This window comes from Clarias gariepinus, chromosome 4 (assembly GCF_024256425.1).
Source record: "Clarias gariepinus isolate MV-2021 ecotype Netherlands chromosome 4, CGAR_prim_01v2, whole genome shotgun sequence".
NCBI lineage: Eukaryota > Metazoa > Chordata > Actinopteri > Siluriformes > Clariidae > Clarias > Clarias gariepinus.
In genome coordinates this window covers 40,030,719-40,102,500 of record NC_071103.1, presented here as the reverse complement: position 1 = coordinate 40,102,500, position 71,782 = coordinate 40,030,719, and the positions used below count along the sequence as shown (strand labels likewise).

General features: G+C 40.0%; 1 protein-coding gene across 1 annotated transcript; it reads left to right on the top strand.

Moving 5' to 3' along the window:
* Nucleotides 1-25,380: 25,380 nt before the first annotated feature.
* Nucleotides 25,381-52,464, top strand: LOC128520323 (putative ferric-chelate reductase 1). Its single transcript, XM_053494512.1, has 16 exons — nucleotides 25,381-25,431; nucleotides 38,267-38,447; nucleotides 39,086-39,219; nucleotides 39,327-39,424; nucleotides 40,140-40,215; nucleotides 40,485-40,742; nucleotides 40,988-41,089; nucleotides 41,170-41,314; nucleotides 50,117-50,389; nucleotides 50,677-50,792; nucleotides 50,999-51,085; nucleotides 51,231-51,322; nucleotides 51,414-51,472; nucleotides 51,555-51,719; nucleotides 52,110-52,132; nucleotides 52,227-52,464. Exons 2-16 carry the CDS (start codon nucleotides 38,267-38,269, stop codon nucleotides 52,314-52,316), a joined length of 1,899 nt encoding a protein of 632 aa, XP_053350487.1. The 5' UTR covers nucleotides 25,381-25,431; the 3' UTR covers nucleotides 52,317-52,464.
* The last annotated feature ends 19,318 nt before the right edge of the window (nucleotides 52,465-71,782 follow it).

Genomic DNA, 71,782 nt, shown 5'->3' with positions numbered 1-71,782 from the left:
TTCGTCCCATATCATCACACTTCACCTGTATGACTTACTGTCTGTACTGTTGCATTTACTTTGGTAGTCTTGGCCTGGATGTGGTCTTCAATTTGTTTCTGATTGTTCATAAGAATAAAATTGTGTCCTAATTAACATAGAAATTAAATGTATTAAGAAGTAATAGAGTGTTTAGTCATTTACTATCTATCTATCTATCTATCTATCTATCTATCTATCTATCTATCTATCTATCTATCTATCTATCTATCTGTCTGTCTGTCTGTCTGTCTGTCTGTCTGTCTGTGAATGAGCTGTTTTTATACAATAATAACCTATTAGAACAAGTGCGTTGATGTCATTCTGCAATTTGCAGCTGCACAAATGTAAAAGAGATGCTGTTATAGAAATGCCTGTGTATGCTCCTTAGCAAACTAAAGCCTTTTACTGATAAGTTTTACAACAAATGCTTTTTTTCTTATGGACATGCAACTGTGTAGTCCCAATCTTGTGAGTTCTCATCATATTGACTCTTGACTTTTCAACTAAAAATAGCTTTGGTTTATACTATGCATTTTTATAATGCAAATTTACCAAGCGTTTAAGTGATCTTTGATCATGTTCATTCATGACTTATTTCCCAACCACATTTGTTCTGTAAAGTTCATGTCAAGTCAAGTAGGCTTTTATTGTCATTACAACCAGATACTCTACAGTTCGATACACAGTGAAATGAAACATCGTTCCTCTTACTTCTCAATTGGATTGAGATCTGGAGAATTTTGAGGCTTAGACCACATGTTTCATGTGTTTCTTTAAATAATTTCTAAAAAAGAAAAATCAGTGTTGGCACATTTACCTGCTGAAAGCAGCCACAGCCACTCATAAAGAGGTGTACTTGTTTAGCACCAATGGTTAGGTAGATGGTGTGTGTCAAAGTTATGTTCACATGAATGGCAGGACCATACCATTACACTGCCTCAACCAGCTTGCCATCTTCCTGGAGAAGAATGAGGTATGAATGTGGTAAGCTTGATCATGTTTTTGATCTCCAGCTCTCCAGAAAGGGTCACTGATGATTTATGTCTATTACCAATTCCTTGTCTTTTCATTATTTTAGCTGAATGTGTGGAAAACAACTTCTGTTTTTGAGTAGGTGTCAGGTGGTTTAAGGCACCAAAGTGTATTCAACAGGAGCCCTATGATTACATAGGGACACTTAAAATAAGAAGGAGGAGAATTTGGCCAGGTGAGTTATGGATTACTGTACAGGTGTAAAGCTCATGGAGAAACTCATGTCATTTATCAGCATGTTGCAGGTAAGTGTTGTGCATCCACACAAAAAATAAAATATAATAATAATAATAATAATAATAATAATAATAATAATAATAAAATAAAACACTATATGTACCATAATATGTATCTCCTCTCGGAGTTTAACCTGGTCTTCAGGTCTAATATTTTGGCCTATACAGACTTTTTTCCAAATGATGGTATTCTGTCCTTTTACCTCTTACCTAAAACGAGAGCTGTTGCCATGGATATTAGGGGGTTTAACTAGACAGACTGTATTTGGACAAGAACAGGCAGGTGAAAGAGAGGAAGGGCTATGAGGGCAGATTGAATTTGTTCACACATGAGCTGGAGGAAGTAAACATGTCTCTAATGCTGAGGAATGTTCAGGTGTCGGATAGCGAAGAGCTCAAGTGTAAAGTTGTTGACGGAAGAGACAAAAATGAAAATTATCTGCGTCAAGTATCTGTGTCAGATACCTGTAGATTTTTTTCAGATACACAATTATATTTAAAAAAATAAGTTTTATTCAAGAGTAGGGAGCAGGTTGAGATGAGTCTAGAGAGGGGGAGCACATGGGCCGTTGGTAAAACATTTCACTGGATATTGTACTGTGTTGACCATGTGTGCGACAAATGCATTTTAAAATTGAAATTTTATTTAAACTTGATTTGAATTTAAATTTGATTTGTATTTGAGAGGCATGGGAGAGAAAAGGCATGTGTAGAGCACATGTGTGGAGGGTTATCTGTACAAAGCATTCTGGGGAGTGAAGATCAAGTGAGAAAAATAAAAGAAGAGAGTGCAGGCAGGGTGCAATGTGTGGAGAAGGTTAGCAGGAGTGATTTGTAAAAAAAAAAGTATCGGCAGGAATGAAAGGAAAAGTTATCAGGACAATAAAGAGATCACTTTGGGAGTGACAAGAATGGACTGGTTTAGGAATGAGTAACTGGACACAGTTCTACACTACATTACATCTCAACTCTCCCATATTTCATTTTTGTTATTTTCTTCATATTTTTATTATATTCTGTTCATTTATTTTATTATATTTCTTATATCTGTCATGGTTTCCATGCTGAGAGAGTGAACGCAGATGCAGGGTGAATAAAATATATATTCTTTTTAATGAAGACAGTCCAAATAATACTGAAAAATACACAAAAAAAGAACAGAGAAATCAACTGGCTTGCTACTTTGCCAGGCTGGGTCTGCAGGCCAGCTTTCTTAAAGTAATAACAAACAAACAAACAAACAAACAAACAGGTCTCGTCCGAAGCTCTGGGATGAAATAGGGGCTGCTATCCTTTCAGCCTAACCTTGCCCTTGGGGAATGCCTTCCATGCAAAAACGCCTCGCCTGCTGATACCGCTCAGTCCTGGAAGAGAAATAAACAAAAATAAAAGAGAAATAGTTTTAATGCAAGACATGACAATGGTACACAACAGTAAACAGATGAAGTGATACGGGTTCGGCTGGAATAAATAGGGAGACACACGGGGTCAACACAGGTGAACTTGATTTGTTGCTAGTGAAGTTTAATGGGGAACAATACACATGCAGACACACTAGGGGGAGAAAAAGCGACGGCTCAGTAATCCGGAGAGCCGATCTTACTCCCCAGGGCTGAGGTGGCTTAGATGTGACAATATCTCGTTTTTATTCTTCAATTTATTTTTCAGTATTTTATATTCATAGTTTTTATTCCTTGTACATTATGTAAATTTAAATGTAACATTTATTGACATATTTCCAATATTTTTTATTTGCAATTTCTCTTATTTTTCACACTAAAACTTTACTTTTGAATCTTGAGGTCATCTGCAGTCGTATAAGCATTTCACTTCATGTCATACTGTGTAGGACTGTGTATGTGAAAAATAAAATTTGAATTTGATTTGAATTTGAGATGTTGTAAGGGAGGACATGCAGAGTAGGGAGCAGGTTGAGATGAGTCTAGAGAGGTGGAGGATACGGGCAGTTGTTGAAGGTTGGAGAAGGTTGGAGTGACAAGGGAAGATGTGGTAGACAGAGTGGTCCACTGTGGTGACCCCTAACAGGAGCAGGCGAAAGAGAAAGAACAACCATTAAAACATGGCAGCATAAATATATATATATATATATATATATATATATATATATATATATATATATATATATACAGTGGTGTGAAAAACTATTTGCCCCCTTCCTGATTTTTTATTCTTTTGCATGTTTGTCACACAAAATGTTTCTGATCATCAAACACATTTAACTATTAGTCAAAGATAACACAAGTAAACACAAAATGCAGTTTTTAAATGATGTTTTTTATTATTTAGGGAGAAAAAAAAATCCAAACCTACATGGGCTTGTGTGAAAAAGTGATTGCCCCCCGTGATAAAAAATAACTTAACTGTGGTTTATCACACCTGAGTTCAATTTCTGTGGTCACCCCCAGGCCTGATTACTGCCACACCTGTTTTAATCAAGAAATCACTTAAATAGGAGCTACCTGACACAGAGAAGTAGACCAAAAGCACCTCAAAAGCTAGACATCATGCCAAGATCCAAAGAAATTCAGGAACAAATGAGAACAAAAGTAATTGAGATCTATCAGTCTGGTAAAGGTTATAAAGCCCTTTCTAAAGCTTTGGGACTCCAGCGAACCACAGTGAGAGCCATTATCCACAAATGGCAAAAACATGTAACAGTGGTAAACCTTCCCAGGAGTGGCAGGCCGACCAAAATTACCCCAAGAGCGCAGAGACAACTCATCCGAGGGGCCACAAAAGACCCCAGGACAACATCTAAAGAACTGCAGGCCTCACTTGTCTCGATTAAGGTCAGTGTTCACGACTCCACCATAAGAAAGAGACTGGGCAAAAACGGCCTGCATGGCAGATTTCCAAGGTGCAAACCACTTTTAAGCAAAAAGAAGATTAAGGCTTGTCTCAATTTTGCTAAAAAACATCTCAATGATTGCCAAGACTTTTGGGAAAATACCTTGTGGACCAACGAGACAAAAGTTGAACTTTTTGGAAGGTGCGTGTCCCGTTACATCTAAAGTAAAGTACATCCAAAGTAACACAGCATTTCAGAAAAAGAACATCATACCAACAGTAAAATATGGTGGTGGTAGTGTGATGGTCTGGGGTTGTTTTGCTGCTTGAGGACCTGGAAGGCTTGCTGTGATAGATGGAACCATGAATTCTACTGTCTACCAAAAAATCCTGAAGGAGAATGTCCGGCCATCTGTTCATCAACTCAAGCTGAAGCGATCTTGGGTGCTGCAGCAGGACAATGACCCAAAACACACCAGCAAATCCACCTCTGAATGGCTGAAGAAAAACAAAGTGAAGACTTTGGAGTGGCCTAGTTAAAGTCCTGACCTGAATCCTATTAAGATGTTGTGGCATGACCTTAAAAAGGCGGTTCATGCTAGAAAACCCTCAAATAAAGCTAATCTACAACAATCCTGCAAAGATGAGTGGGCCAAAATTCCTCCAGAGTGCTGTAAAAGACTCGTTGCAAGTTATCGCAAACGCTTGATTGCAGTTATTGCTGCTAAGGGTGGCCCAACCAGTTATTAGGTTCAGGGGGCAATTACTTTTTCACACAGGGCCATGTAGGTTTGGATTTTTCTTCTCCCTAAATAATAAAAACCATCATTTAAAAACTGCATTTTGTGTTTACTTGTGTTATCTTTGACTAATAGTTAAATGTGTTTAATGATCAGAAACATTTTGTGTGACAAACATGCAAAAGAATAAGAAATCAGGAAGGGGGCAAATAGTTTTTCACACCACTGTATATATATATATATATATATATATATATAATTTATTTATTTATTTTCCCTGTTCAAACTGTTTAATCAGTAAAGCATGAGAGTGCGTCAGTGAATGGCTGCTTTAATTTCTAAAAACCACCAGATGTCGCTGTGCCTAATTTGATCAATACTTCAAAGCTTTAAGTCATCTATTACACAAATTTGAAGACAATTGTATAAGACCCATGACCAGTCTCAGGGCATAATCATCATGTCTGTTTTACCTTTTACCATTCCATTTGTTTCATTTACATTTGGGCATTTGGCAGACACTCTTATCCAGAGCGACTTTCATTTTTTTTTTAAATCTCATTACACATCTACGCAGTTGAGGGTTAAGGGCCTTGCTCAAGGGCCCAACAATGGCAACTTGGTGGTTGTGGGGTTTGAACCTGGGATCTTCCGAACCGTAGTCCAATGCCTTAACCACTGAGCTACCCCTGGCCCCACATCATAGCGAGCATCTGAGCAAAATAGCAATTAACCAAAAAATTTTTTTTTCAATATAAAAAATATTAGAAAAGGTAGTGCCAGCTCAAATATGCAAATTTTTACAGGGAAACAATATTTTTGTTTTTTGAATAATTTCAGTCGGGTTGTAGGCCTCATCATAGTATAAAAACTGTGCAAATCACTTGTTTTACAGTAGCTTTAGACCAAGGCTGCACCTTATTACTCGTCTTACTTGAGCGTAGTACTGCATTTGACACTACAGATCATAATATTCATATATAGTGCTTACAAAATCACATAGATATTCAGGGACAGGCGTAAAAATGGTTTGGATCCTACCTGTCTGATACCATTTTGTAGATCTGAATGGAGAACTGTCTATGCCAGTAAAATATGGGGTCCCACAAAGGTCAGTTTTAGGACCTCTACTGTTCTCCATATACATGCTTCCCTTGGGTAACACCATTAGAGGACATAGGATTTTTCCACTGCTTACACGCGCAAACCGTGTTACTCACAATCCGAGGTTTCACTGTACAGACACAACAGAAATATTATTTATTGGTTCTAAACCCAGTAAACAAATGCTCTCACATTTCAGCTTGCACTTACTGTAAAAGAATGTACTATTACTACCAGCATAACAGTGAAAGACCTGGGCGTAATATTAGACAGCAACTTGTCCCTTAAAAATTATATTTCCAATATTACAAAAATAGCCTTTTTCCACCTTAGAAATATTGCCAAGCTTAGGAACATTTTACCTATATCTGATAAAGAAAAGCTAGTTCATGCATTCATGACCTCCATGACCTCAGACTGGACTATTGTAATGCATTACTAGGTGGTTGTCTTGCATCCTCAATAAACAAGCTACAGTTAGTCCAAAATGCAGCTGCCAGGGTTCTCACTAGAAAAAAACTAGCATTACTTACATAGAAGGCCCTAAATAGTTTAGCTCTTAGTCTTTTGACACCTTACAATCCGCAGCACTCCCTTAGGATCTCAAATCTCTGGATTTCTGGTAGTTCCCAGAATATCAGTCTACAAAAGAGGGTAGAGCATTTTCATATTTAGCTTTTAAACTTTGAAATAACCTTTCTGATAATGTTCGCAGTAATGTTGACTGCAGATCAAGTCCTGCTATCTGATATCACCCAATGGAGGATGGGCTCCATTTGGAGTCTGATTCCTCTCAAAGTTTCTTCCTCCCAGAGAGATTTTCCTCGCTGCCATTACCTTTGGCTTGCTCATCAGGGACATTCAGATCACTGGGATCTATACACATTTTTTTTCTCTTACACATCTTTTTTTAATTTTGTAAAGCTGCTTTGAGACAATGACATTGTTAAAAGCGCTATATAAATGAAATTGAATTGAATCGAACCAATGTCCATTATTGCAGTCTTTACACAACGTTCATTTTCTTTAACCATAATGTGACCAAAGCATACCCAATAACATGTTTTCTCTTGTCTTCATCCCTCATTCTCCCTCTTTGTTAACATGCTGCTCCTAAGAGTCTTCCTGATCCTGATTCATCCTGATGTCCATCTTCTATTTGGACATTTTGTCAGCTCAAAAACACTTGGTGCTGCTTAAGGTGGCTCCACATGGACAGGTTAGGATCACAATGAGATTACTGTGGATGGTACTACATAGAAACCATAATAGTATTTTATTTGGATAGCAATAGGACTATGAACAAGTTACACCAAGGTCCATCTACATGAAGTCTCTATCCAACTCTTAAGTTGGGAAAAAAGAGAAATAACTTGAATACCCATACTCATACCCATAAACAACTCCTTTTATGGCTTTATACAATACATTGGACTCTGTTCTAAAATAATATATATATATATATATAAATCACACTATTTAGTGTCTCCCATATGAGGAAGTTTGGCTTGTCTTTCTCTCTCTCTCTTTTTTAAAGCCTCAGGAAGATTTTCCCTGAGGAATATTGGTTAGGATCCACTGAGATGATAAAAAAAAAATAGTATAAATGAATCACATTTTTCTTTTTACACTATTGACTAACTTTGTGTGGAGATTGAGGTGTGTATGCAGTGTTGTGTGTATCACCATAAATTGTATTAATACATTATACCTGTAAGTTGTGTGAGAGGGTTCAGTAAAGGGAGGTGTCTTATGTAGGTGCCAAGCCTCAGGTGTTTTAGTCCTTATAAGGGATTAGGGTTTAAGAAAGAAAAAAAGAAATCCTAAAGAAATCCTGATGGGTCAGTAAAAGATTAGATGAACTGGAAATGAAGGTGCTGTTTGGGACATGTTAAGGGGAGTAAAGAGATGTGCACGAGACAGGCTAGACTGAGCATATTAAGTTCTAAACTACGGTCAGTATTTCTTATTTAAAAAGATACATAATATAATTATACTAAATTCAATTCAATTCAATTTTATTTGTATAGCGCTTTTAACGATTTACATCATCACAAAGCAGCTTTACACAATCAAAAGAACTAAGTTTGTATGAAATGTGAATGTGTATGAATCAAAATGATATGATTGTCCCTGATTGTCCCTGATGAGCAAGACTAGGACGACGGCGACAGTGGCAAGGAAAAACTCCCTGAGATGGTAATAGGAAGAAACCTTGAGAGGAACCAGACTCAACAGGGAACCCATCCTCATCTGGGTGAAAACAGATAGCAGGAATTGATGTGCATAATAATATGCCAGACTGGAAGTTCAATATAAGAGGAGATGTGTAAGATTAAAGTCCAGTTTGTTCCTGGAGGCTCAGGTAGACTGTGAAAAATTTCAGTCCTGAACTATTGAGCGACTCAAGTCACAGGTCCTCAGAGAACAGCTGTCTGCATCAGTCGAGGACAGGACCACCTTCATGGGAAAGTGGAACCAACCCCAGTCACCACACGCATTCCAGGCAGACCACACGGGGGCATCCATGTGATGAGATCTCCAACCAGAAGCAGGACTCCAGGACGAGTTAGAGAGGTCCAGCGGGCAGAGGGTGTCTGGATCACTGGCAGCTCAGGAGCGACATGTGTAGCTCGACAGAGAGAGGGAAGGAGAGAGGGAAGAGAAAGAGCAGGAGAGAAAGCAGAAGAGAAGAGATAACAGTTAGGTCTGGTCACAGTCATATAATGTATAATGTGAATGTATATTAACTGTAGAGTGCAAGCAGAGACTCCGGCAGGACTAACTATGACAGCATAACTAAAAGGGAGAGCCAGAAGGAAACACAGACATGAGGGCTTCCTGAGATGTAAAGCAACCAATCACCTCACCGTCAGCAAACCTGAGTGATCAATGAGAGTGAGGAAGACAGCATCCAAACATACCAGTTCACCATAATACTCTACGTCCATGAGTCCCCCAGATCTGCTCCTTTACCTAAGGCTAATCTATTTATAAAAATGCTTGGCTAAATAAATAGGTTTTTAGCCTGGACTTAAACACTGAGACTGTGTCTGAGTCCCGAACACTATTTGGAAGACTATTCCATAACTTTACTAATGTAAATAAACATTGAAAATGTATTTATAGTCACATGTGCATTTATTAATGATACACTACCTTTAAAGTCAACTTCTATCAAATTATTAACACTTAAATATTTATTTGCATTAATAATATATATTCATTACATTAAATATTTAGATGTGAAGGAATTGAGTATCTCATGAAGAACCAACAGAAAGAGGAAAAACCCAAGGCTGATGAAAAACTAAACGTTTTATAGCTACTTTATTATGTTATAACAGGATATTGTAAATATTTCAAAAATTGAATGTAATTTAATATTCAATTTATTAAAAATATGAAATAACCAGGTCTATGGAGTGACCACGTTTGACCACCACAGGTCTTTGACAAAGTCATTAGGTTTAAGAGGAGCAAACGATTTGCAGTCATATTGTTCTGGGAAATTAATCACCTACAGACACTTTTCTATAACAGCAACACAATGTTTATTCACTCTGTACAAAACCATATCGAGGTGAACATGTCAGTTCATACTGTAGCTGTAGGCTTTAACTTCGGAAATATATACTGTAGGACCTCAACTGTTTAAAGACCAAAGCCAGCTGATTGAATAGGTGGGGTGAGAAGGTGACTCCGACTCAGTATGAGTAAAAAGATATCAGCCCTTTTGTGGATAATGTTAAACATTGTAGAATAAAAGCCTTTACACTTTTGGCAACTAGTAATTACCTACTGAAAATAAAATCTGAAGAAATAATAAAAATGCTTACATTATGAGTCTCTTACATCATACGTCTCTTGAATTATATTAGTAAGTGGATGAGTTCAAAAAAATACTTTTTATTAACCCTACACATACTTGAAATACAAAACATTTATTTTTGGGATTTGGGATTTCATGTAAATTGTTGTAACTAAATTTACCTTTAGTTTTTGTAAGAGCCATATTTCATTTTTATAAATTTGTTGTTGTGTTTATTTCTATTTTATTAGTTAAGCATTAAGCATTAAGTATCATACTCATAATTTGTATTGTGACATTATTTTATGGGTTGTTCTGTGACATCATCCCACAGTTATGCAGTTCCATGTCTATCACGCACGTTAGTTGTTAGTTGTTGTTAAGACACGGAAGGATATAGAAAGGTGTGGAGAACACAAGCTCTTGACCATGAGACAGTAAGCTAAAAGGAATACAGTAAAATAAGTTGTTGTAACTGTAATCTATCGAAGCTACAGAACACAGCAAGCGACTTGTCGTGACTACAGTGGATTCATGCAAGAAACTGTAACAACCGTTGTTTTTGATGTTGAAAATAAACAAGAGACAAAGAAATCAACGAAACGTCTGAAGTCGTCAGTGACACTGTGTAACTAAAGACACGCGTCAGAACTTGTGAATAACATGCACAGTTTTATTGTACATTTATTGTGATTCTTTGAGGTAATCCATAAGCCGAGTGCATGTGATTGATTTTAAATATAATTATCAAACTTGTAAACTTGGGTTCTGCATTCAAGTGTTTTTAGACCCTTGTTTCAGTTTTAAGTTTGTGATTATTGTAAAACTGTAAATTATTGTTCAGATGTCAGTCGGCATGTTTAGTCACAGAGTTGGGTTAGGATGCTCTTTATTATCAAAAAGCTGATAACATTTAAAAAAAAATATATTAATAATAAGAAAATTCTGTAATTCTGATGTCACACCTCTGCCATCCCAGTCCCAAGGCAACAGATCTGGCTCCCTGGATCACTGAGCTGACTCTCTGTCTCCCTCTGGTGTGTTTTTCACTTAGTCACCAATTTAGCAACACCTGTGTCTACCTCATGTTTCCTCTATTTAAGTCGGTCGAACTTGTAGCCCCTGGTCTGTCCACCGTCATTTTACTTAATGTTGTATGTATCAATGTAGTGGCATACTAGCTACTCTGTTCGCTATTTCCCTAAGTCTGCAGTGCCATAAAGTTTTTATGCTAAATAAATAAAAAAGTTCTATTTTTTTTTTTCAAAAACCTGTGTTTCTCTTTTTTTATTCTGAAATAAACAGCATAATAAGTTGGCATGTTCACTATTCATGAACATACAGAATTAGTATCAAGTGAATGAGCCTTTGTTATCAATATATATTGTGACGGTGGGCTGTACACCAGCTCCTCTTGCAACATAGCTCCTCACACACTGGAAACAGACTTTAAATTTAAGGCCACAGGCACTAAAACAGAGTGGGGCTCATAATTCTGCACGGCTGGCTTCCCATTTCCACCCGCTCTCTGGGAGTCAAAGCAGCGCTATAAAATGAGTCCAGAAGAGACTGAGTTTGTTCCTTTTTTGTAGACTCAGAAATCTGAAGAGCCCCACTCACAGGGAGGAAGTCTTGCTGTAGCTCACCGGCTGCAAACAGCCCTCCGCTGCTGCTGCTGCTCATACACTATACTAAGGACTCTCGCACTTCCACACTCCACTCCACTTTCTACTCAAGTTTTCTCTGACTGTGTGTGCGCACACACAAAGTCCTCTGTCTCTGTGTCAGTCCCCCGATGCTACAAAGCTTTACATTGGTGGAAAATGCAGTCATCTGACGCAGAGTAGGGGCACCACACGCCCAAGACGAAGTTATTCAATTCAATTCAATTTAATTCATTTTATTTATATAGCACTTTTAACAATGGTCATTGTCTCAAAGCAGCTTCACAAAAATGAAAGAAATTCATGAATTTTTTTTTTTATAATAATAATAATAATTATTATAAATTGTGTATGTGTTAAAAAAATGTGTCTAGATAATAATGAGATGATTGAATGAAATGTCTCTGATGAGCAAGCCAAGAGTGACGGCGACAGTGGCAAGGAAAAACTCCCTGAGATGGCAATAGGAAGAAACCTTCAGAGGAACCAGACTCAACAGGGAACCCATCCTCATCTGGGTGATAACAGGTAGAGATGATATACTGTAACATCATGTGTGTTATGCAGCTGAAAGTACAATATAACAGAAATTCTCTAAATTAACATGTAGTCCAGTTCAGCACAGGGAGTCAGTAGGTGCAGAGGGCAGATGGGGTCTGGATCACTGGGAGCACAGGAAAAGTACAGAACAGATGGAGAGAATTAGCGTAGTTGCCATTCAGGATAGATGTACTGGAGTATGAGGTTATGGGATGAGTTACGTGTATGCCAGATTAAAGATATGCGTCTTGAGTCTACTTTTAAACTGGGAAACTGTGTTTGAGCCCCGAACACTGTCTGGAAGGCCATTCCAAAGCTTTGGAGCTAAATATTAAAATGCCCTGCCCCCTTTTGTAGATTTTGAAATTCTGGGAATTACAAGAAGTCCAGAGTTTTGTGATCTTAAGGGACGTGGTGGATTATAGCGTATCAGAAGACTGGTTAGGTGTGGAGCTAAACCATTTAAAGCCTTGTATGTAAGTAATACTATTTTGTAATTAATTCTAAACTGAACAGGTAGCCAGTGCAGAGATGATAATATTGGGGTTATATAATCATATTTTCTGGATCTAGTGAGAACCCTGGCGGCTGCATTTTGGACTAACTGTACTGTAGCTTGTTTATTGAGGATGCAGGACAACCACCTAGTGATGCATTACAATAGTCCAGTCTGGAGGTCATGAATGCATGAACTAGCTTTTCTGCATCAGATACGGATAAGATGCTTCTAAGTTTGGCAATATTTCTAAGATGGAAAAAGGCTGTTTTTGTGATATTGGAAATATGATTTTCAAAGGACAAGTTACTGTCTAATATTATGCCCAGATCTTTTACTGTTATGCTAGTAGTAACAGTACATCCTTCTAAACGCAGGCTGAATTGTGAAAACTGTTGTGTGTTGGTTTTTGGGCTGGTGAGTAATATCTCTGTCTTGTCTGAGTTTAGTAAAAGAAAGTTATTGGTCATCCAGTCTTTTAGGTATTTCTTAGGTATTTCGTCTGGTTTTGTTGAGATATATAATTGGGTATCATCAGCATAACAATGGAAACTAATCCCATGTCTTCTAAAGATGTTACCCAAGGGAAGCATGTATATTGAGAACAGCAGAGGTCCTAAAACTGACCCTTGTGGGACCCCATATTTCACTGGCATTACACCAGACAGTTATCTACCACCAAGTATTCAGGAGCATGCAGTTCTTGACCAGATCACACAGGGACTACAGGCAGAGCTGTCCTGGCTTCAGCAGTGTGGGAGTGAACATGTTCCCCTGTCAGATTTTCGAAAGAAGGCACAGTGGTTATTGACGAAGCGCCCCCCACGTTAATGTTGAAGCGTCCTTGTAGACGTCGAAGAGTATTGCTGAACAAGAGGACTGGAGTTCAGTCCTAATTCCACTGTGACTGGCGAGGCACAGCTCACGTATTTCTCGCTTATCGAGAAGAGGCTGACCAGTATGATTGGCTCTAAGGCAGAGATCCTAGCATGGTGTGGGCTCTCCAGCTCCCAGGCTGCCACTGAATTTAATCACTGGAGCTATGACAGCAATTCAATGTCAACGTCACTCCCAGCCAGCTAAATCACATGCACAGGATCGACTGTTGCTGGTTTCAACTGGACAAGCTTAATGCATTAAAGGTTACTGAGAGACTAGTGGTGGACAAGGTATTGCACTCCCTAGAGAAGCAAAAGACGGTAGGGATGCGACTCCACCTCCCTATGGGAGGCCATAGATGCACTGGAATCTGCGGTATCCATACTCTCGCTCAATGTGGAAAGGCAAAGAATTCCAGACCAGAGCCCTCCCCATTCCAAAATGGCTCTGCAACAAGAGAAGCCACTTCCCCTGGCAAAAGTAGAATCATCCACCGAAGAGCCTATGCCTACTGAGCCTAAGCTCCGTAAACCCTTTTATGCCTATGACTTATGACTTTAAGTTATAAATCTCTCAAACATCAAGGTGATACCACTAGTAGAGGTGAGCCCTGAGAACTCTTACTGTTTCCCCAGTGCAAGTTCAACATGTTGAGGCACCTGGCCTATTTACACCCTCTCAGCGGCCACCTTGGTACTTACAATCCAATACACTTAAAATCCAATACATTTTCCAAAGTGCCCCGAGTGCCAAAAGACATCACCAAAGAAACCGGCTTATGACAACCCCCCCCAACCCCGGAGTACCCATCTAACGGATAGGTATGGACCTCATTGGCCCACTTCCTAAGACTGTAATTGGACATAAATACATCCTAGTGATCATGGGCTACACCATGCGGTATTCAGAAGCCATCACGCTACAAAAAGCCAACTCCATTGATGCTCCTTTTCAGCCTTCAGGTTGGACTATGCTGCTTACCGACCAAGGTGTATTAATGTGTGATTTGTGTCGGCTTCCAGGCAGACACAGATGGGCTGGTTGAACGTTTTAACCAAACACTAAAGAGAAAGTTTCGATGCATGGCAGATAAAAATGCTGTAAGCTGTGATCAACTCCTCCCCTATGTGCTCTTTGCTGTCTGAGAAACACTGCATTCAACAGGTTCACCCCATTCAAGCTCCTGTACAGGAGGTACCTGCGTGGATTGCTTGACGTGACAAAAGAGTCAAGTCAAGTGGGCTTTTATTGTCACTTCAACCATATACAGTTCAGTACACAGTAAAACTAAACGTTTCTCCAGGACCAAGATGCTACATACAACATACTTTAACAATATAAATTAACAGAACTAAATAGCTAACTTAGAGACCTAATTATCTGGCTAGCTTAGACAAGACAGATTGACATGGCAACATTATTTACAACATAATTTAACAAAAACTAACCAGCTAACTTAGAGACCTAATTATCCGGCTACCAGGGACAAAAAAGATTGACATTTTAAGTTAAACAAAGAACTATCTATGTTTTTCACTATCTATGATAGTGTAGATCAGTGTGTTTGCTTGTGTTGATTTATCAGTCCAGTCTCAAAGTTTTGAGGTTGAGTTAATCTGAGTGACAATGTGTATGTGTATGTGTGTGTGTGTGTGTGTGTGTGTGTTTATTAGTCCAGTGCCTTTTTGTTGAGGAGACGGATGGCTTGTGGAAAGAAGCACAATTCCCAAACCAGACAATGATGGAGCTGCTCAGGCTGCTCTCGATAGTCCTTCTATAGAAGGTGGTAAGGATCGGAGGTGAAAGCTGGGCCTTTCTCAGCCTTTTTAAGAAGAAAAGATGCCTTTGAGCTTTCTTCTGCAGAGAGCTGGTGTTGAGTGACCAGGTGAGGTTCTTCTCCAGAGGGACAACCAGGAATTTGGTGCTATTGAAGATCTACACAGAAAAGCCAGAGTAGCAACGTCCTTCTAAAGTTAACAACCATCTCCTTTGTCTTATCGACATTCAGAGACAGGTTGTTGCCTTGTATGCTGACTCTTCATTCTTGCTGATGAGTCCCACCATGGTCGTGTCATCAGCAAACTTGATAATTTGATTCTAACCATGTGTCATTACACAGTCATGAGTCAGTAGTGTGAACAGCAGGGGACTGAGCACACAGGCCTGGGACCCTAAGTACTCAGTGTGGTGGTGCTGGAGATGCAGTTTCCAATTCATACTGACTGAGGTATTCCTGTCAGAAAGTCCAGGATCAAGTTACAGCTTGTGTTCAGATCCAACAGGCTCAGCTTCCCGATCAGGTGTTGGCAAATGATAGTGTTGAATGCTGAGCTAAAATCTATGTAAAGCATTCGAGCGTAGGTGTATTTATTGTCCAAGTCTGTGGAGGCCAGATGGAGTGTGGTGGAGATGCTGTTGTTCGTTAAACAATTAGGATAATATGCAAACTGCAGCGGGTCGATGTGGTGGGGCAACAGGGTCTTTATGTGTCTTATGACGAGCTGCTCGAAGCACATCATAATGATAGGTGTGAGTGCAACAGGACAGTAGTCATTGAGGCAGGACACAGAAGACTTCTTCAGTACAGGGATGAAGGTGATGTCAGCTGTTCAGCACATTCTCTCTCTCTGTGTAGACTCTGTGTAGAGTTTTCCTCACATCTGCTGTGAGACAGAGCACTTGGTGGTTCGGAAGAGAGATGTTCTTTCTCGCCGTCTTGTTGTTCTGCATGTTGAATCGAATGTTCAAGCTGTTCAGTGCATCTGAAAGGAAGCCGTCACTGTCACGGGCAGGTGATGTCATCCTGTAGTTGGTGATGGCTTGTATGCCCTGCCACATGCACTGTGTCACTGCTGTCCCTGAAGTGATTGTGAATTCTCTGGGTGTGTGTGGTTCGGCTCTTTAGTGGCCCTTGCTGTTCTTAGGGCCCCCTTTTACCCTGCTCTAAAGGCAGAGTTTTGGGACTTTAGAAGTGCACACAGTAATCCACGGATTCCGGTTGGGCCGTGAGATGGAGACAGTGATGTCATCTGTGCATTTGTTGATGAAGTTGTCACTGATGACGTGTACTCCTCCAGGTCAGGGAAGTCACCAGAAGTTGCAGCTTCCCTAAACATGTTCTAGTCAGTGTTCTCAAAACAGATGGCTTCTGCTTGATTTTAACCTGCTTCAGAACTGGTTTTGAATGCCTGACAAAGGGTCTGTATGCTAAAATTAGCATAACAGAGATGTAGTCTAGTAGCCGAGGTGGGAGTAGGGCTCTGCCCGATATGCACCGGGGATGCTTGTGTAAACAAAATCCAATGTGTTTTCCCCTCTCATTGCAAAGTCCACATACTGATGGAATTTAGGGAGCACTGACTTGAGATTTTCATGGTTAACTCCAACAGGTGCTCGGGGACCTCAAAAAAACCTCACCAGATCCCCCATGGTTTGCAACCAAGACGTCAGAAAACAATTCATCCTACAATGAGGTCTCAGAAACAGGGCTTGGGTGGTACAGTATTCGAGAAAGAGGAGCACCCAGTCCTGTACTTGAGTAGGAAGCTCACCCGAGAAAAACAAAAAAATATGCAGCTGTGGAGAGCAAAGCCCTTGCCGTTAAATGGGCTTTAACAAAACTGAGTTATTACCTAACTGGGCCACACTTTGTTCTGGCCACAGATCAAGCCCCCCATGCAACGGATGGAAGGACACCACTTTATATTACACATTACCTTATTAAGTAGAATGAGGTGTGCTTGTGTGGAAATTTAACAAAGAGTGTCATGGAATGCTTGTCATACTCAGAAAGATTATTTAGAAGTAAATTGCAGTGGTCTCTTCTTTTTGATAAAGCTCTGGAAAAGTTCTGGAAAATTCTGAAATATTATCAAGAAGAAGATGGATGGTCACAAACCATTAAGCAAAGCTAAGCTATTTTTTTTTGCAAAAAGAGTAGCATAAGGTTACCTATCAGCAATGTAAGAAACTGGTGGAGAGCGTACTAAAATTGAAAATTAGATTTATTTCACCATATACTGATTTCTTGATGGTATTTAGCCAAAACATTAACACAATTTGCTTATTTCAGTTATTAAATCTCTGCAAAGGTGTCATATTGCCATAACCCTGCAGTACTTCTACTGGCATGTTTAGTGACTGTTTACTAATGTTTAGTGATTATAGCATAATGTTTGTCTGGTGCATACTTTTTATTTATTATTATTTTGCTCTACATATGTACATAGATTACAAAACACACACACAAGAAAAAACTTATTCATTCACTCACTTATCGTCTATACTGCTTATCCTGTACAGACATTGGGCACAAGGTGAGGCACACTCTGGATAGGGTGTCAATCCATACACACACACACACACACACACACACACACACACACACTAAAAGCAATTTGGGGAAGCCAATTAGTACCCAGAGGAACCCAATCAAGCACAAGTAGAAGATGCAAATCTCCTCACACACAGAACCAAGGCAGAAATCCAACCTTTAACAATGACAGTGCAAAGCCACAGGGCTAACCACTAGGCCACTGTGCCATCAAAAATACTTAGCATTTTTAAGATATCTCACTGAACATGAAGCATAACAGCTACAGTACAGTATGTCAATACACTCACATCAGCATGCCAGACAGAGCACTACTGTAGGTCTGATAGTATAAACCAGCAAAGAAATCAAAATGCAGAGGAAAAAAACAATTGACAAATGTGTAAAGATAGTAAATAAAAATAATTCTTTAAGGGCTTATCTAAATCTCAATTTTTAGTCTATACAATAAAAACTGATGCTTTGTCTCAAAATAACAATTGTTGTTATTGAATTACCCAGTGTCATGTTTGTTGTTTCATAATTTAAAAAAAGCCAGTATTGTTCTAGAGTGTAAAAAACTAAAAGAACTAAATAAATCACATTTTTTTTTACAGACATAAATAGCTGTTGCAGTGACTCAGCAGTTCATGACAGCAATGACGCAGGTTCTATTAATCAGGAATTAGGGAAAGTACTAACTGGTTATGCAGCACCTGTTTTAGTTCTTATAATGTTATCTTGGTGTCATCTCAGTTTATGCATAGTTTGTCATGTGAGCACGATTGTGTTTTTGTTATCTTAATTTTTTTTTTTTTCTATAGCTTGTATTGTAAAGCTTGCAGCTCACACTTAATGTCTTTTATTTTTCCATTTGCTTTACAAAATAATAAACAGCCACAAAGTGATATTGTGTAAAACCTTTAGTGTCATTAAAACAGATCTATGGACACAACTAATTTAATACATTTATAACTACGTGTGTATTTTAGTTTCCTAAATTAACAACATTTATAGGTCCACATGTTTAAGTGAATTATAAATTAACTGAGATGCTGTTTGAGGGCGATTGATGCTTTCTGAGGCTGATAACTAAATCAGCTTCTCCTCTGCAGCAGAGGTAAGTTTTAGTCTTGCTTTCCTGAGAAGGTCTTCATTTCATGAGAGCCAGTCTCATCATGGTGCTTGATGGGTTTTTCATGATTTAAAAAAATCTGTATTGTTCTAAAATGTAGAAAATGACATTAAATTAAAGATGAACAAACTTTGCTGTATATGGTAGGTACGTTGGTTGATGCCGCCTGATTAATGCAAAACATGAAAAACAGCAAGAAGAAGAAAATATCTTATCAACAGGAAGTACGTTTATGAAATATTTTCCTGCTCTGACTTTATTTTAAACAAAGTAAATAGCTACTGCAGTGACTCAGCAGTACATGAAGGAAATGACGCAAATTCTATTGGTCAGGAATTAGGGAAAGTTCTAACTGGTTATGCAGCACCTGCTTTAGTTCTTATCATTTAATCTCGCTGTCATCTCAGTTTATGCATAATTGTTCATGTGATCAAAAATGAATTTTGTATTATTGTTACAGTTTAGGAGTTTTTTTTTTGTACATTTGTTTGCTATTGCTTGTATCATGAAGCTTGTACTGTAGCTCACACTCAATGCATTTTCCTTCTGATTTGCTTTACAGAATAAAAAACAGTCACAAAGAGACATTACTGTATGTAACACCTTTAACACATCTATAGACACAACTAATTTAATACAGTAACTTTATAACTATGTGTGGAATTAAGTTTTTTGAATTAACAACCTTTTCAAATCCACATGTATCAGTGAACTGTAAATAGATTATTTGTTAAACAAGAATTAATGCATAAAGTAAATAAATTATAATTATGTATATTATACAGTATGTACCACTAATCAAGTTTTGACACCCCTTTAATTCCATAATCATTCCTCATTTTTATTTCTTTCTACATTGTAAAACAATGCTAAAGGTGGCCAAAATATACAATAATCTCCTCTACAGTTGATATTGAGATCTGTTTTATTTAATCCACAATGTCAAAGCAGCACAGTTTAACCCAATAGACAAGCTGAGACACACCTTGCGATCCGAGTCTTTACACCACTGTCCTTGCGCCTTTATGCCCAGCAGTTTGCATCTCAAACACAATGAAATGTACCACACACACACACACACACACACACACACACACACACACACACACACACACACACATAACAATACAGTATATCTGAGCTCAAAACAAGAATGGGGATTAAGGCATCATACAAGGGTCTATAGTAGGTTTTATATATAATGCAGATGATCTTATTTAGACGTAACTGTTGGAACGTCCCTGTGACCTTTTCAAACTTGTGAATGTCATATGTACACAAAACAATATTTATATGAGCCAGAGATATTTTGGTAACAATTGCTGAGGTGTAATGAAGTAAATTTGCCTTTATCGTATTTTGCCTACATATGATAGAAGAATGCACTGTAGTAAGTATCAGCTACTTGTTCAAGTAAATGTGACACAGTAAGTAAAAAAAAAAACTGTGGCTGAAAAGATCTTAAACACACCTTAAAAATTTAAATCATAAAAAAACAAGCTGGAGCCTTTGACTAGGATTTAGTATATGTGTGTGGATCTTAAACATGCTGTGTAAGACCGAGAACTATTAAGTGGAAGAGATCTATGAGGAAGAGGGGATACAAATTCATTAATCACAGTTTTAACACACAGATTGCACTTTAATTCGACACTACTGTAGGTTTTTCTGTGCAGAAAGACTCCTAAGGCGACCCAGTGGCGGTGTGGTTAGCACTGTTGCCTTCACCTCCAGGGTCTGTGTTTGATTTCTCTCTCAGGTCTGTGTGCATGGAGTTTGCATGTTCTCCCAGTGCTTGGTGGGTTTCCTCCTGGTTGTCCAGTTTCCTCCCACAGGCAAAAACCATGCGGATGAGGCTTATTGGTGTCCCCACATTGCCCAAAGTGTGTGAGAACAGGACATGGCATGTAAAGCAGAATATAAGCTTCAATATTCAGCATAACAAGAACTCATACAGTAACGTTATGTCTACAGATGAACATTGAATTAACATAGATAAAATATAATGTTTTTCAAGTTTTTTATTACTGTAATACAATTTAATATGTAACGTACAAACTATTATTATTATTATTATTATTATTATTATTATTAGTAGTAGTAGTAGTATTTTTATAATAAACTATCAAGCACACAAGCGTAGGTCACTACATTTAAACAAGAAAAAAGATTGGGCAAACAAAACAAAACACACGGGTGGCAAGGTCAGAATCAAAACCAGGTAAATGTCAGACCATTGGGCAAACAATACAGTCTGGGCTGGACAAACATTCAAATGAATAACAGTAACCAGGTCAAAATTCAACAAATAGAAGGCTTATGAACAAACTGGGGGAATGAAGTGCTGCCTCACAAATTTGTAAACGAATAAAGTTTTTATATCCAGTGAAAACTTGAAAAGTTTAATAACTCTCAGAAAAAAATGGAGCTTGTCCGTAGTGAAATTTTCATGGCTGCAGCGTCAGGTGTCCGAGGGGCTTAGGTTACCATGATAACGCATGATACGTGATGTCTGTGCCCGTGACTTCGCAGGGTGTTTTGAATGGTGGAGTTCTGTCGAGGAAAGTTCCCTTCACCAACATATACTGCACAGGGAGTAGGGAGTAGGGAGCACCCTGTGAAGTACACTTTGGAATGGAACGCAGCCAATGTCTACCACGGCTGAAGACGTCAACCCCCCCTCCCCCCCACCCTTCCTTTTCTTTGTGGTCATTTGCCTGATTTCTCTCTATTTGTTTTGTGGAGTAATGTGATTATTGTTGCTACCTCTGATTGGTGAAATATGGTAGATCCATCGAATTTATCTGGCAAAAACAAAGAATATCTTAAGTGTTGAATTAATGGTTGAGAATTAATGGAGTAAGAGTAGCATTTCCTCTAAACAAATCTGCTCAAGTAAAAGTAAAAAGTAAGTGCATTAAAACCACTCATAGAAGTATGTTTTTTTTTTCAAAATATTACTTAAGTAAATGTAACGGAGTAAATGTAAAATGACATCACGTGGGTACAAGTGAACATACCAACCTTATTCCACGATACAATAGCTTTAAACTGAAAAATAACAAATGCCTGAAGACCCTACAAAGTTGAAGCTAGCTAATTTATTCAATATTAATAAGAGAGCTAAACAAAGAGGAAAAGAAACTCCCATACCTGCAACAATACCAGAAAGTCAGGCAGGCAGAAAACAGGGTGTCGAGATTACACATTTTTAGAGTTCCCTGTAATGAGATTGCCTGTGGTTGCCAAATAAAAAAAAAATAAAAAATGGCCATGCACCATACAGGGATGCTACATAAATCTCTTCTGTTACATTCATGTTGAGTGACCTCTCGGTGTTGTGATTATTATGTTATCATCTTTAGTATTGTGTGTCTTTAGTTGACACTGAGTAATCATTGGCCAATGTTCTGGATGGACGTTTGGTGTTTAGTTGTTTTGGACATTTGCTCTGTGGTTTTTGGGTATTATGCTGGGTGGTTGTTAAATGCTGTGTTGAATGCGTTTATGCGTAAATGCATTTTATGGCTTAGTTGTTTTTAATGTTGGGCTGGGTGATCCTTGTTATTATTGTATTTGCATATTGTGTTGTGTGATTTATTGGTACTGTGTTTGGTGATCTTTGGTTGTTGTGCTGAATGATTATTGGACTTTTGGGTGGATCTTTGTGTTGGACTCTGTTGGGTTTGTGGGTGCTGCTCTGTGGTTTTTGAATATTGGACCGGGTGTTTATTGAATGTTGAACTGATTAGATTTTCTTTAAAATTTGGCTGAGTGATCCTTGGTTGTTTGGATCAGTTGTTTTTAAGGTTGTGCTTTTTTATATTTAGGAATTGAACTCTTTTGTCAGGGTACTCGTTAAGTGGACTCACAGCAAATCCAGCACAATATATTTAAATGAGCAATTCCAGTAGTCTCAGCTATTTTACATTGCATGGAACCTACAAAACAAATATGCACTCAAAAGTAGTTGAACATCTGTGGGAACAATGGCTTTTAAGTTTTAAAACAAGGATCAGAGGAATGTGCACATGTGGGGTAAGTTGAGGTAATTTCAGGTGGAATTATAGATGATGTGAAGTGGGGACCTGTTTGCACAGGGACCCTTTGAGGAACTTGTGAGATTCCTATTTATTTTTAGCTGGCTACACCTGTTGATAGTAGTTGTATGGGCAGAGACCAAATGGATTGTTGAGTTGTGTCGAAAGACACTTTAAAGAAAGTCCACAGAGAAATGTTCTTGGCTCATATCCTGTGTTTGACCTCTGGGACTTTACACATTGTTTTGCTCATGTTTGGACATTGTCCATTTTTTACAATAGGCATTAACTGCACTTAACTCTAACTTATTCTGTAGAATTTACACATAAGTTTATTTTATAAGCAATCTGGCACATATTCTAAAGTTTTGTATTTTATAATTGTACATAAGATTTGTATAATTATATAATTTCTCTTATTTCACAATTTTTTATTTGAATACTCTATTTTCCTTTTTACATTTTAAGTCACAAACATTGTAGAAGCATTTCACTGCATATTATACGGTGTGTAGCTTTGTATGTGACATAAAATTAGAATTTAATTTGAATTTAACAATAAGTAAACAAGTTTGCCAAAAATGGAGTTGTAATGAAATGACTGATGACTAAATTTTTCAAGTCATGCCCTATAAAATGCAATTTTAGAAAGAACCTTAGGGTTAATTTCACAACCCATTCATTTCATTTAACATGAGAACGTCAGGAGAAGCGGAGTGTTTATTATTATTATTATTATTATTATTATTATTATTATTATTATTATTGTTATTATTATTATTAGTATTATTTTTTTTTTCATTATCATTTTTTGGCACGAGTAATGCAGGAGCAGAGACAGGGCGAAATCACAAGTTATTATCATAATTAGGCAGCACACAAGAGGTTACTGAACAAACTGAGATAACTACTCGTGCCTTGTGCATCACGTCACCTCTAATCATAATGCACCTGCCTGAGAGTTAACCCTCATGTTGTGTTTGTTTGTTGGTCACACTCATTATGTACCCGGTCACTTTTAATCTGATCATTTTATTTCAATATCAATTTACAATAATACATACATTATTACCTAATGTTGTATTACCCATACACTGTATGTCCATATTTACAATTATAAAGGAGACCTAATGTCATTTCTGGGACCCGCCCCCCTGCAGGGGTGAAATCAATTCTCCTGATTTTTCTCAGGAACACCATCAGTCAGTTTGTCTGTGTACACTTCCATGTTCCAGGCATAACATGTCTTTACATCACATGCTGCCCATATCTTTATACCATATGGATTGTTTGGGATATACTGCTTAAAGCCAACGAGATGCTCATCAACAGTGATGTCAGGTCCTGGTTTGTGGTGCTCCACCCACTTCTGCCAAACTTCCCAGCATGTCTCGTTGACTGCAGGCTGATCTTGTCATCAAAGCGAATTACATGTGACAGGATGTGGAAGGTCTGACATTGTAGCGTGGAAAATTGCTGCAGGATTTGTAGACAAACAAAAGCTCACATCCAAATAGGTTTCAATATTCACCGGGTTTACCTCTTTCCAGATGTCCCTCCAGGTTTGTCATGTTCATGCCACATGTGGGGAAACAGGACTTGATATCATCCACTCGACATATGGCATATCAGGTTAGGGCTAGGGTTTGGTTCCATTTTTGGACCGAAAGGAGACCACAACTTCAGCTTCAAAACTTCTTCCTCATCAGTGTCAGAGTCTTCCTCCTCGGGTTATATTCTGTTTCATCCTCAACCTCTGCTTTCTCCTCTACACCCTCCTCACTGTCAATCTGGCTCCTCTCCTCCTGATCACGGTCATTGTCAAATATAACCCTACATCTTAACGTGCAGGATATCTCTTGGCCATCGTGCTGCTAAAGACTGAACTGTGAGAAGGCCTCAAAAAGCTTTATATACCAGAGCTGCAAAAACGTTACATGTTTGAAACAATGTTGCAGTTTGGTTTTTCATCAGGTGTGGAAAACATTATGTTGTCGATAGGTTCCCTTGCAGGTTGCCCTGAAAGCCAAAAAGGGACAAGAAGTGTGTGTGTGTGTGTGTGTTTGCTCAAAGACACCTGCATGTTTAAGTGTTGGAGAGGAGTGTAGAAATAAGATTAAAAAAGTTTTTTTTTACATTAGTTGTAGTCTTACCCATTCATTTACAATGGCCGGTCATTTTTGACCATGAGTGTATAAAATTCCATAAAACACACATTTTTATAAAAAAAAATATATTTCTAATTCATTTTGTGTTCAAATGCCATGTCTAAACAATCTCATTGAACCTCACAAGAAATGAATAAAATTTACTGCACTATTTTTAGAAAGGAAACATGTAAATCGGACAGATTTGACCGGAACTCAGCATGAGGGTTAAAAGGATAAAAACATGCTGATAACTATAGGTAATTAGGTGACTCCTGTTAAAACTAATTATGTTTTTGGTTTTAACAAATAACGCATGTACTGAAAAAAATAGAATTTTTGCCAGCTGAGGCTCCGCCCAGTGTAGAAGCCTACCAGAGAAATGTTTAGTCGGTTTGAAGCTCAGTATCTGGCAGCTGTAACCCTACACAGTACACGTCTCTTCAAAGCCACACTAATACCCAAGGTGAGTCTGCTCTTACATCAAAAAAAAAAAAAAAGAGATTGTTTTGAGAAGATACAATCAACATGAGGTGCTTTTAGTGCTTCTAGTGCTCAGTATGTTATGCAGATTTGATGGCCATTGTTGTTTTTTAGCATTGTGTAGTAGGCGGTTTGAACATTGTAAAAAGTACATGCCTTATCATGTTGTTCTTGTTTTTACTCTTTATTTTTTTCATTTATTTATTCCTATTCTAACAAGCTAATGTAATACTGTAATGTAAAATATTAACTGGATTTAGTTTCATGCTATTCAGATGAAATAGAAGGAATGTATTACATTACATCTTTTTTGTTTTTGCTAATGCATTTAAATTTTTTGATCGTTCTAACATCAGCACTGATATAGTGAATATTTAAAATGTTCTCTCTCTCTCTCTCTCTCTCTCTCTCTTTATCTACATATCTCTCTGTCATAATGCTACTGACTGAAGCAGCTACTGTATGATGCTCTTACTTATTTTCTTCTTCACTAGTGATGCTCACAATTAACTGTAACTACATCAGAAACTTATTTTTGTTGGTTATTTAAAAAATGAAAAAAAAAATCAAACAAAATTAAACGAATAAAAAAAAATAGTTATATTTAATACAAAACTCTGCTCGTCTTTAGCATGAACTAAAGATCTGTAACTGGACAATTGTTGCCTTGACGTAATCACATGTGATGGTGTGTGATGAGACACTACCACATGACTGTAAGTGTGCGTCATTTATTAACAAAGACTTGGACAATTTGTATCCCATAAGAGCCATTAAGAGATGTAACTTTTGCTCAATATCGCCATTCAAACATTCAAACAACAAAAAAGTGTTTTAATTCCTGAGGTTTAATCATGTTTTTATAGAGCCTGTTGACTAACCTTAACCTTTTCCCATCGGTACAATGGCTGGAGAAATGGGCATTTAATCAGTATAAATAAATTAATGAGTTTATTATTTTAAACCTGTTATAACACCAACCAGGACACTGTTTCTGTGTATAGAGTATTGTGACTCTGGTGAGACGATCATTGAAAATGTAAGCTTAGCGAACAAGCCACACCTCTCAACAATGATGTTAGTACAGAAAAAAAAACAATTAGCAGAATTTTTTTTAAGTTTAGTTTCTTTTACACAGGATGACCCTGTACATTTCAATTCATATTCATGAAGATACTGTATCTTTAGATTGCATTGACGCAAACCGTGTTGCCTTTTAAATCTGGTTTCTCTGAAGCTTTGTTTCTTATGTTGCCTCCGGAAGTTTTTTCTTGGCATTGAGCCAGCTCTGAATACCATAAGGTAGAATAACAAGCAGGGGAAATGTCTTTAAAGACAAATACATGAATTGGTATTTTTACAACCATTAATAAAGTGATACCTCGGCATACAAATTTAATCTGTTCTGTAGTCGAGATCTTAGGGTAAAATGTCTTATAAAAAATATATATTTTCCCATAGAAAATAATGTAAATACAGATAATCTATTCTAGCCACCCAAATACAGTATATTACTAATATTAACAATTTTTAACACAATAATCAAATTTCTGCATGCAAATGAAGTAAACTATGAAATAAACCTATATAAATAAAATAAAGGCTTTCTCTATACATTGGTCAGAACTCACTCTTTCAATGATATCTTCGCATTTCATACATTGAAGGACCCGAGACCAGAGCAGAGCCCATTAATGAAATAGTTTACTGTAAATAGACAAAGTATGTAGAAGGCACAGCAATTACCTTAATGCATTTTTAAAGCTTGCAATTCCTCACAAAACAAAAACAAACATTTTAACAAACATTTGGCTAACTTCAAAAAAGGTATGTAACTGAATGTTCAAGGATTCAGTCAGACCAATGCATGTTTATTCTTGTGGAAAGTTTAAAACCAATTTGTCTTACACAGTATGTTCTGAAACCATAGTGCTAATTAAAGCAGTAATTTGATGCCCCACTATGAGATCAAACACTGTTGTTAGAGATTTTATAATTTACTTTTAACAAGAAGTGTAAACAAGGTGTAAGACACTCAACCTTGCAAAATTTTATTTCTCTGTATTATGAGTTAGATAGAACTTTTTTACTGGAAGACGGACAGCCATGTACATTGCTTCAACCTGAAATAATAATGTCACTAATTACATTAAAACTGATCAAATTATTTAGAGTTTTAACCTTTCAACTATTTCTTCAAACGAGGGATACTAACGCTGGTACTTAACCTTAAGGTAACCTAACTTAACATTAATGTATGATTTATCTTGGCACAGTTAGCTTTAAAATAAAATAAAAATCTTGCTACCATTCTTGATAACATTCTTAAGAGCCATGGTGCTATGACTTCACTAAATCCTGCACAAAAAAGAAACCCACAAAAAAATGTAAACTTGCTCTTACAAATGCAAACAAGTTTGTACCAGCTCACAGAAATGCGTGCAACTTTTCAGACAGAGTTTGGTTTAGCTGGGTATAATTTGTTTTTATGTCAAGGCAATATTCTTGCAAAATTTCAGTTCCCTTTCAAAGGCTACACTCGATGCTGCGTGAAAACGCTATGGGAAACATCTTGTCATGTTGCCGGTTGTGAAGCATGTGTGTATCAAACACGCCAAATTTTGGCTTATATAACCTCGGTCGGGTGACGTCATCTGATGAGACGCACCTGCAGGTTATAAATAGGACTGAACTGGAAACATTCCTCAGATCTTTTGTCTTCACTGACCTTGTTGTGTATGCGTGTGTGTTTAAACCAGCAAAATAAGAAAGTGTTTAACTCACCGATATGGCAGAGTTTTAATTGAGATATCCCTCCGTGTCTAAATAAACACATATCGGAGGGCGATCTCTACACTTTACTGCTTCGAATAAAGTGCTCGCGCGCACCCCGCATTCCTTGAGAAGCACCGGGCCGCGGCGCATTTTTGGGGCTTAAAACGCATGTATCCAGCAGAGCAGTGAGAGACGGATTTAAAACTCCTATCTCTCACTTCCTCGTTGGATCGGGAAATCCCTCTGTCCGCTCGCAAGCGCGCGCTGCGCTTCTTGTGAATGGGCAAGGATAAACATCCTCTCTCGCTCCGCGGAGATGAAAATAGCACCCAAGCACTTAAAAAAAAAAAAAAAAAAAAAAATTAAACGGCAGGTTCTGTCGGGTGGCCCGGGGGCGGAGCCTCAACAACGCTCTCTCCCTTTTTCTTAGCAATCTCCATATGAGTTAACCCTTTCATGGAGTAAGCTGTATCTATTCTGTGTTTTCCTGCCATCTACTTTATTTATCTGTTTAAATATAGTTGAGGTGAAAGCACGGGGTTATATGATGATGCCCAGATAGAAGAGACGCTTCCAGGCTATCTCTCTCCTGGGACATCATCCTCCCTGAAAAGCTAATACTTCCTTTCAAGCTGTGTAGACTTTTATCTTCCCTGGAGGGAAAAGCTTTTCAGGCAGCAGGTCTGGTTGGTGCTCCATTGCACACCATGACGGTTTTGCAGTTCTACCAGGCTGACCTGCTAAGAGACTTGAGTACTGGCGGGGCTCTTCAAGATAGGACGTTCTGAAATAACGCCTGGCCACAGACTTATGGCTTGAATCTCAGCGGCATCAAGCATAGGATCGCGCATTCCTCCTTGATGCCCCTATTTCGCCTTCCGGCCTGTTTGGTGATGTCGTTAACTTGTTCGCCACTAGGTTCAGGAGGCAAAGTTATATGAACAAGCCTTCGGAAATTCCTTCCCCGCCGTGCTCAGGAGTCGGGACTGTCGGCCACCCAGTCTCAACCGGGTCTGACGCTTGCAAGGCGTGAAACACACAAGGAGAGTGTTTTTGAGCCGGGCACCCCCTCGTAAAGATTGGGGTGCGTCGTACCTGCACTTCGCAATCCGCCTCAAAAGAGCTCAGACTGGCATATTGTCTTCTTCACAAAGAAGCCCTGAGGTTCATGTGCCCAGGACCATGGGGGTGGCCCCCCAATGGGGAGAGACACGTAGATTTCCTTTTGAGAATGAAGTGTTCTCCCTGGCACCCCAGGAGGTCGGTGTTTTTGCTCCGCCACCACTGGTGTTTCGGCAACACCAGTCTCCAATAAAGTGTTAGCTCTTCGTTTTTTCCTGCCATGTTTCAGGATGCCGAACATCTAACATTGCCCCCCCGTTTAACCAAGCCGCCGAGACTTTTGCCCCTTTCAGAGAAACTGGCAGCGTGGAAACTACTGCCAAGCATATCTCCTTGGGTACTAAGCACTGTAGAGAGAAACTACAGGATGCAGTTCTCACATCACCCTCAGTGTTTCAACGGCGTGGTCTCCACTTCCGTGAAACCGGAAAGTGCGCATCTGCTGACAGAAGTTGCTGGGAAATGGGGCCATGGAACATGTTCCCCCTACCAGACAGTGAGTCAGGCTACTACAGTCGGTATTTCTTGGTTCCCAAGAGGAACGGGGGGCTACGTCCAATTTTTTTATTTTTGCGGGCTGTTCCACTATCTAAAATAAATAAACACAGCTTCAAAATATTGACTGTCAAAGTGATTGCTCTCAAGTCCTACCAAGCGATTGACTTGGGACAATCGATTGAAGGACGCTTACTTCATATAGAAATATTGCCACAACACAGGAGGTTCCAAAGGTCGCTTTCGGGGGCGAAGCTTACCAGTATCGGGTCCTTCCATTTGGTCTAGCTCTCTCACCCGCACATATATGAAATGCATGGATGTAGTTCTGGCGCTTACGACTCCAGGGCATCCGTATTTGAATTACATAGATGACTGGCTGGCCCAGTCTCAGTAGCTAGCGCTTTGACATCAGCATGTCATCCTAGCTCATCTTTGTTTCTTAGGATTGAGACCCAACGCCATGAAAAGCGTGCTCTTTCCTGTTCAGAGGACAACATATTGGGTGTCACATGGGATTCGATCGTAAGCGGGCACAGCTGTCCCCCGCTCGTGTTGAATCCATTCTCAACACCCTCAAGGAAATCAAGCTAGACCGGAAAGTGACCATCACTTTCATAGATCTTAGCTCTTATGGCAGCTGTATCCACAGTGACACCTTTGGGTCTTCTGCACATGAGAGCATTTTAGTTGTGGCTAAAAACCAGGGGATTTCACTCCAGAGCCAATCCCCAATAAAGGTTACGCGCCAGGTGCTTCGTACCCTTCCTATGTGGTTCAGACACCGGTTTCTGACTTTGGGTCCCACTCTAAGTTCGTCTTGTCGTCGCAGATGCTAACGACAGACGCTTCCCTGATGGGCTGGGGTGCGGTCTTAGATGACCGTCCAGCCCAAGGGAGCTGGAGAGGCACATCAATTGCCTCGAAATGATGGCTCTATTTCTGGCCCTAAAGCACTTCCTCCAGCAGTTGGGAGGCTACCATGTCCTAGTGCGGGTGGACAACACTATGGTAGTCTCATATATTAATCGCCAGGGCGGACTGTGCTCGCGCCGCTAAAAAGCTAGCGCACCAGGTTCCTGTCCCTCAGGGCGAATTACATTCCAGGGCATATGAATGTGGGAGCAGTTGTTCTGTCCAGTCAATCTCTGACACACGGTGAATGGAAACCCCACCCCAAAATAGTCAGTCAATCTGGGAGAGATTTCAGGTAGAAGAGGTGGACCTCTTTTCCTCGCAAGATCAGCAAATGTCCCCTTTACTACTCTCTGACTCTTCCAGCTACCCCGGGTCTGTCCGCCGTGGCACGTACATGGCCCTGGTTACGCCTTTATGCGCTTTCCTGATAGCTCTGCTCCCGGGAGTCTTGGCGAGGGTCCATCAACAGTGTTTGCGCCTCTTATTGATAGCGCCCTGTTGGCCGACCAGAGTGTGGTTCTCGGATCTAGTATCCCTCTTCAACGGCTCACCATCGGTGATTCCAATGAGGTGGGATCTTCTGTCTCAGGCGCAGGGGACGATATTTCATCCCCGGCCCGAGTTTTGGAACCTTCACGTTCAGTCCCTGAACGGGACCAACTAAGTCAAGCTGGTCTTTCAGCCAGCGTAATTAAGACTTTTTTAAGTGCTAGTGCTCCCTCCCCTAGAAGAGCTTATGCCCTCAAATGGAATGTATTTGAAAGTTGGTTCATGACAAAGCAGGTAGACCCAGTCCATTGCCGAAATGTTTCAGTGCTGGAGTCTCTGCTGGAAAAATTGTCCTCAGGCTTGTGCCCTAGTACCCTCAGGACATACATAACTGCTATTTCAGCCTGCCACAACGGGCCAACTAAGTCAAGCTGGTCTTTCAGCCAGCGTAATTGAGACTATTCTAAGTGCTAGGGCTCCCTCCCCTAGAAGAGCTTATGCCCTCAAATGGAATGTATTTAAAAGTTGGTGCATAACGAAGCAGGTAGACCCAGTCCACTGCCGAAATGTTTCAGTGCTTGCGTCTCTGCAAGGAAAAATTGTCCTCGGGCTTGTGCCCTAGTACCCTCAGGACGTACGTAACTGCTATTTCAGCCTGCCACGTCCTGATTGGTGGGGTAACTGTGACACGGTCCCTTTTGTGGGTTTTATCTATCGTGCTCGAAGAGCCAATTGACACCCTTCTTTTTGAACCACTAAAGTCAGCGCCTCAGGTTTCTGACCTTTAAGATGGTTTTTCTAATGGCCGTTTCCTCTTTGAGAGGATTGGAGATCTGTCAGTCTCCCCATCCTGCCTAGACTTCGCCCCTGGGCTAGTCAGGGCCATTTTGCATCCTCACTGAACTATCTTCCGAAAGTTCCATTCTCAACATGCACCCTATTGTTTTTGAAGCCTTCTGTTCTCCGCCTTTTACAACTTCGGAGCAGGAGAGACTTACTGTGTCCAGTACGTGCTCTTCAGATTTACATCCACCGCATCAGCCAGTGGCATAAGTCAGAGCAGCCTTTACATGTTTTGGGGCCGCAACCGGGGGGGCGGCCGCCACTGCAGATGCTATTGCCCTCTCCTATGAGGCGCGTGGGTTCACTTCGCCTCTAGGAACCAGGGCTCATTTAACCAGGGGGATCGCCTCATCTACTGCACTAGCAGGAGGTATTCCCCTGCAGCAAGTGTGTGATGCGGCGGCGTGGTCCTTTCCGCACACATTTGTTAGATTTTATAATCTGGATGTTCATGCCACTCCGGGCTCACAGGTCCTCGAGTCAGCTTCCCAGATATAGTTCTGAGACCTTCTCCGCTTTGTGCGCACACGCTACACAACCTTGGGGTCCAGACACTTGCAGTGCGGCGGCGTTGGTATTCTCGTTCCCATAGCGTTTTCACGCAGCATCGAGTGTAGCCTTTGAAAGGGAACGTCTCGGGTTACTTTGCTGTAACCCTGTTCCCTGAAAAGGCAGGAACGAGATGCTGCGTCCCAATGCCGCACTGCCTACGTGACCGGACGTTCGTTCAGACAAATCAATCTGAGGAATGTTTCCGGTTCACTCCTATTTATAACCTGCAGGTGCGTCTCATCAGATGACGTCACCCGACCGAGGTTATATAAGCCAAAATTTGGCGTGTTTGATACACACATGCTTCACAACCGGCAACATGACAAGATGTTTCCCATAGCGTTTTCACGCAGCATCTCGTTCCCGCCTTTTCAGGGAACAGGGTTATAGCAAAGTAACCCGAGACGTTCTCAAGGTTAACATTTGTAAGACCAGTCATTCGTATGGTAAGGTTCCACAGTAGTTTTCTTTAGTAATCCCTCATCTCTTTATCTCAGTCAGTGATCCCCACATGCTTCAAAGAGTCCATCATTGTTCTTGTCTCGAAGAAACCACATCCTGCTTCTCTCAATAACTATCGCCCTGTAGCCCTCACTTCAGTAGTGATGAAGTGCTTTAAACGCCTGGTCAGAGACTTCATCATTTCTTCACTACCAGACTTACTGGACCCGCTACAGTTCGCTTATCGTCCAAACCGTTCCACGGACGATGCAATCTCTCATCTCCTCCATACATCTCTCACTCACCTGGACACTCGGGAGGGGAATTATGTGAAAATGCTCTTCATCGACTACAGCTCTGCATTTAATACCATAATTCCCTCCACACTTACCACCAAGCTGGAGCACCTGGGACTCAGCTCATCAATGTGTCAGTGGATCTCCAATTTTCTGACTGGCAGACCACAGGCAGTAAGGATGGGCGGACATGTCTCAGCCTCCCTCACTCTCAGCACTGGAGCCCTCTAGGGTTGTGTTCTGAGCCCCCTGCTGTACTTTCTGTACACCTATGACTGCGTGGCCACTACCAACTCCACCACCGTCATCAAGTTTGCTGACGACACTGTTGTGGTGGGCCTGATCACGAACAACGATGAGACGGCCTACCTGGAGGAGGTTGGAAAACTGGAGAACTGGTGCCAGAGGAACAATCTCCTCCTGAACGTCAGTAAAACAAAGGAGCTGATAGTGGACTCCAGTACAAAGCAGGTGAGGAACTACCAGACCCCCGTCATCAACAGGAGCCCAGTGGAGAGGGTGGACAGCTTCAGATACCTCGGTGTTCACATCACGCAGGACCTGTCATGGTCCTGTCACATCAACACCGTGGTAAAAAAGGCCCGGCAGCATGTCTACCACCTCAGACACTTGAGAGACTTTGGACTGCCCTCCAAGGTGCTCAGGAATTTCTACTCCTGCACCATAGAGAGCATCCTGATGGGAAACATCACGACCTGGTTCGGGAACAGCACCATGCAGGACAGACGAGCTCTACAGAGGGTGGTGCGATCAGCTGAGCACATCATCCGCACCGAGCTCCCTGACCTGCGCTCGATCTACACCAAGCGGTGCTGGACCAAGGCCAGGAAGATCGTGAAGGACCTCAGCCACCCCAACAACGGACTGTTTACTCTGTTGCGGTCTGGGAAGTGATTCCGCTCCCTGAAGGCCAACACAGAGAGACTGAGGAGGAGCTTCTTCCCGCAGGCGATAAGGTCTCTCAACCACACAACTATGCAGAACTAACACAATCTTTTCACAATTGATCAATCAATCAATCTTTTTACATCCATGAACACTATGGACAATTCCACGCACACCTACCTTCATACCTACACTACATGTTGTACGTTTACATCCTGGACCATTGCACAAAGACACTTTAATAACTTTGCACACCTACCTTCACAACTACACTACATGTTTATGTTTACATCCTGGACCAGTGCACAAAGACACTTTAATAACCTTTGCACAAAGTCACTTTGTTCTATGCATATTTGCACACCATCTTTCTTACAAAATATCAAAATTTCTCAATTTCTTAAATGCTCTTGTACAGTACAGTTTATTTCAATTTGTACAGATGTGGTCATTAAGACTGTGCGTGTTTTCCCGCGGGATGCCTCAATTTAGCGCGCGGCGCGCCGCAACTTGCCGTAAGCAACATTCGGGAATTTAAATAAATGTGTTGTGCTTCACTGAATATCCGCCAGATGGCGCATGGAAGGACTTTATTTAAACGCCGGACCAAGTACTGTACAACGAAGAATTGTGTATAATTACTTAGTCTAAAACAATATTGTTCCCAATGCTGAAGCAAACATGAATTTTATTTTGCTTTACAACAGATCTTTCATGATGAATGTGTGTATGTGTGCTTCATATTATTTTCATAATGATGAAATGAGATGCTCAAATTCGTGCTTTAAAATTCTTAATAAGTTTCTTATATATTTTTTGTAATGTTTTAACAGGGACAAAACAGTGAAAGACATGGCAATGTCTCGGTTTACATGGTGTTGAAATTAATTTAATTTCCTGATAGTAGGCTGATAGTCTTAACTATGCGAATGTCCTGATTCGTGAATATGCCAACATATCTTATTTAAAACGTAAAAAATGTGTCGACATCATCAGAAGACATGAATGAACTATATATATTATATTATTAAGTAAATATTATCTTATGACCACAAACTTTTTCGGGCTTTTTATAATAATCATCATATTTGCTGTTTGTGTCCAGCATTTAATAATTATTTCATACATTATTTAACCACGGCTGGAAATAATAGCTGGAATGTGATGTGATTGTGAATTCATGACTGAAATAAAGCAGTTTGTCTTTTGTAAAGTACTTTCACTTTACAAAAGGCAGCGTTTTTATAAAGCGTTTTTTAAAGGCAGCGTTTTTATGTAGGTTGATAAACGTGTGTTGTAACGCCCCAGAGACTTCAAAGAAGAGCCAGCGCAAGCGGACGGAGGCAGGAGCTGCTGTCCGCGGATGGCCGTCGTATTCGTATTTTATAGCGCAGGGTGCAAACCCGGGATCATTATATTATTTAGCATTATAAGACTAAAAAGTGGCAGCTGGCACGCCTAAAAATAGACGCAGGTTAATTTTTTTATAGTCTAAATTAAAATCCTCCTCTGTGGTGCCTCCTATTCCTATTAATCCTATTGTTCTGTTAGTGTCACTGCGTGTGCTTACAATGCCAGACAACATTCAAATGCAAACTATTCACTCTCCCCAAGTGTGAATCAGCTGTTCTTACCTATACATATTAACCTATACGTTCTCACCTGAAGTGTTTAGGTAAAATTCCATCTATACAAGTGTGACAAATATGCAAAGAAAAAAAATAGGAAGGGGCAAATACTTTTTCATGGCACTTCACATGTAGTCAGATTGTTCCACTGGGCTGAAACTGTAGCAGGTGGAGTTATAGCACTTTTCAAATCACACTAACTATACACTGATATGAATAACTTTGAATGATGAATGCTACGTTAATATGATCTCGGGCTTGCTCCACATTATAAAAGCAAAGCGCGGAGATGGAGATCAGGGAAGTACGAGATGTGGTGGAAAATAGGCAGTGGCGGTTCTACACTGAATTGCTCCGCGGGCGAGACAGCTGAACACACGTGGACATCTTTAAATTTTTGGATATTGATCCTTTCTCGATGCAGCGAATTTTCTGAGCAAATTAATAATAAATTCCATGAATGAAAAGCAGGAAGAAGAAAAGGTTACGCGAATTTAGAAAAAGCTTTAGAGGTAAATGCTGTGAAATGCTTTAAATGAACAGATTCTGCCTATAACAGGTCAGGGACAGTGAGGCTGGACCCAGCAGCGCACCACATCCCACATCATAATACATGCTGATGATGACCAACACGTCTCCCCTGATCTACCAGAGCCAAGTAAAAAGAATGGCAATCAAACAGAATAAAATTAGTAGCAGCACTAACTTGTGCTAGGTATTATTATGGTGGTCAATATTAATTGAAATAATGTTTCTCAGCATTATTTCGTGTTAATATTGACTACCATAATAATTAAAATAAGTAACTAGTTTACTAGCGTGAGCTACTGCTGCTACTGATTTTATTTCAGCTTACCTGTTCAGTTTTATTGCCATTCCTTTTAAAATATTGTCTTTATAGATTTATATTTGTCTTTATGTTCTTTTTTTTTCGTTTCTTTGACCCAATATATGTTCAGTGATACTTCAAATAACATGTTTAAATAGCATTGATTTCTGTATTGTGTTATATTTTTATACTAATAACTGGTGTTAAAAATTTATCTCCACATTAATGAGCCAATGTATTATGGTGTGGACTGCTGTGGGCCAGGAAGTCCAGGGCCACTTTTTGGTCCCAGTCCGCCCCTGTAATAACGAATGGAGAAAGCGCAGTCAAAGCCCGGGGATTCTGTGTTCCGCGGGGGGCCAGTCGTGAATAGCTGACACTCAGTAACAGCCAATGAAATTGAAGCATTTTTGTTGCTTTCCACGTGGTGTGGCGTTGCTTAAATAATATCTGTATAATATCCGTATATCCTATAAAATCGTCCAGACCCTGGTTCGAATCCCGCTCTGGGTGAAAATGTAATAAATGTGAATCCTTTGTTTTAAACTTTTTGCTTATGATAATCATTAAATTACAGCAACTGTGAGGTGAGTGCTAATGTGTTTCACAGAGAAAAAAAATTCTCAATTGCAAACATGCATTTAGTACTGAAGCATAAGTTAATAATGTAATGGCTATATCATGGTATTTTAGCGAATAGCACCGGCATTTTGAGCACTGGCTGGGAATCAAACCCAGGTCTCCCGCATGGCGGGCGAATCACCTACCACTGAGCCACCAGTACCCGTCTGCGTTGAAAGCGCGTAAATATAGGCTAACGTCATACATCTTTGTAGTCCTTTTGCACACGCGCGGGTGCGTTACAATAATAATAATAATAATAATAATAAATTTGGAGAACTACTACTACTAATAATAATAATTCTAAATGAAAATGAAGAATAAATACATATCAGTTTGAGCTTGACACGTTTATGCGCTCTGTCGCTTGCCGTCAATGGGCGCCTAAGAGACATAACATTTTTCGGCTTCAGTAGACACACAATACTTTAGACTGAAACACGACTGCCCCCTACAGGTATTGAAGGGCATTTTCACAGCTTGCCGCGCGCACTCGCGGCAAGTCGTGGGATCCCTTTTCCGAAAACGTGCGTTTTTTAAGGCCAGATCTGTACAGTATATTTCTATTTTTATGTACAGCATATTTCTATTTTTATTTTTAGTTCTATTTTTCCTAGTTTAATTACATTTTTCTATTTCATTTTTCTATCGTATTTCTTTTATTCATATTTATTTCTTATTATAAGCTTTAATTCTCTTTTAGGGTCACTGGCAGTCGTATAAGCATTTCACTACATTTCGTACTGTGTATGACTGTGTATGTGACAAATAAAATTTGAATTTGAATTTGTAGCCACCAAGACGGAATAGCTAACCTGGGAAGTTTTTAAAAACCTATTTCTTTGTTAATCATCATGTTGCTGCTGTTTAATACTGATCCTTTATATCTGCCTGTTTGCGTAGATGAGATTGTATCTTCTGCTCCTGGGGTGTGTGTGGGTGTGTGAAAGTTACCCCGATGGGCGAGTTACATCCAGTTGTGATAACATGACTCCTTCTCACAGACGCTCGCCTCAGACTAGTACACCTCCGTACACTGTTACAGCCGACACCAGCAGTTATAAAGAAGGAGACACCATCACTGGTAAAATTTAATGCTTTAGAGTGACTGGACTCACACAATCAAGCATTACATCAAAATTGAAAATTTCTTGACAAATAAATTTAAATGAATCAATGTTTTAAAATAAATATTTGGACCAATCCTATAGCTTGTGTAGTTTGACGGCTCTTTAATTCTTTTTTGGTTAGACACAATCACTAATTACATAGAAATAGAGGTATTATGATGGAAAAATTAAATCTGTATGGTGGCCTAGTGGTTAGCATTGTGGATTTGCTAGATGTATATAGTTTTTGAAGATGTATAGACTAGCATTTGTTTAATATACAGTATATTTGTCTTACCTTTCAGTTTACAATTAAGACTATACAGTAATTGAGTTAAATGGCATCATATACCATTTGCAACAGTTTCAAGTGCAGTAATCCTACTGTAACCTTTCACTCTAATGAAAGGACAACATAAAATGGCCCTAAACCTAAAGCTCAGCATGGGAGGTTTATTGTTTAAAATGTGGTCAATGCCAGCCCTAGGCATGCTTTATGTGAAGAAGATACAGTACAGTGCCAAATTTACAGATACAGAATATGTCCAAATTTGGTGTCATTTCATAAGAATATCAGTCTAAAATAGAACTACTGTTACAACTACCTTTGCAGTGACTCTGAGTGGAACCTCAGAAGGTTTTAAGGGGTTTCTCCTGCAAGCGAGGCAGGTGGGAGGGAACAGCGCTGTTGGTTCCTTCAGTCTGGTGGACTCCAACTCCCAGCTCCTGACCTGCTCTGGAGTGTCTGTAAGTTTCCTTTAGCATGATATTTCACACAATCCACACAATAACACATGTACAGTAAATTGTGGTGAAATAAAGACAAAAAGACAGATTTTTTGTTTGGTCTCCAGAACTCTGCAGTTTCTCACAATTCATCTACATCAAAAAAAATAATCCAAAGTAAATGGAAAGCACCCACATCTGGCAACCTCGGCAACATTGAATTCAGGTAAAAGGCATGCTTTCCTTTCCTTTTACAATATGGAGTCATTTGTCCCATTGTTAAATGTATCAGAAATAATAGCAACTATTTAATTAATTTAATATATTTTTTTAAGTTTGCCAACTATAACATTTTTTTTGTTTATTTATGACAGTCTACAGCACAAATGCCTGTAAATTATTTGTACGATAAAAACTACACATATTGGAATTCACTGTTATGAAAAAACAAACACCCTATGACCAAAACAAATCTACAATCTAATAGTGCAGTGTGTTATGTATTTTCAACTATTAGTAAATGCCAAGGCGAGATGGTGGTGTAGTGGTGGTGTAGCATTGTACCCTTGCACCTCCAGGGTCCGAGTTCAATTCCCGTCTCTGTGTGGATGGAGTTTGCGTGTTCTCCCTGTGCTTGGTGTGTTTCCTCCTACAGTCCAAAGACCTGCAGATTAGGCTAATTAGCATTCCTAAATTGCCTGTAGTGTGTGTGTGTGTGTGTGTGTGTGTGTGTGTGTGTGTGTGTGCCCTGTAATGAATTGGCACCCTGTCCAGGGTGTACCCTGCCTCGTGCCCTAAGTCTCCTGGGATAGGCTCCAGGCTCCCCACCTCCCTAAATACAGGATAAAATAGTATAGACAGTGTGTGAGTGAGTGAGTAAATGCCAGAAAGCTCTTAAACATACCTTTTTGTAATTTTTCTGCACATGATTTAATTCTCAGAGCCACATTCGTCCGTAAAACCTCTTCTTTCTGGGTGGGAGTGAAAAGCTCACAGATCACCTACAGCGGCACATCGGTGAGATTCTATGACAAATCCTCACTCTAAACTCTTATATTATAATTTTTATTTTATTTATTTTATTCTTTTTAAAATATTTTTAAGCTCTACATTTATCTAGCTATTAATTTAAACAGGTAGGTATGGATAATTAAAATATGGAGGAAGACAGACAGCAACAGACAAAAAGGCTCTGTCACTAACCTTTTTTTTTTGCCTTTTTGAAACGAGATACAAACAAACAGAGATTATAATGATTAAAATGAATTTGGATTGTTGTTTTTAAGGCTGGTGCCACCCCCACTACCTCCACCACAACTACCACATCCTCCAACTCCCCCTCCACCTCCTCCAGCATCTCCAGCTCAGACTGTGGGACGAGGAAGACATGTGTAAGCCGCCCAAATGGCTGCAACCCTTCCACAGACTCCAACTGCAACTTCATGTCTGCCACGCCCTTGTCCTCAGGGTCAGGATTCAGGTTCGAGCTCTCCGGTCGTGCAGATGGCTATGTTTCTGTTGGCTTCTCAGATGACTTAGAAATGGTAGGGATTTTAATTAATTCTCAGATCTTAACATTATGTTACATGTTATACATATTGTAGTAAAGTACGCTGTTATTGACAAAACCCCAAGATTTGTAAAGGAAAGTAACATGACTTTAACCAGCCAATGTAGAGACACAGAGATGGTGTAAATAACATCATAGCTGAGCGATGATAATAACACTATAAATACACTGAATTTTACCATGCTGACAAAGTCATGTGTGTGTGTTGTGGTTTTAAAGGGAGACGATGACATCTACATATGTGGAAAGGACCAAAATGGTGTGATCCAGTTACAACATGCATTCTCAACAGGAACTACAAGACCAACCATCATCGCCCTGGTACACATCCAGCTCCCCACTCAAACACACACATACACAAATAGAAAGGAAAAAAATGTGTGTGGTTGTGTGTGTTATAGGGGAACGTGACAGTGCTCAGTACATCACAGAATAATGGTGTGATCAGCTGTTCCTTCATATCCTGGAATGCCATCAGCACCACCAGGAGCTCCGCAGAGTCTAACAGCCACTACATCTTCCTCGCCAGTGGTGCCACCAGTAATGGTAACACCTCCCAACACACACACACACACACACACACACACACACACACACACACACACACACACACACAGTTTCGATGACTGCACTCAGGAATGTAGTGTACTGTACACTTAAAGTTTCATATTGACTCACTTTTCTGTCTTTAATAATGAACTGCCTTTTTTATTTTCTTAACTGAGTGTTTTTAGCCTTAATATGGATTTTTAGTAGTTGTAGTAGCATTATTATGACTACTGAATCTGTACCCACAATACTTACAAAACTAGTCTAAAGCAGATAAAGAAGGCAAGGAATGTCACAGATTAACTTTAGACAGGGCACACGAGGGAACTGAAAATCATTCCAGGTGACTATCTCGAAAGTCTTATGTGAGAAGTTAAATGTAGCCACTTTGGATGTCTTCTGTATTAATGTACAATGTTGAAAGTAATAAAAATAAGGAAAAATCACTGAAGAAGACAATGTATTCAAAATTTTGATTGCTCAGGTACAGTGCAGATTATCATTAAAACTTTTATATAATATGAGGAGAAATTATGCTCAGAATACAACCTATTATATTAATTCAATTAAATACAGAAAATACCTGTATTGATGAATGAAGAAAATGAGAATTAAAGAGAGAGAATTTTGGATGAGGTGAGGGTAGTGAATAAGGTAGTACAGTACAGGGAATTAGTAACGCTTAGGTGGAAGGGCCGTTGCTCTGAATGACATTCTAGTGGAGGCATGAAGGTGTTTAAGGAGATTTGACAGTGGAGTTTCTTACCTTTCTTATCTTATTTAAGATAATTTGTTTTGAAAGTGACAAGAATGGACAGGATTAGGAATAGTGATATTATTCAATTCAATCCAATTAAATTTTATTTGTAATTAACAATAAACAATTGACATTGTTGCAAAGCAGCTTTACACAATCAAAATAATTATTTAAGTTTATATGAAATGTAAGTGTGTATGTAAGGACAGTACAGTATATTAATATATGAAAAAAAGTAAAGACAAAACAATAATTGCACTTTCAAACAAACAAATTGCACTAGATTCAACAAATTACACAGGGCTAATATTGCACAGTTTGAAATGTTATTGCACAGTTCTGTTGCTAGAAATTTCACTATGATAATCTTGCAGATTCAAATGGGGTCATTGCACAGTTGCTATTGCATTAAAATCTAAGATTTTATAACTGTATTGTAGGATAGTATTACAATGTCATATTTAAAATATTGTAATTATTGTAAAAAAAATCAGATATCGTAACATTATAAAGTGATATACAACTGTGTGGAATATGGAGACTGGTTCACTGGGAGCAGCTCTGATTGTACAGTCTAATAGCAGCTGGGAGAAAAGACCTTCGATATTGCTCCTCCACATACTTGGGATGTAACAGTCTGTCACTAAAGGAGCTGCTCAGAGATGTAACTGTTCCATACAGGGGGTGAGACTCATTCTCCAGCAATGATTATAGCTTAGCTACCATCCTCCTTTTTCCCACCTACTGTACAGTGTCCTGTGGAATCCCCAAAACTGAGCTGGCCTTTTTAATCAGTTTATCCAATCTCTTCCTGTCTCAGTAAAGATGCTGCTCCACCAACGGACTACTCCACCTAGAATATGGCTGGCGGCACCATTGCATTAAAAAAGGTCTTCAATAGTGCTCCGTGAATTCCAAAAGACCTTAGTCTCCTCAACAGAAAGAGTCTGCTCTGTCATTTTTTATAGATAGCGTCTGTCTTGTCTGTCCGGTCCAGTTTACTGTTCAGATGAACACCCAGGTATTTATATGAGTCCACTCTCTCTGTGTTCTTTCCCTAAATATTCACTGGTGAGAAAGAAGTGTGTTTGTGTCTGCAGAAGTCCACCACCGGTTCTTTTGTCTTCCCCGCATTTAGCTGGAAGCAGTTCTGTTGGCATCAATCCACAAAGTTCTGATCAAATCTCTTTAGATACATTTCATTTACCCACTTCTGATCGCCCTCCGCCTGAGAGCTGGACTCCTTATGACCAGTGATGGTTTTAAGACCGCTAACATTATTCCGCTGCAGCTGATTCTTCATTTTCTTCTTGTAGCATGCCTTACCTTCCCCAATCTTCTTTCTCAGTTTTCTCTCCACAGTTTTATCTCCTCCTTATTTCCTGATTTGAAATCCCTCTTCTTTTCCTCTTTTTTCTTTATATCAAAGTTAATCCATGGCTTGTTGTTGGGGAAAAAAAATCTATGCTCAGTAGTTAATATAATCCATTATATAGTCTGTTAAGTTGTCAATATCGTCACCATGTGGATCACACAGTTCGCTGGTGATTCAGGAAACATGCATCGGTGATCAGAGTTGCAAGAATCCTGGGGGTTTAGAGAGAGTTAAATTCAGAAACGGAAGCAAAAGATTAAAGCCGGGTAATCAGTCAACGAAGCGGACAATTCCAAATCATAAAAGCAAAGAGACGTAACGAAAAGGGCAAAAGGGGTCGACAGCATGAAACAACAAAGTATTCTAGGCAAACAAAGTACTCTAAACAACGTCACGAGTTAATTTGATGTAACCCTGTTCCCTGAAAAGGCGCAAACGAGATGCTGATGAAAACGCTATCTTTCTGTGTTGCCGGTTGTGAAGGATTTGTGTATCAAACACGCCAAATTTTGGCTTATACACTCAACAAAAATATAAACGCAACAGCTTTGTTTCTGCTCCGAGTTTTCATGAGATGGACTTAAAGATCTAAAATTCATTCCAGATACACAATATTACCATTTCTCTCGAACATTGTTCACAAATCAGTCTAAATGTGTGATAGTGAGCACTTCTGCTTTGCTGAGATAATCCATCCCACCTCACAGGTGTGCCACATCAAGATGCTGATCTGACATCATGAGTAGTGCACAGGTGTACCTTATACTGCCCACAATAAAAGGCCACCCTGGAATGTGCAGTTTTGTCTCACAGCAAAATGCCACAGATGCCACAAGCATTGAGGGAGCGTGCAATTAGCATGCTGACAGCAGGAATGTCAACCAGATCTGTTGCTCGTGCATTGAATGTTCATTTCTCCACCATAAGCCGTCTTCAAAGGCGTTTCAGAGAATATGGCAGTACATCCAACCGGCCTCACAACCGCAGACCACGTGTAACCACACCAGCTCAGGACCTCCACATCCAGCAGGTTCACCTCCAAGATCGTCTGTGACCAGCCACTCAGACAGCTGCTGAAACAATTGGTTTGCATAACCAAACAATTTCTGCACAAACTGTCAGAAACCGTCTCAGGGAAGCTCAACTGTATGCTCGTCGGTTTACATTGTTCAGGGCAGCTGGCAGACAGCGTGTGTGGCGCTTTGCTGATGTCAATGTTGTGGATCGAGTGGCCCATGGTGGTGGTGGGGTTATGGTATGGGCAGGCATCTGTTATGGACGAAGAACACAGGTACATTTTATTGATGGCATTTTGAATGCACAGAGATACCGTGATGAGATCCTGAGGCCCATTGTTGTGCCATACATCCATGAACATCACCTCATGTTTCAGCAAGATAATGCACGGCCCCTATGTTGCATAGATCTGTACACAGTTCTTGGAAGCTGAAAATGTCCCAGTTCTTGCATGGCCAGCATACTCACCGGACATGTAACCTGTTGAGCATGTTTGGGATGTGCTTGACCGGCGTATACGACAGCGTGTACCAGTTCCCACTAATATCCAACAACTTCGCACAGCCATTGAAGAGGAGTGGACCAACATTCCACAGGCCACAATTGACAATCTGATAAACTCTATGCGAAGAAGATGTGTTGCACTGCATGAGGCAAATGGTGGTCACACCAGATACTGACCGGTTCTGAGTCCCCAGACCCCCAATAAAGCAAAAAACTGCACATTCCAGGGTGGCCTTTTATTGTGGGCAGTATAAGGTACACCTGTGCACTACTCATGATGTCAGATCAGCATCTTGATGTGGCACACCTGTGAGGTGGGATGGATTATCTCAACAAAGCAGAAGTGCTCACTATCACACATTTAGATTGATTTGTGAACAATGTTCGAGAGAAATGGTAATATTGTGTATCTGGAATGAATTTTAGATCTTTAAGTCCATTTCATGAAAAATCGGAGCAGAAACAAGGGTGTTGTGTTTATATTTTTGTTGAGTGTATAACCTCGGTCAGGTGACGTCACCTGCAGGTTATAAATAGGAGTAAACCGGAAACATTCCTCAGATCGATTTTGTCTAAAGGGACGTCCGGTCACACAGGCAGTGTGGCATTGGAGCGCAGCATCTCGTTTCCGCCTTTTTATGGAACAGGGTTACAGCAAAGTAACCCGAGACGTTCCCTTTTGAAGGGAACTCAATGCTCCGTGAAAACGCTATGGGAACGAGAATACCAATGCCGCCGCACTGCAAGTGTCTGGACCCCAAGATTGTGTAGCGTGTGCGCACAAGGCTAAGGAGGTCTCAGAACTATCTCTAAGAGGCTGACTCGAGGACCCGTGAGCCTGGAGTAGCATGCACATCCAGACTACAAAATCTAACAAATGTGTGCGGAGAGGACCAACCTGCCGCGTCACACACTTGCTGCAGGAGAATACCTCTTGCCAGCGCAATAGATAAGGCGATTCTACTGGTTGAATAAGCCCTAATTCCTAAATGCGAAGTGAGCCCACACCCCTCATAGGAGAGGGCAATAGCATTTCTCACCCAGTGTGACAAGGTCTGTGTAGTGGCGGCCGCCGTAGCATATAAAAAGCTGCTCTGACTTATGCCACTGGCTGGTGCGGTGGACGTAAATCTGAAGAGCACGTACTGGGCACAGTAAGTAAAGTCTCTCCTGCTCCGGAGCTGTAAAAGGTGGAGGACAGAAAGCTTCAAGAACAACAGGGTGCATGGTTGAGAATGGAACTTTCGGAAGATAGTTCGGGTGAGGATGCAAAATGGCCTTGACTAGCCCAGGGGCAAAGTCTAGGCAGGATGGGGAGACTGACAAGGTGTGCAGATCTCCAATTCTCTTCAATTAGAGAAGGTTAGGGTGTCAATTAGACCTTCGAGCATGATAGATAAATCCCACAAAGGGACAGTGGCTCTAGTGGGTGGCCTCAACCGTTTAGCTCCACGAATGAAACGGGCAACTAAAGGGTGCTTTCCCACAGTAACCCCATCGATCAGAACATGGCAGGCTGAAATAGCAGGCAACCCGAGGACAACTTTTCCTGCAGAAACTTCAGCACTGAAACAATTCGGCAGTGGACTGGGTCTACATGCTTCGTCATGCACCAACTTTCAAATACATTCCATTTAAAGGCATAAGCTCTTCTAGTGGAGGAAGCCCTAGAATAGTCTTAATCACGCTGGCTGGAAGATCAGCTTGACTTAGTTGGTCGCGTTCAGGGGCCAAACGTAAAGGTTCCAAAGCTTGGGCCAGGAATGAAATATTGTCCCCTGCGCCTGAGACAGAAGATCCCTCCTCACTGGAATCACCCATGGTGAGCCGTCGAGGAGAGATATTAGATCCGAGAACCACACTTTAGTCAACCAACAGGGCGCTATCAATAAGAGGCGCAAACGCTGTTGACGGACCCTAGCCAGGACTCCCGGGAGCAGAGCCATCGGAGGAAACGCATAAAGGCGTAATTTGGGCCACGTATGGGCCATTGCGTCCAGACCCAGGGGAGCTGGAAGGGTCAGAGAGTAGTAGAGGGGACATTGTGTCGTCTCTCAGGAGGCAAAGAGGTCCACCTCTGCTATAAAAAATCTTTCCCAGATCTGACTGACTACTTCAGGGTGGATCCTCCATTCCCCGTGTGTCACAGCTTGTCTGGACAGTAAGTCTGCTCCCACATTCATGTGCCCCAGAATGTAAATCGCCCTGAGGGACAGGAACTTGTCCTGTGCCCAAAGCAGAACCTGGTGCGCTAGCTTGTTCAAGCGGCGCGAGCGAACTCTGCCCTAGCGATTTATGTACTGGACAACCGATGTGTTGTCCACCCACACTAGAACATGGTAGCCTGTCAACTGCTGGGGGAAGTGCTGTAGGGCCAAAAATTCCTTTGCACGTAACCCTTATTTGCCTTTGGGGATTGGCCCTTGCGTGAAATCCCCTGGCTCTTAGCCACAACTGAACGCTTTCATGGGCAGAAGGCCCAAAGGTATTATTGTGGGTGCAGCTGCAATGAGGCCTACACATTTATGAAAGTGATGTACAGGCACTCTCTGGTCTAGCTTGATCTTCTTCAGGGCGTTGAGAATGGATTCGATAAGACGACAGCTGTGCCTGCATAATAATCGAGTCTCATGTGACACCCAAGTATGTTGTCCTCTGAACCGGAAAGAGAACGCTCTTCGTAGCGTTAAGTCTCAATCCTAAAGAATAGAGATGAGCTAGGATGACATCCTGATGTCGAAGCGCTAGCTCCTGAGACTGGGCCAGAATCAGCCAGTCATCTATGTAATGTAAAATACGGATGCCCTGGAGTCGCAAGGAAGCCAGGACTGCATCCATTCACTTTGTATATGTGCGGCGTGATAGAGCTAGACCAAATGGAAGGACCCGATACTGGTAAGCTTTGCCCCCGAAAGCGAACCTCAGGAACTTCTGGTATTGTGGCAAAATTTTAATCTTGGCTTGTGAACTCCAGGAATGCAGCGCGGCTCATGGTTCTCTAAAGAAAGCAAGGTGCGCGCGAAGCACTTTCATGGGAAGAAGATCACAGTGTTCACAGTCTCCTTGAAGCCCAAGGAGAGCGTGCTTTTCGCCCAAACACTCAAAGCAAAAAATGTGAAGATCGCCCTTCGAAAGGAAATTTTCCCAAGGGGGGACACATCTCGCCTTAAACTCTGCCATTTTATCGGTGAGTTAACACTTTTCTTTGCTTTTAGCTTGCTTGTAAACACACGCGGCACAATGCGGTCTGAAGACAAAAAGATTTGAGGAATGTTTCCGGTTTACTCCTATTTATAACCTGCAGATGACGTCGCCTGACCGAGGTTATATAAGCCAACATTTGGTGTGTTTGATACACACATGCTTCACAACCGGCAACACGAAAAGATGTTCCCATAGCGTTTTCACGCAACATCGAGTGTAGCCTTTGAAAGGAAACACAGAGCTTGGAGCACTCAATAATTCTGCAACGAATGATTGTTGGTGAGAGACTTATGAAAAAGTGATAATGAAATGAAAATAGAGAGCCGGTTTACTCGAGCCAGTGAATGAGGCGGCAAGATTCAAGATACAAGATTCAAAGAACTTTATTAATCCCAGAGGGAAATTGCTTTGTCTTGGTTATACAGTTGCTCTGATTAATTTACCGTGAAGAAAGGCAAAAATTAGAGTAGGAAAAAATTATATTATACAGGAAAAATAAAATAAAATAGAGAAATAAAAATATAAAGAAAAATAACAGTAAAAAGAAATAAAATAGTGTAAGCCGCAGAATGTAGTGTGGAAGAGAGTCGTGGTAATCATTCCTTGGCTCGAGGCATGGGCATGACCCGGTGTACTGTTACAGGCTTCCTCTAATTGCTGACCAGCTGTGTGCACATCTTCACTGGAATTTTTGCCTGTTCATCTTTGGCAATGAGCTTAAACTTTTTCAGATTGGAGGGTCTCCTTGCCATCACCCTGATCTTTAGCTCCGTCCACAGATTCTCAATTGGATTTAAATCAAGACTCTGGCTGGGTCACTGCAAAACATTAATGGTTTTGTCTGCTAACCATTTCTTCACCATTTTTGCTGTGTGTTTTGGGTCATTGTCATGTCCACTAGTGCCCAAGGCCAAGTTTCTTTGAAGACTGCCTGATGTTGTTGAGAATTTTAATATATTGCTCCTTTTTCATGGTCCCGTTTACTGTGATCAGGATCCCTGTTCCGCCGGCTGAAAAACACCCCCAAAACATTAGGCTCCCATCACCATGTTTGACAGTGGGGATGGTGGTGTCCTCCTTGGTCGGCGTCCATTGGACCCAGTGGTGTGCGGTGTCCGTTAAAAGGTCTGCCTTAAGATGTTGCCACCAGCAGAGCCCTGATTCATCAGGATGGCCTTGGTGGTGATCCTTGGATTCTTTTTTAGCTTTTTTAGCTCTCTTACTGTCCAGCACAGGTGTCACTTTTGGGTTCCGACCACGTCCTCTCAGTGCAGAACGTCTTGTAATTTTTAATAATACTTTGCACTGTAGCCACTGGAACTTCAAAACACTTAGATATGATCTTATAGCTCTTTTCTGACTTGTGAGCATTATCATATTATGTTCTGGGAGATGTCTGTGTCATTTACGGTCAAAAAGAATTGGTGGTTGAAAAAGCTTGTGTTTTGTTTTTGTTTTTTGGAGCGGTAGACCCCACCCCCCATATATGTACAGCAATCGGTGTTGTTGCTTTTTCTAAGTTGTACTCTAGTGCTAAAGAAAAATATTTTTAAAAAGTACTTTTAAGATTTACTATTAATAAATTTAACATAAGTCAGATATTCTGTATTATGACCATATCTATATGTGTTGTCTTCACACTGGCACAGGGAAATCAGAACACAGCACCTGCAAAAGTGCAGCTACAGAACATACTGATCCCAGCTGTTTATCCCATATAACTGTAATTTTACACATTACACTGTTGTTTGCATTGTCTTTATGCATGTATGTGTGAGATTGTGTGTGTAAGTATGTGTGTGTGTGTGTGTGTGTGTGTGTGTGTAAACACATTGAGAAAAACAGGATAACATGTACTGATGACTTTTGTATTTTTATTATTTTAAACTTTGTGCTCTTGACTTGAGTGAGAAATAAATATGTGTGTGTGTGTGTGTGTGGTTAAACACTGAAGTGATTGTTCTGACAGGTGAGATTCAGATGCACAGCAACTCACCTGTGTTCAGCCGGACTAAAGTGGACATCAGGAGTCAGAAGTCAGAGGAGACTGAGGACACGGAGGAGACTGAGGACACGGAGGAGACTGAGGACATGGAGGAGACTGAGGACATGGAGGAGACTGAGGACATGGAGGAGACTGAGGACACGGAGGAGACTGAGGACACGGAGGAGACAGCCGAGTCAGAGGAGATCGAACCCATTGTTAAGGCTCATGGTAAGGCTTGAGGCTTTCTTTTTTTTATTTGCAACTCAAGAAAATGAGACATGAAACTCACCGTAAAAACATTAAAGAGAAATAAAGGAAAATAGAGAAAAAGTGTTAATAATGAAAAACAACTAATAAACTTCTACAGTAGTAATAAAAAAGTACAAAGTTTGGAAAAAAAAAATCTCATCTGATGAGTGAGTGTGAATGAGAGCCTGAGATAATGATGATGATAATGATGATGATGATGAGTGTGTGTGTGCGTGTGCGTGTGTGTGTGTGTGTGTGGGTTGCAGGGTCTCTGATGTTGATTGCGTGGATGACCACGGGCAGTATGGGAATGCTCATCGCTCGCTTTCTAAAGAGGGCCGGTGCGGGCAAGAGGCTCTGCGGGAAAGACTTCTGGTTTTTAGTGAGTTTCTCCTTCTGTGGATGTTACTGACTGTTCACTTACAGCTCTGTGGTGTAAAACACTCAGCCACAAAGTCACAAAGAGCCGGCACAGAGTCAGCTCTGATTAGTGTGTAGGAAAAGCTCATTCCTCAGCTCCTTTACAACAAATGTGTGTGTGTGTGTGTGTGTGTGTGTGTGTGTGTGTGTGTGTGTGTTGTTCCTCAGGCTCATGTGTTACTGATGTTGCTCTCTGTTGCTGCGACCATCATCGCCTTTATCCTGGTCTTTTCATACGCAAAAGACTGGAGTGGGGTAAACACTACATATTACACACTACACACTATATTATTACACACTGTACAGCATGTTTAAACTACTCAATACCCTACACCATACAAGCTACATGATACACATTGCACACTATGCATTCAGCATATATTGAATCGTGTGTGTTTAGGGAGCTCATCCAGTCCTGGGCTGTCTGGTGATGATCCTTAGTCTCGCGCAGCCAATTGGGGCGATGTTCCGCTGTGCACCGAAGGATGAAAGGTGAGAGCAAAAAGAGAGAAAGAGAGAGAGAGAGAGAGCAAGCGAGACAGACACACAGCTGACATGTCACTCTGTTTCTTTTCCTCTGCAGGAGATTTATCTTTAACTGGATTCATGCCCTCAATGCATTAGCCATTAAAGGGTTAGCAGGTGAGAACTGCTACTCTCTCTCTCTCTCTCTCTCTCTCTCTCCACACCATGACCTAAACATGTTCCTCTATCTCATGGACAGTGGCTGCGATCTTCACCGGCCTCATGTTGGCCGACAGCTCACCCACTCAGTGGATGCCGAAGGTGATGGGTGGATTCGTGGCCTGGGAAGCGCTGCTCTTCCTCTGCCAAGATCTTTACTACAGATGCAGAGACAAAGGTAAAAGATCCCAGACTAAACCTCTCCAACACTGACAAGTCCTAATGTCAGACAGGATTAAGTGTTGGTAAATGATTTCCTTAGTAAAAACCAGTTTAGTTTTTTCATGTTAATTTAAATTCTCATTATGTTAACGCTGGAAAATGTGAACCCTTGAGCCAAGAAAAATACTCTTAATATTCTTTTTTAAAACCAATGTAATAATAATAATAATAATAATAATAATATTTGAAAAATTTTGCACTATTAAATTTTGCAGGAGATTGGTAGAATGTGTGTATTTTTGTTCCCTGAAATGTAGCGGGTGTCTGTTGTTGTTTATGAACTTTCATTAATTTACAGTCACAGTGTGGATATCATGTTGTGGTTTTATAAATAAATTAACATAAAAATGCTTTCTTATTTTTTTCTCTTTAGAAATGGATGATAGTGATGGCAGGGTGAGTGTGTAACATCATTTCTTCTGTACATACGTTTTAAAGAAGTTTCACTCTATGTAAATTGGTTTTGCGTTATGTTATTGTGGTTTATTAGGTGGGGACGGGAGTGCTTCTGCTGATACTCTTCTTCTTGGGAAACCTGGCGTTCCTGGTGACTCTGCTTGTTGGAATTGGAACAGCGTAATTATGTACCTTGTAACCCTTTTTAAGCATAAACTCAGGGTTTCTGTGGTTTTACTCAGGTATAAAAACATTTTTAAACAATCATGGGTATTAGTGGTAATATGAAGTTTCTGTTGCAACCTTACACATGTTATTTTTCTATAACAGGAAGCTTTGTTGTTGCTTATAAACATTTACTCTCAGCGTCTCTTCTTTTACCTCTCTGTGGACATTTATAAAGCTGATTCAAGTATTACTGTATTGGGCTTCAATTCCTCTGTAAATAACAACCATATTTATACTTTTATTCACCAAAAGTCCCATTCTGACATATTTACCCCTTGTTTATATAAACACCTACTGTATACATATATTCATAACACAGTTAATGATAGAACTGACCTGTATCAGGTTAGTATCAGGAAAAAATGTGTGTGTGGTACTGCTTAAATGAAAACATACTGTATATGATGTTTGAGTTAGTATATTCAGAAAGTACAATGCAACCGACTGAACTAATAGCTTTTTTCCATGTGTTATTTTCCTAACAATAAAGGCTCACCTGCCTACCTAAAGCTGTAGTATATATATTTTTTGCATTGAACTGTATTCTATGCAACAGTACTCTGTGCTGTACTTCTCTAATGACCCCTACGTCCCTCTATCTATATTACTGATGTAATCCTTTTATATTTATAAAAGATTTTTTCACCCAAATGAGGATGAGTTCCCTGTTGAGTCTGGTTTCTCTCAAGGTTTCTTTCTACTGCCATCTCTGGGAGCTTTCCCTGCCACTGTCGGCCTCGGCTTGTTCATTAGGGTAACTCTCATTATCTAAACATTTTTTTCTTACTCATACACACTTCAGGAGCGAACATGACATAAGCCAAACTAAATACACAGAGCTGAACTAACCACGACCGGGGCTGACCGGAACGCCTGGGGCCCGCACCGGGGCTGACCGGAACGCCTGGGGCCCGCACCGGGGCTGACCGGAACGCCTGGGGCCCGCACCGGGGCTGACCGGAACGCCTGGGGCCCGCACCGGGGCTGACCGGAACGCCTGGGGCCCGCACCGGGGCTGACCGGAACACCTGGGGCCCGCACCGGGGCTGACCGGAACGCCTGGGGCCCGCACCGGGGCTGACCGGAACGCCTGGGGCCCGCACCGGGGCTGACCTGGAAGGAGCACTCGCCTCTGCTGTTGGTGCTCCCCGCCGTGCCCCTTCTGCCGACACACCGACTGGGGTTTTTCCCTTAACCCTGGCTCCGTCGTGTCCTTGGGGGCATGTGTCGTATCGCCAGCCGTGATCCTCTCCAGTCCAGCTGCTTTGCTCGCTCGCCCTCTCCAGTCTCTCTCTGAGCATTGCAGGGTGTCGCTCCACTCGCTCCTGCGTGCTCCACGGTTTTCTATCGGATGGCAAGCCGACTACCCACAAGGTCAGCTTGCCCCAACGTCATGATCATAGCCCCCTCAAAAGATACCCAAGGAAGACCCCTCCACTATACCACTTTTAAGGTCTGGAATTCTGTCGCGGGTGCTGCGTGTGGGCTTTAGAAAAGGCATCATAGCAGAGGGGAAGTACTTAGCAGAGACTTTTAATAAAGGAAACAACACCCAAGTTACCATACCCAAAACAGGAGCGAGCATGACAAGAGCTAAACTAAACACAGAGCTACAGAACTAAACAGGAACTTTATCCAACTGAAACAAAACATAGCCTAGAGCTAACTATAGCAAAGAGCTAAACATAGCTAAGGGCTAAACAGAGCTAGGCTAAACATTGACTAAACGAAACAGAACAGGAGTTAACCAGAATCAAGAACAGAACAAACCAGGAGTTTAGGGAAAATGGCACGACACCAAGAACAAGGAAACCGTAACACCCACTTAACTTAACAGATGCCAGACCAAGAGCATCGGAACAAAAGACTATTTATAACTGAACCTAATTAGCTACCTCGGTTCAGGTGTGCTTCCATGACCTGACTGAGGTGCACTCTGGGAAATGAAGTTCAATACAAAACTTAAAAAACACAAATGAAAACAAAATGGAGTCCGGGAGCATGGCGCCCTCTGGTGTTAAACCGTGACAACAGTATATATTACATTTATTTATTTCATTCATTTATTCACTCATTCATTTACCGTCTATTCCACAGGGGCCTGGAGCCATGTTACAATGAGGCAGGTTACAACCTGTTTACAACCTGCCATTCCATCACAGGACACACTTAGTGGTGTCACAAAGTATTCACATTCATTACTTGTGTAGAAGTATAGATACTTGGGTTTAAAAAGGCTTCTTTAGAAGTTGAAGTATCAACTCGAGCTTTTTACTCAAGCAAAAGTGTAAAAGTACTGGTTTCAAAACTACTTAAAGTATAAAAGTAAAAGTAACGTGAGCGGGAAAAAGCATTAAGGATAAAAGCTTAGGCTGTGCCACGGGCCTATATACTGCACTCACACCTCATAAACAAAAAGAAAAATGTGTTGTTGTTGTTGTTGTTATCGACAGATAATAACAAAATTTCAACTTACCCTAATATGCTTTTTCAAATTAGACAGCGAGTTTTTGAAAGCCATTAGCTCGGGGTACTTGGGTGCACAAAGTTTGCAGCGCATTCAAAAGGAGCTGTTTTTGGTTGTGACATTTCGCTCGAATCTTGAGTCTCTATCACGGACATCTTCGTCTACTTATCATGGCTAAACGTCCTTGCTGGAGTGTGTGACGTGACGTCATGTGCAGGTGCGATGGATCGCGTACCAACCAATAGGGTGTCGGAATGGTATGTTTATACTTCTCATTCAACCACAATCAAATTCGCTCTATCCGGATGGTTTTTTGTTTGTTTGTTTGTTTGTTTGTTTTTTGAATGACAAGCTGAAATAAAATAGAAGCAACGGGGCGATTTTTAAAATGTAAGGAGTAGAAGTAAAAAGTCGGCTGAAAAATAATTACTCCAGTAAAGTATAGATACCCAAAATTTCTACTTAAGTAAGGTAACGAAGTATTTGTACTTGACACCTCTGGACACATACACACATGCACACACAATTTGCGAACACCACTTAGCCTAATCTGCACGTCTTTGTGGAAGAAAACCAGAGCTCCCAGAGGAAGCCCACCAAGCATGAGGAAAACATGCAAACTCCATGCAAACACACACACACACACAGACCTGAGGCAGGAATTGACCATGGAGTTGTGAGGCCCATAGTGCTAACCACTACACCGCCACCTCACATAATGGAATATGTGACAAATTAAATAAAACAATAAAATTTATAAATATTTTCTATTACAAATCTTGGAGCAAAGAAATGTAGCATACAGCCCAATTTCTAAATTTTCTGAAATGCAGAACAATTTTATTTGGTACAGTATATTATTGCACCAAATGTCCAGCAGACGTCAGGCTCTACTCAGTACTCGCTGAAAATACAGAGTTGTACATCGTCAGTTCTACATGACTATTGTACAATGCAGATTTAAAAACCTTAAACGTGAATGTCCTAGCTTAGAAAGTTCAGGTCAGTGTGTTGGGCTCCAAGAGAGGAATAATGACCTTGGTGATGATAAGGCTTGAAACCCATGGTCTTGTTATTAGAGCCAAAATTATGTTTGCCATAAATAGTGCACGCTGTTTAAGTGACACTTTACCAGTGAGTTACCAGTGGCTCAGGGCCCTCCAGACCTCTGGGCCTGTCTGATGCATCCTGGTGCACTGCCTCAAATAAGAGTTGTCATTAGATGGAGACCACTAACTGCTGCTGCTGCTGGTGAATTCACGTGTTACAGTAACTGAGGACAGTCTCAATTAATAACTATAAAGATGGCTTGTATTGCGTTGATATTAACATTTTCACTATAATGACCCATGACTTCAAGTGCTCAATTAGAATGATTGAAATTTTAGGGAACATTTTCATGCCCAAGTTTTTATTCCCAAGTGACCTTCATGTCAACCTACCATCAGTCCTGTGTCATTACAGTTTTGCCTAAGAACACAGCCATGTACAAAAGCATCCTTTGAGAGAAACTTCTCCCAACCATCTTAGAGCAATTTCGAGACGAACAATTCATTTTCCAGTATGATGGAGCACCATGCCATAATGCAAAAGTAATAACTAAGTGGCTCGTGGAACAAAACATGGAAATTTTGGATCCATAGGCAGGAAACTCCCAAAACTTAATCCATTTGAAGACTTGTGGTCAATCCTCAAGAGCCAGGTGGGCAAACCCACAAATTCTAACAAACTTTTATTATGCGAGAATAGGCTGCCAACAGTCAGGATGTGGCCCAGAAAATGATTGACAGCATGTCAGGGTGAATTGCACCCGGATAACACACATGGCAGTGTATATGTTGGACAAATGCTGGCATCAGTAGTTGGCTCAACATCATTTTGTCCATTGACCCAGCGTTAGCCCAATGTTGCAGCGAAAGATAGGTTGGTCCAACTTTGGCACAATGTTGGTTCAGTAGATAATGGCAAGGATGGAAATTGGAAATTAAATTAGACTCTTTTCATCATCACATTTATTTGCATGATAAAATAATTACAAACTAAAAAAAATATATGTAACCATGATGATGATAACCTACAAAATAGAAACTTAGTACAGCCACTTGTTTTTTAGCAAAGTTTATGAAAAATGCATATAAACAAAGCACCCATTTCCTCAGACTGTATCAGTCATCATCAATCTGCTTGGTCAATGTAGCTCAGCTATTCTTTATCATCATCATCATCTTCATCATCAACATTACAGCATATTTAAAGAACTGTGTAAATACAGGAATAATTTGAGCATTGTACATTAAAATGTACTTTAAAATATGTTTTTTGAAATAACCTGTTTCACCCAGCAAAATGATGAGAAAAACATTTGACTTAGCTCAGTTCTCCAGTTGAAACAAAGTAAACACAGCAATTTAAACAGTAAATAACCTAGCAAAACTGTCAAATGATATGTTTCACATGCTGACTATGTTAGTACATATATACGATAACCGCATAAACATACAAACCTCCTTACTGTAGTTATGAGCAAAGAGGCACAAAACTTTAGCTTGTGTTTAGTTCGCCTGCAGGATTTAATCAGCAGCACCTGGCCTCTGTGGAGTTTTAGGTTCTTCCTTAGCAATCAGCACCATCTAGTGACCTGTTTAAAACTTCATAGCTATTGTTTTTAGCTGTCTTAACTGCATATTATTTATTTTAGGTAGGTGTACAAAGAGTACAGCAGGGGGCTTAGAATACAACCATGGGGGGCTCCAGTGCTGAGAGTGAGGGATGCTGAGACATGTCCGCCCATCCTTACTGCCTGTGGTCTGCCAGTTAGGAAGTTGGAGATCCACTGACACAGAGATGAGCTGAGTCCCAGGTGCTCCAGCTTGGTGGTGAGTGTGGAGGGAATTATGGTATTAAATGCAGAGCTGTAGTCGATGAAGTATATATATATATATATATATATATATATATATATATATATATATATATATATATATATATATATTGAAAGTGTCTCCAAGCATATTCTGCAACAAATTAGTGACAAATCTATATAGGAACTGCAATCAACACAAACTCTTGTTTAGCAAGGAACCTCATTTATGATTAGGAGGTAAGAATATGTGTTCAACCTATCTCTGCTTTTATTCACACAGCAAAGGCAGATCTCCCAGAAACCTCATCTACACTCCAGTACTGTCTCATGCTCCTGCACTGGTGGTAGGTGGGCTCTGGAACTGCCAATCTGCTGTAAAGTAAGCAGATTTTTATCTCAGCCCTAGCTGCCCATTACTCGTCTATATTACTTGATTTTTTGCCACTAACTGAGACCTGGATATCCTGGACATCATTTGAATTCCCTGCATTTAAAGTAATCTCTCCGATTGACCTTGACATCCTTGTTATCTACTGCCCTTATGGTCCTCTGTGAAACTTTCTGGATGACATGAATATGCTTAGTCTTTTCGTCTGATAACACTCCTCGCACTCTTCTCAGAGGTTTTAACATTCCCACTGCAAAAGCTGTTTTGCAAACCAAAGACTCACAGTTGGACCAGACAATATGTCACACTTTTTGCCTAACAATTAGCTCATATACACAAACGCATCTTTAATTACAGTATGACATTTGGCGGACATCCACATTTAAGCAACTTATATTTTTATCTCATTATAAATCTCGGCCCATATGCACAAAGCGTCTTGGGTCTAAAAGTTGCTCCTAGTGATGAAATTTTTAGAAAAGAAAATACTTAGAATTGTGACATTTTATTAGATTTTCCCCTTAAATTTAGGACAAAGTCTTAATAAAGATAAAAATGATTCACAAAACAACTTAGCCCTGAAAACAGCTCCTAAAAAATATTAAGAGTAGAGAGGAGGAGCTGCTCTCAGGCCTGAACAGGTGACAGTCTGATGAAGCAATCAGGACTATAGGAAGGATGCTTCAAAACCATAAAACAAAGTTTTTGCAGAGTGTCGAGGGAGTGGGAAGAAGTGTGTGGATGAGATCATGATAACCTTGGATAGCAGTCATCTGCATTTAATACGAAGTTTAGGCGTCAGCTCTTCAATAAGCGTCTAGGTTTTAAAAGCTTTTAAACGCTCAAATGGTCTGACTGAAGCATCAACTTTCATATTCTGTACAAAAGTTTGTGAACAAACACTGCAAATCTGCCATGAGCCAGAGCTTTGCACTGACATTGCAATGACATTTATAGGACTGGATATCTTAGATCTCTTTTCCAAAAATGTATAGGGTTGTTGACTCTGGAGTGGCTGGTGGCTTTAGATCTGAGGTAGTGATGGGCAGACAAAAGCTTAATTCACTGTTCTGAAAAATATTTTTTGGAACTAGGTGTCATAGCTTGTGTCAATTGTGACAGTGCTTCCGTGAATGGCTGCTTTTATTTAAAACCCACCAGATGTCACTGTGCCTCCTGAGATCAATACGTCAAAGCTTCAAAGCCACAAATCATCTGTGACAAATTTGAACACTGCTGTATAAGAGTTCATTCACCCATGACTAGTCTCAGGGCATAACCCTCATGTCTGTGTTGCCTCCTGCCGCTGCATTTTCCTAACATCATGACAGCTAATCTTACCAATGTCCATTATTGCACTCTGTACACAACGTACATTTTCTTTAACCATATTGTGACCCGAGCAGTCCCAAAAACATACTTTCTCTTCTCCCCCCTCATTAACGTCCTCCCTCCTGAGAGTCCTCCTGCCTGTGATTCTAGATGGCTCCTCTCCAACCAGCATTCATTATCAACCATTAACTTATATGTATCTTATATTTAACAAATAAATTCGTCAGCACTACTGATCTGGAGACCCATGCAGTCCCCTGTCTTGCCTTTTGACCAGCAGACCCTCGGCATGTGAACATGGCAGCACGCTCACCGATTCCCACAAGGTCAAACACCCTGGGAAGGATGGTTAAGGTCCAGTGAGATTTTGTATTTTTTCCCCCACTACTAACTCTGACTAGTGTGGAAGTTCAGGTTGGGTATACAGTAGCACCACAAATGGTATTATTACATTATACCTGTGTTGTTGTTGTTGTTTTCTCATCACACAGACCTGTAAGATGCGTGAGAAAGCTCAGTAGAGGGAGGTGTCTTGCAGTAGTGTCAGATGTCAGTTGTTTTTACTCATCATAAGAGAGTTGATGTGAGTTGATGTGAGCCGAACCAATTAGACTGAGCACATCGAGTTCTAAACTACAGTCAGTATTTTTTTTAAAAGAGTTATTTAATAAAAATATAGGGAATAAACAATGGAAATTACCTTCTTTCCAATATTTCACAACATGAAAACATCAAAATATAAAATAGTCTTTGGCAAAGTCCTGTGATATAAGAGGAGTAAAACATTTGCAGAGATGATGTTATAGAACAAAATAAAATAAAATAATTACCTACAAATCCTTTTCTTTAACAGCAACACAATGTTTATTTCACACTGTACAAAACCAAACAGGAACGTTCATAGCTGCAGGCTTTTTTAGTATAAGTATACCAGAGGTGAGTTTAATCACTGTGTTTTCTCTTTTATTGACTAATTAATGTTATCTTGTCTACATTTAAAGATGGAGAGAGGGGCTGCTGATGGACTGATGATCTCTGAAGAATGTAAAAGCTTGATACGTTCTTCTAAAGGAGTAGCTTATGGAGTTTTTGCTTCATTTTCTTTGTACATGAAACAGTAATGATATGATAAGATGCAATAACGGTATAAAATAAATATGATTCAGACATATCAAAGATTCAATTGTGTTTGTGATGGGCATCTTTATGTCTGTTCTTTGCAGAATCTGTTGTTGTTTATTTTGTGTTTTATTTTATTATTATGTTTATCAAGTATTTTGTAAAAAAAAAAAAAAAAGGGCATTAAAAAAAGATCAGTGTCAGATCAACTTTCAGATCAAATGAAATGGTTTTCCTGGAAGCCCAAAGCATCTGTTGCTGTTTGATTGTGTTGTTTGATTGTGAAGTTAAAGCATTCCGATGGTCCTCTATCTGCTAGCACTGTCTAAATGAGGTGTTAACTGCACAATCAGAATATCACACATGGCATATCAGCTGGACATCACTGTGCAAAAGTCTCAGGCACCCTGTGTTTTTGGTACAAACTTTCCTATGATTTCTTTTTTTTAGGACTTTATTATTGGGTCAATACAAAGACATTTTCTAACTTTAAACATCATTATTCCACCACAAAAATAAAATTTACAGAAAAATAAATATTTGTAGGGCAGAAAAGAAGCAGCCCATATACAGTAAGTGACCACTTTTCAAAAAAGAAAGAAAGGGTTTGCATGTTTTTGCAATAAAAAAACAGGTGCAACAGTCAAGGTCATCAGAAGAACTGTAGGTGGGTCTGCCAGATGCTCAAAAATTAGTATCTACTTTGCTTATAAAACTGCACAAATTGTATCTGACATTAAAGGGTCCTCAAAGCACCGAGACACCAAATACTTAATTTTTTTCATGAATTATTATTTACTGGGATTCATAGATTTCTTTTTACTTTTAATTTCTTTCTTTCATTTTTTGAAAGCATCCAGGCACTACAGCATTTATTTGCATGTGCCTAAGACTTTTGCACAGTATTACCCACACACATACATATTGCAGCGTTTTACCACCGGAAAGGATGTTGGAGAGACGAGTGAGCTTAATTGCTGCCCAATGCAATGGCTGGGAGTACTTCATTTAACATAGCACTGTATAGCATGAGCAGCACATTCACAAGAGAACCACATCCAATTTGAATGTACTAATGAATGTCATCTGAATCAACTAATTAACTATAAATACCTGCAAAAGATTCCTGAGGCTTTTTAAAACTCCCAGCCTACAGGTGCAGCATTCCCCAGGTCAAGCCACTTTTGAACCAGAAACAGCGGCAGAAGCGCCTGACCTGGGCTACAGAGAAGCAGCACTGGACTGTTGCATCATGGTGCCAGAGTCTGGAGGAAGACTGGGGAGGGGGAAATGCCAAAATGCCTGAAGTCCAGTGTCAAGTACCCACAGTCAGTGATGGTCTGGGGTGCCATGCCAGCTGCTGGTGTTGGTCCACTGTGTTTTATCAAGGGCAGGGTCAATGCAGCTAGCTATCAGGAGATTTTGGAGCACTTCATGCGTCTATCTGCTGAAAAGCTTTATGGAGATGAAGATTTCATTTTTCCGCACGACCTGGCACCTGCTCACAGTGCCAAAACCACTGGTAAATGGTTTACTGACCATGGTATTACTGTGCTCAATTGGCCTGCCAACTCTCCTGACCTGAACCCCATAGAGAATCCGTGGGATATTGTGAAGAGAAAGTTGAGAGACGTAAGACCCAACACTCTGGATGAGCTTAAGGCCACTATCGAAGCATCCTGGGCCTCCATAACACCTCAGCAGTGCCACAGGCTGATTGCCTCCATGCCACGCCGCATTGAAGCAGTCATTTCTGCAAAAGGATTCCCGACCAAGTATTGAGTGCATAACTGAACATAATTATTTGAAGGTTGACTTTTTTTGTATTAAAAACACTTTTCTTTTATTGGTCGGATGAAATATGCTAATTTTTTTAGATAGAAATTCTGGGTTTTCATGAGCTGTATGCCAAAATCATCAATATTAAAACAATAAAAAGCTTGAACTACTTCAGTTGTGTGTAATGAATCTGAAATATATGAAAGTCTAATGTTTATCAGTACATTACAGAAAATAATGAACTTTATCACAATATGCTAATTTTTTAAAAAGGACCTGTATATATATATATATATATATATATATATATATATAGAGAGAGAGAGAGAGAGAGAGAGAGAGAGAGAGAGAAAGTAAATGTAAATGAATACACAAAATTGAAATGATTTCTTTCGGCACTTTATGTTCTTAAACATACTGTATCTACAACATGGCGATTCATAAGAGTTCAAATACAAAAAAGTTTTATTTAGTATGGCCTGTTGCGAGTCCAAGAGTGCACACAATAGAATGAGTGGTGTTGATCATCAGGTTATTGTTTATATGTTCAAAAGATCAAAGGCATGTACGGCCTAAAGCAATATAACACTGGATCTATGTATAGACCTTCTATGAAGTGAATGCAGGTAGAATGGCTCAGTGGGTTTATAAAAGCCTAGGTGTGTCAGACTGCCGAGAGCCATGGTTATACAAGGTATGACGGATCTTTTGTTAGAATGAATAAGACCAGTGGTTTGGTTTACAATAACATACAAGAAATACATGTTTGTTTGTTTGTTTTTTTTACTAAATTTTATCTTACGAATTGTTCGATATAACTTGAAACATGAAAAATAAGAGTCTTATTTATATTATTATTATTATTATTATTATTATTATTATATATTCTCCTGTTATTTGTCTTCACTTTTCTGCTTCAGTTTGTCAGATATTGGAGACAAATGGAGATGCAAGCACAAATCTATTAATTTTACACAAATAAAAAGTGCAAATTAAACACAAATACAAGCGAGAAAACAAGATACACACATACAGAAACACACACACACTGTTGGCACAAGGCAAAAGCATACTGACTATAAGTGACACAATAAAACGAAAACAACAAGAAAGACAAAAGGTTTGACAAAAAAAAAAACAAAAAAAAAAACAATAGACCTTGAATAATATTAATCGTAGTTACGTATGTCAGAGGTGTGAGTGATTACAGACATGTTTTGTGTCATGTTACCATACCTGCTGTATTTTTACTGAAATGTTTAGTGACTATTACAGCATAGCACTTGTCTGGTCTATAAAAAGGCCATTCTGGTTTGTCAATGATCAGAAAACACAGACCATAGTTCTAATCCTACCTGCTGAAATGACATTCATATATTTATATAATATAATTTAATTTACTGTTAAAATATGTATGTGTATAATGTTTGCTTGATTTAGGCATTAAAGCCAATGCATGATTGATTTTGCCCTCGTTATTACTGATAGAATTGGTCTGGTTGTAAGTGTGTGTAACTTAATTAAAAAACAATAAATGCAAACTAAGTCAGGATATAAGCATCAGCATCAGGACAAAGAATAGAAAACAGACAAATGCACTGGTACCAGATGGGGAACTAGAGTTGATACTGCATGGCTCAAGAGCTCTTAGTATACCTCATATCATGAAAACACATATACAGTTGTATGCATTCTCTAACTTTTGTTATTTTGTGTTTTGCAATCACCAAATAATCTTACCAGTATGCCAGTCAAAGTTATACAGTAGGTCTGATACAATACAACATCAAAGAAAGCCAAATGCAGGGGAAAAAATGTCAATGAAATTTAGCATGCACAGCTAACCATGTATCAGCGCTCAAAACAAGAATTAGGGCTGAGACATTATACCACCATGAGACTAACGTACTGTAAGTATTATAAACAATGCTGATTATCTTATTTTGACTCAACTCTTAATGACTCATGTAATTGGACATCTGAAAAGTCATTGCTTTAGCATGTTTAATCCATGTAACAGAATTACAAATGAAAGAAAATGAGAAAGTGAAGGACTTGTAAAGCTTTAGTTGACTCATGAGAAGAAAAAAAAGAAAAAAACTTTCCTGTGACCTCATCAAACTCATAAAAAATCACATGAATGCAAAACAATTTCTTTATAAACCAGAGGCATTCTGAAAATAATTGCTGTGGACTGATGGATTAAAAAGGGAGCTTCAGGAGAGCAGGCAGAAGAGATTTACAAGAAAGGGTGGGTAGATTACAATCTGAGTACAAGGAAGAACAGAAGTTGTATCTGGATGAAAGCACTTTTCCTTCTGCAGTAAATGTTACCTCTAACATGTACCTTGTAGGTATGTCTATATCTTCTGTTTAAGTATTATTTTTACTGGAATAAGTCTCACTGTAAACAGACTAAACACTACAGTACCTAGTAAATTCACTAAAAGGGATGTAGAAATGTATTATTTTCAGGTACTGACATGTCCTGTACTGTATACAAACATAGAGAAAGAGGCATTGAATTATTATTTTAATTATATATATTTATACATTTATTTATGTATTGTCTTATACACTCACCTAAAGGATTATTAGGAACACCACACTAATACGGTGTTTGACCCCCTTTCGCCTTCAGAACTGCCTTAATTCTACGTGGCATTAATTCAACAAGGTGCTGAAAGCATTATTTAGAAATGTTGGAATGTTGGCCCATATTGATAGGATAGCATTTTGCAGTTGATGGAGATTTGTGGGATGCACATCCAGGGCACGAAGCTCCCGTTCCACCACATCCCAAAGATGCTCTATTGGGTTGAGATCTGGTGACTGTGGGGGCCATTTTAGTACAGTGAACTCATTGTCATGTTCAAGAAACCAATTTGAAATGATTCGAGCTTTGTGACATGGTGCATTATCCTGCTGGAAGTAGCCATCAGAGGATGGGTACATGGTGGTCATAAAGGGATGGACATGGTCAGAAACAATGCTCAGGTAGCCCGTGGCATTTAAACGATGTCCAATTGGCACTAAGGGGCTTAAAGTGTGCCAAGAAATTTTTCCTATTTGTAGTGGAGATGAGTGGTACCCATTTGGGTCTACTGCTGTTGTAGCCCATCCGCCTCAAGGTTGTGCGTGTTGTGGCTTCACAAATGCTTTGCTGCATACCTCGGTTGTAACAAGTGGTTATTTCAGTCAAAGTTGCTCAAGTTCAAGTTTAAGTTGGCTTTATTGTCATTTCAACCATATACAGTTAGTACACAGTGAAACGAAACAACGTTCCTCCAGGACCAAGGTGCTACATGCACCATAATTTTACAAGATAAATGAACAGAAACACGAAACTAGCTAAGCAAGAGGCCTAGTTAGCTGGCTTAACATAGACTAACCAGCTAAGTATAACTACAGGTTTTATAGACAACATACAGTAAAGTTGCTCTTCTATCAGCTTGAATCAGTCGGCCCATTCTCCTCTGACCTCTAGCATCAACAAAGCATTTTTGCCCACAGGACTGCCGCATACTGGATGTTTTTCCCTTTTCACACCATTCTTTGTAAACCCTAGAAATGGTTGTGTGTGAAAATCCCAGTAACTGAGCAGATTGTGAAATACTCAGACCGGCCCGTCTGGCACCAACAACCATGCCACGCTCAAAATTGCTTAAATCACCTTTCTTTCCCATTCTGACATTCAGTTTGGAGTTCAGGAGATTGTCTTGACCAGGACCACACCCCTAAATGCATTGAAGCAACTGCCATGTGATTGGTTGAGTAGATAATTGCATTAATGAGAAATTGAACAGGTGTTCCTAATAATCCTTTAGGTGAGTGTGTGTGTATATATATATATATATATAAAGGGTACATAGTTTAGGCTTCTGTAAAAAACATATAGAGAAAAAATTACCCAACCTTGTGTGTCTGAGCAAAACAATTTGTTTAATGAGTAAGAGCCTAAAAAAATTAAATCTTGTTTGGTGGTTAAGCTGTTTTCTATAAATTGAGTATTAAAAGTTTTTGGACACCCAATTACTGTGGAGGTTGTGTTAATTTTGCTTTAGTTTAATAAAATAATGTAATTTAGCATGGGATGCCCAAACTTTCCTTTGCAATCATGACAGCTTAAATACCGTAGTACTAAATCAAATTATATTAATAAATCTATTTTAAACATGCAGCTACATGATGGGATTAATAATACAGTGTGATTCCTGACACAACCCTCTCTTTTCATCCAAGCCTGGGACGAGCACTGCATCCAGTGGCTGGAGTTTGGGCATTGGGTGAGGATCAAACCCAGGCTTTTTGCAGGCAAGAATCGTACCACTGAGCCACCAATGCCCCTTACATTATAAAACTGAGCTTTTAAAATAATATTATTAAAGAAGTCATAAATATGTGAACAGATCAACATGGAATTTGGAATTAACATATTTGTGAATATTACATTTATTTAATTTTTTTGTTACTAAAAAACATAAAATGTAACATTTATGAGCAGAAATGTAATGTGTGTAGTTATTAATGATTAATATTCTTATTTAATATTAATTAATAACAATTACACACATTATTATTATTATTATTATTATTATTATTATTATTATTATTATTATCTCTACTAGAAGTAGTTTTTTACTATGGATGTAAACACACTGATAAAGTGTTACATTACATTTACAAGCTTTAATTAAAAAAAAAGTTCACACTTCACAAATTTGTGAATGAGCAAGGAGTGCTTATATTCTCTTATAACTGGGAAGGTGTAATTACTCTCAGGTGGAGCCAGTCAGAACTACGAGCGTGCATGCTGGGAAATGTAGTTCTCTGCTGCCCTATTTGTACTTAGTCTTATTTCTGGGGATTAGAGTTAAATACCAATTGCGTCATGTTGGTCACAGTGGATGGGAAGTAAGGGGCGTAATTTATTAACATTCAATAATAATGCCTTCACAATGAAAACTTTTTTTTTTAATGACCTTTAAATGACAATTATGTTTCAAACAAAAGATGAATAACCTTTTTTATTTAAAAGGAACACAGGACAAATCAAAAGAAAAACAAACCAGAACTCTTTGTAGAATTGTCCCTGTCCTTAAAAAACATACGCAATAGGCATCATTGTTTTTCCAACTCTCCCTCTCTCTCTCTCTCTCTCACACACACACACACACACAATCACGTGATGATATCATGGTTTAATATCGCTGTCACCGTGATTCAGCACTTTCATCAATGGTGTGTGTGTGTGTGTGTGTGTGTGTGTGTAAAAGCCTGTGCATGGGTGCGTATGACAGAATGTAAAGGTGTAGTCAAGGAGGAAAAAACAGAGCAGAGCTATTGAATTAATGTGACACACACACACACACACACACACACACACTGCATGAGGATTAACACACGGATCAGGTGAAACACTTAGGATGAATCAGCAGAAAGACACACTGTGGTCTCATTAGCTCACAGCTTTTAATTCTCCCTCCGCTGACATGGCGCTCTCAGACACAACACCGCTCAAGTATTATAATGGTCACTACGGGCAACAGCGTGTGTGTGTGTCTCTGTCTGTGTGTATTACATATAGGTCATGGCTGTGTAAGACGAGACATGCTTTAACATCCCTTTAATTATAAAGCCGATCCACATCGTCACCCCGTACGTCTTTACGTCTTGCATTTCGGTCCCATGGCAAGATCAGGGATGTCGAGGGAACCCGAGGCGTGTGGTCACTCATGCAACTAACATGCATTCTGACGGACAGACAGACACCTACACCCACATACACATAAATAGACACACACATACACACACATGCACACACAATTTAAGATTGTTTGAGTAAACATGAGTAGCCTATTTAGTCATTCAGCTCTTTATCCTGGTCATAGATCGAGTGTGCTTTCTCAGGAACACAATGCATGAGAAGGTCAGCTTGCTAAACAAAGAGTTTGCTAAAAAAAAAAAATGTGAAAACTTATATATCATATACAAATATGCAGTATTTAGCCATGTAGCTGGCTTCTGTTGTGATGAGCTGATAATGAGTTAGTGTGCCACCTGGCCAGGTGAGGCTCTGCCCACTGCTACAGGGTCCCAGAGGAATGGAATCTCACCCGAAACTGCAGCCAGTTTTTTTATTTTTCTTTCTTATAATTATTGGCTCTATACTACAAGATTTTTGGAATATTTCATCCGAACTATAAGTACTGTGCTTGGGTCACATCTGGAATAGCATCACTCAGTTGCTGCCTCTTAATCTATATTGTTCATTAAAAACAAACACTAAATCTAACAGGAGAAAGAATATCTTAAATTAACACTGCGGCTCAATTCTGTATGTACAGTGCACTGCCCCCATGTATACAGCCATGTGTAAAAGTTTTTTTGGCATTTTAAAGGGGGTACGTTGCAGCAAGAAGCCGCTAATCATCAGCCCTTTGTTAATTGACCATGCAGACCTCCATACAAAAACAGATGTTTTGGCAGTTTGCTTTTCTGGAGTTAAGTTAATTAAGGTGTGTGGTGTGTTATACAATGCCAAGATGGAAAGACTTTTTCAAGGATTTCAAGGATTTCAAGGATTTGGAATTTCCTAGTCAAAGTCCAGACTTCAATCCAGTTAAAATACCTAATACTCCTTTCCAAAGCCTAAAGCATCAATGCTTTACATGTATAGGACAGGAAGAGCTTTAAAAACTTATCACCCTGCTAAATCAAAATGTGTTTGTTAGATCCCATCCCAAGAGGATTTCTAAAAGAAGTGATACATACAGCTGGAGAGCCAATTCTAAACATTATTAATTCATCACTATGTTTAAGTCACTAAATCTCTCAAGTTGGCAGTTATTAAGCCTCTTCTTAAAAAAATCCCAATACACAATACTTGCCTTACTTGATCTTAGTGCTGCATTTGACACTATAGATCATAATATTTTGTAGGTCGCTTACAAAATCTGACTAAAGCTGTCTGATCAATACCATTTTGCGAATCTTTTGTTTATATGTGAACTACTGTATATCTCTCTATGTGAAAATGTCCCAGTGTAATGAGTAGGACAGAGTGTATATATGCTAAACAAAAATGAATCTGTGAGATCATTTTGATTAACATAATAAAATGTGACAATAATTTTGTACAGTAATGTAGTATTAGGATTTGTGTTAATTTATGATGTATGTAAACATTTAATGTCATAGGATATATTTCTTGTGCTCTGACTTATGAATGACTATATCTGCATTGAGCTGGGTGGCATTTATGTGTGGGATTTGTTGATTGTGTGGCATGACTGTGGCAGGCTCGGTGAGCTACAGTACATGGACAGCTTGTGTATGTATCTTATCCTAACCAGTGGAACTCACTGGGTGGCATAGTCAGTATTCTGTATACAGGACCTTAGCGGAAAGCGATGAAAAAGGCGAAGCAACACTACAGGAGAAAACTAGAGTCACAGTTCCTACAGAGTGACTCTAGAAGCATGTGGTAGGGACTAAGAACAATAAGAGACTACAAAGCACCAACATCCGGTATGACGAACACAGACGTGACTCTGGCAAACAAGTTGAACACATTCTATGCTTGATTCAAGGCTGCAGCTAAATACGCTAGCGATGCTAATGATAGCGGTGCTAACAGCTGCAGACAGTAAGACACTGTCACTACTGGAAACATGTTCATTATCTCCGAGCATGACGTAAGAAAAGCCTTCAGAAGAGTTAACACTAGGAAAGCAGCAGGACCAGACGGCATCTCAGGTTGAGCCTGCGCCTACCAGCTAGCACCTGTGTTTATAGAGATATTCAACCTCTCCTTATCTCAGTCGGTGACCCCCACATGTTTCAAAGAGGCCATCATTGTTCCTGTTCCGAAGAAACCCCATCCTGCTTCCCTCAACGATTATCGCCCTGTAGCCCTCACCTCAGTAGTGATAAAGTGCTTTGAACGGCTGATCAGAGACTTCATCATCTCCTCACTACCGGACACACTAGACCCCTTACAGTTTGCATACCACCCGAACCGCTCTACAGATGATGCCATCTCTCATCTCCTCCACACATCACCCACTCACCTGTACACTCAGAAGGGGAAAAATGTTAAAATGCTCTTCATTAACTACAGCTCAGCATTTAATACCATAATTTCCTCCACACTCACCACCAAGCTGGAGCACTTGGGACTCAGCTCATCTACTGTACGTGTCAGTGGATCTTCAATTTCCTAACTGATAGACCACAGGCAGTAAGGATGGCTGGACATGTCTCACCTCCCTCACTCTCAGCACTGGAGCCCCCCAGGGTTGTGTTCTAAGCCCCCTTTTGTACTCTGTACAAAACGTACACGTACAACTGCATGTCCACTACCAACTCCACCACCATCAAGTTTGCTGACGACGCCACAGTGGCGGGCCTGATCACGAACAACAATGAGACGGCCTACCTAGAGGAGATTGGAAATCTGGAGAAATGGTGCCAGACAAACAATCTCCTCCTGAACGTCAGGAAGACAAAGGAGCTGATAGTGGACTTCAGTACAAAGCAGGAGAGAAACTACCAGATCCCCGTCATCAACAGGAGCCCAGTGAAGAGAGAGTGGACAGCTTCAGATACCTCGGTGTTCACATCACGCCGGACCTGTCATGGTCCTGCCACATCAACACCATGGTGAAAAAGGCCCGACAGCGTCTCTACCACCTTAGACACTTGAGAGACTTTAGACTGCCCTCCAGGGTGCTCATGAATTTCTACTCCTGCACCATAGAGAGCATCCTGATGGAAGACATTATGACTTGGTTCGGAAACAGCACCATGCAGGACAGACGAGCTCTACAGATAAGCTGAGCGCATTATCCGCATTGAGCTCCCTGACCTGCACTCAATCTACAGCAAGCGGTGCTGGACCAAGGCCAGGAAAATCGTGAAGGACCTCAGCCACCCCACTAATGGACTGACCCTCTGTTGCGGTCTGGAAAGCATTTCTGCTCCCTGAAGGCCAACACAGAGAGACTGAGGAGGAGCTTCTTCCCGCAGGCAATAAGGTTTCTTAACCACAACACCACATTTCTTCCTCGTATGCGTTTGGCATCTCGAGCTTTTAGCTACGCTGCCCCTTACCTGTGGAATCTACTACCTCTTGATATCCGGAATAGTAAATCTATTTCTGTTTTCAAATCCCATTTAAAAACACATCTCTTCAGGCAGACATACTTTTAACACTGCATTGCTTGTATATTGTCCTTTACTATTGTTCTTGGTTTTTTATATATTTATTTCTTTATTTTTTTTAAATTTTTTTATGGTGTGTAAGATGTCATTGAGTGTCATGAAAGGCACCTACAAATAAAATCTATTATTATTATTATTATAGGACCAATACCATTTTCTAAAGCACCCACAATCATGACATTGGCTCTCACACTCATCTTGGACGCTCATGGACAAATTTATACACACTTTATATTTATGTTTCATTCT

Bases quoted from the DNA above. Each gene is read 5' to 3' on its own strand.
- LOC128520323 (XM_053494512.1), top strand. From the start codon at position 38,267: ATGAGATTGTATCTTCTGCTCCTGGGGTGTGTGTGGGTGTGTGAAAGT. The intron at 41,090-41,169 runs GTACACATCCAG...TGTGTGTTATAG, and splicing joins GACCAACCATCATCGCCCTG to GGGAACGTGACAGTGCTCAG. The intron at 51,473-51,554 runs GTGAGAACTGCT...TCTCATGGACAG, and splicing joins AGCCATTAAAGGGTTAGCAG to TGGCTGCGATCTTCACCGGC.